Source organism: Castor canadensis, chromosome 14 (assembly GCF_047511655.1).
Source record: "Castor canadensis chromosome 14, mCasCan1.hap1v2, whole genome shotgun sequence".
NCBI lineage: Eukaryota > Metazoa > Chordata > Mammalia > Rodentia > Castoridae > Castor > Castor canadensis.
The window spans coordinates 58,776,034-58,836,635 of record NC_133399.1 but is presented as its reverse complement, the minus strand read 5'-3'; the positions used below and the strand labels follow the sequence as shown (position 1 = coordinate 58,836,635).

Below are 60,602 nucleotides of genomic sequence, written 5' to 3'. Positions count from 1 at the left end.
ATTTAGCATCACTCCCTCTTGATGGGCAGAAATGAGGACCAGAGAAACACAATTCTCTCAAGTGATGCCATGGACTTTCAGGACCACAGGAAGCTTTCATCTTCCTCATTTCTACACTAACTTGGCCAAGTTCTGAGAGTGACTGTGGAACCATTCAGGGAACATGAAGTAGTTTGACCAATAAAAGATCTCCACTGGCAGAGTGGCTCAAGTGGTAGAGCGCCTGCCTAGCAAGCTTGAGGCTCTGAGTTCAAACCCCAGTGCTGCCAAAAATAAGTAAAAGTCTCTGGCTTAGTCCTGGAGATGTAAGAACAAAGGAAGAGTGGAGCACTGGTGGCTCACACCTGTAATCCTAGGTACTCAGGAGTCAGAGATCAGGAGGAGTCACAGTTTGAAGCCAGCCTAAGCAAATAGTTTTTGAAACCCTATCAAAAAAAGAATGGGGGATGGTGGAGTGGCTCAAGGGGTAGGCCCTGAGTTCAAACCCTAGTACCACACACATACACACACAAAGAACAAAGGAAGAGACAAGGCAGGGGAGGCTGAATCAAACCCAGATAAGAGAAAGAAACCAAAGTATGAGTCCAGCGTATCCACAGTAGGACAGGATCTTTCATAGAAAATTGTGCCAGGCTGTGACATTGACTTGTTACACATGACAAGCCTTCAGTTGGGTTACGCCCAAGTTTTCATGAACACAATGACAGCATCCAGGGCAAGTTTTCTGAGTGACAACAGCATGCTCTCCAGAGTGAGACCCACCCATACAGCCTGGCCATCTCTCCCTGATAGTGTCAATGGACCAAGCCCTTGTCTACCCTGAAGCCACCCTCAGAAGGTTTGAGGTGCTTAGATGCCCCCGGACAATCTGTCATGGCTTTGGTCTCCTGGGAAGTTTGACAGATCCTACCACTCCACTGACCACACCCACCTCCCTGTCCTGTAGTGCTGGAGATGAACAGGGCCTAATGCGTGACAGGCAAGTGCTCTACCACTGAGCTGCAACCCAGACGTAACACATTTATTTAAGCAACCTCTCATTCAAATTGTACCCTCCCCCTTTTTAAATATTCATGGCCTGTAGTAACTCTCCTATATGCCCTCATTTTAATCTCATGACCACTGATGGAGTATTTTAAGCTATTTGGCTGTATCTCTTTGCCAACAGACCTTAGGGATGCTAAGGTCCATGGCAGGGCCCCTTGTCTGAGGTCAGAGATGGTGACAAGGAATAAACTCGGGACTTCTGGTCCATAGCTTGGTCACTAAACTACGTTGTCATTATCTGTCTCTGACTTTTTTTATTTACTTTTTTTTTTTCCAGTGCTGGGAATGGACTCAGGTCTTTGCATGTGCTAGACAATGCTCTACCTCTGAGGAGTCACACCCACCAGCCCCTGTCTCTGGCTTTAATCACTGATAATGGGTGTATTCTTAGATTTGGAGCTTTAACTTCAGAAAGCCATGTCGCCATAAAAGAAAAGTACATTTTAGTCTATTGTACTAGTTGAGAATTGACACATCTTAATGCAGAACAAACTTTGAAACCACAAGCAGTGGGGGTGAGAAGGAAAGAGAGAATTAAATGCAGCCATGAGGGGAATTAGCCTCCCCGGTCACCCCATTTCCCTAGCACTCACATTCCTCCTCTAGATTCAAGCTCCCACAGGCTACATGGCTCTGGTGCCCCATCTCCACCCCAGGCTGGACCAGCAGTGAATTCTGTTGCCCAAGGCTAGACACAAGGAATGAGGTCGAATGAGACATTCTTAAAACCCAAGACATCTTTGTCCTCCAGAAAACAAGTAACCCTGTACTTCCCAGAATGCTGAAGGAGGAGGGACCGTTCCTAAAAGGCTGCAGTAAGGGTGGGACAATGCCAGAGAATAATTGGAAATGATTTGCTTTGGGAACCATGACTGTCTATACCATGAAATCAGTTGAATACTGTTACATCAGCCTTGTGACTAAGGGCAAAAGAATCCACTGTCCTCCAAAATGTTTTACTAGTCTGCCCTCGCTCAAGGAGCACAGAGGTAAAGAAAAGGACTTTTTTTTTTTTTTCAGTAGTGCTGGGGGTGAAACCCAGGGCCTTGTGTGTGCTAGGCAAGCGCTCTTCCACTGAGCTACACCCCCAGCTCCCCAAAAGGGCTTTCCTTTCCACCCAGTTCCTATCAACTTGTTTATTCCATGGTTATGTGTGGTTGAATGGCCACTTATACTGTAGAGGATCCTTAAATTAAAGTTCCTCTCCTATAACCACTTTAAGGTCCCAAAGGACCTCAGAGCTAACACTCTTTTTCTATAATTTCCAGCACAGATTAGTTAAGGGCATGTGGTGGGGACAGAGAGAGGGACTTTGAGCACCTTTCTTATATTTAAGATAAAGTTTACAAGCTGGAGCTGCTGAGCTCTTGAGATGGTAAGGAGCAGACACCATCCCTTGGGTGCCCGGTGCTCCTTAGATACTTGGGTCATGCTAGAAGACAGCTGTGTGCCACTTCTGCCCCACCCACCCTCTGAGGAGCGGCCTTGCACTCCAGCTCCAGAGCTCAGCCTGAGCGGGCTGCCAATCTCCAAAATAAAATCAATGTGTGACCTTATTCAGCAGATGTACCAAAGAAACAAGCACAAACCAGGGCCAACTTTGAAGCCAGAAAGGGAAGATGAGAAGTGGGAGAGAGAGAAAGAGGAGGGAAGAGAAACTTGGCTGGACATGAAAGGTATCTTGTCCGTCTGTTCCCCATTAGGCTCAATTCTCTCTCAATCTGCAGCCTCAACATAATTCTCTTGACCAGAAACCCTCCGGAGAGATAGTGTCAGAAGGAAAAACAAACAGAACAGCATCTTCTGACAGCAGACTCACTTAAAAACCTATTGGCAGTGGGGGATGCAGGCCTGTCAGAGGAGGGCGCTCTTCGCAGCAGGCCATGTGTGGAGCTGCATTTGCCCAGAGACTGGACAGGACAGGATGGGGCTGATGGGCAAGGGCAAGGTAAACCCTGAGTCTTTCTGCCCTGGCATCCACTCTGATGCTTCAGGACCTGCCTTGTGTGGTTTTCCCAGCCCGGGTGGCTTGGGAATGTGGCACAGGGGTAGAGCACTTGCAAGGCCTGGGTTCCATCCCCAGCATTGAAATAATGAACTAAACCCTTGGTATTGGGCTTTTTTTTTTTTTTAGCCCCATGGTACATGAAGAATTCTGAAGGGGCGTTCAGAGAAAGGGACCCCATTGTCATAACTCCTTCCCTTCTCTGATGTCCACTAGCAGCCAGCAACCCTGGCAGCAAAGGCCCCTTTTCCCCAGCCCCTTTGACCCGCCTAAACTGACTAGTATTTGGGAAACTAACCCCACCCCATAGGCAGGAGGCTTGGGGAAGGTTCTGGAGGGCTGAGGGGTGGGGAAGGCAGGGCAGGCAAGGGCCACAGTTCTGTGCTCAAGTTTCTGGGGCAGGCTTCCTGTTATAGGAGAGGCCTTTCTTTAAAGGAAGAAAAACTAATCAGCAGAAAGAAGCCAGCGCTTTCCCCTGCCTCTCCACGTGTTTATTACACTAGGATATCTGATTTCAGCAAAGGAAGCCGGCACCGAAGCAAGGTTTTTATTGGCCGTGAGCAAGAGGAATTCAGGGTTTGCCTTTGATTTGGCTTCCCCAGAACACGAGGCACTGAAGGCTGCTCCCTGCTTTGATGGAGCAGCTCGGTATTTGGGCCCTGATAAAAATTCCTTTTGGAGATGAGGGTAGACTGAAGGCCCAGAGTGAAAGGTGGGGAGATGGAAACAGTGGACAGACAATAGCTAACAAAATCTGCCTCTGGCTCATGAGTGAAGCCCGCCTCCCCCCCCCACACACTCCTCTGCAATGGGAGCGGAGGAGGCACGTCTGGTTTGGATGAAAGCAGTGTTCTAAGACCATCCAACCGACAGCTAGGCAGGCTGCAGTCAGGGCTAGGCCTGATGGTTTCAATGTGTTGGAAAGATAAAGCCAGAGATTGGAGAGCAAATCCTCTGCCAACAGCACTCCTCAGCTGGGATGAGAGTGGGCTCAGGAGAGGGGGGCTCCCAGCTGGGCCACACACTTCCCCCCACACATACAGACTCCAAGAGGTGTTGTACGGGGTCTGCAGCTGCAACCACAGCCACAGGCAGCCCCATCTCACCCTGGGCTGGTAGAGCCTTCTGCCTCCTGCTGGTTTCCATAGGGAACCACCTCCTACACTGAAGAAAGGGAAAGGAGGGGGGTGTCCCTGGAGGAACCCAGCCATCTATCTCTCCTCCTTTCTTCCTTTCCATAGCTTATCTCAATCTGCCATCCCTCTGATCCCCCTCAGTCCACTGGAGACAGGAAGAACCCCAAAGCTCATCTGAGTAGCCACACTTGACTCTTAAGACCATTCCCACTGGATGAGGTGTGAATTGGCCAGCACCCTGAGGCTGGGGGTGGGGGTTGCTCAGAGATACAGAGGTAGCCCCTTGGTGGAACCTGGTAGTCCTGCCTGTGTCTGGCTCTCTTCCTGTTCCAGGTTTGTGAGGAGGAGGTGTAGGTCTTCCTCGGTTGGGGGGAGGGGAGGTTCACAGGTACCTCTGTGTGTGTGTCCTGTGACTGGCTACAAGCTGTCTCTGAGGCTGAGTATGTGCCCGGCAGTGGAGCTTGTCGCCCGCCTGGCTCTGCCCACCTGTGAGGCCCAGAGCCTGGGGCCGAGGTGGAATGGGGGAACAGGGCTGTCACTGTGTCCTCTTCAAGAAGCCCAGTCATCAAAAGGACTTTATGCAGGAAGTTAAAAATATACCAATGGGGAGAGTAGCTACAAGAATAGAAGCAGACAGCCATGCTGGAGTGGGGAGCCACTGCACACTGTCACAAATACACACTACACACCACACATGAACACATACAGCTCCACTGACACACATGCACACACACACAAGCACACATATACATACACGTATGGCCACAAATAGACACATACATGCCTACATATTCATACATGCACACACAGCCACAAACACACAGGTCACAAAGGTTACTTTAAGACTCTGGCACGGGTCTGGGTTTGAATCTCAGATCTGTTCCTGACCAGCCAAATAAACTTAGGCCAAATTCTTACAGCCTTTGGTACCTCAGTTTCCTCATCTGTAAATAGGAGCTGATGTTAAGAGGGACACAATATTGCTATGGAGATGACGAGCTCCTGCCCATAGAGGATAGAGCCTGGCACACAGTGAAAGCCCAGATAGTGTCCATCCTGTACATGCCCCACTGCCTAAGTGCCTTTGCCTTTGGGAATCTCCCTGGAGAAGTGGGGTACAGCCTTGATAGTAAAGATGAGGACATCAGGAAAACTACTGCCTTCCTTCGTTAACGAAACCCAAAACTCTAAGGCTGAGACAAGGCAGCTAAAACTCCATATCCCCAAGACAGACTCCCCTCATGGGTCCCTCACAGGTGACAATTGACAGAACCACTCTGGTAGTAGAGGCCCTGCTTCCTAAAATTGCTGCCTTAATATGGACATCTGCACCTTCCCTTCGTTCCCTTCGAAAGAAAGCTACAACTAAAGACCGGGTTGTAGGGCTGGGGTGTCACTAAAGGCAGAGCGCTTGCCTAGCAAGTAGAAGGCCTTGGGTTCCATCCAGAGCACTGAAAAAAATGGGGGGGGGGGGCACATAAAAACAGCAAAACCTTCCCAGAGTGAAACCAAAACTAACCACCCTGACTCACAAAGCCTGGGCTTTCAGAATCTAGCAGCACACTGCACCCAGATTCCCTCACTCCTCCATCTTTGCCAGGAATACAAGTCCTCCAGCCTCAAGTTTTGGGCCATCCAGGGCCTGAGGGCAGCTGGCATCATAAAATAACAGGACTTGCAGGGAGGGAGTATTGTTTTCAAGTGCTGGGACTCAAACCCAGGGCCTGAGCAAGCTGTCATGAGCTCCACCCCCAGTCCCGATCTTAGGAAACACAGTGGCCCTGCCATTTCCTCCCACAGTAAAGACCCGACCCTGAGGCCAGAGAGAAATGAGAGAGCATTTGAAGGATGCCCAAAGAGGACTGAGAAGAAAAGCAAAAGCAAAGCACAGAGGTGGGGAGAAAGGGAGAGGAACAGGAGAAAGGGAGGAAGCGAGAGAGGCCAGTGCAGGAGGGCCAACCTCAGGTCCCTGACTGCCAGCTGGCAGCAAGATTTAAAGCTGGATTTGAAAAACCACCACCAGCCAGAGTAGGTAGATCCCTCTGGTCACTGAGGTTCATTCACTCGTTTGTCCAGTGGCCGCTTCAACAGAGAGAGAACAGCTGCTACAGGGAGTCAGGGTTTCAGGTAAAGACAGACTTTTCCAGCAAATTCAAAATCACAAGAGGTGGTACACTCTCGTGATTCCAGCACTCAAGAGGATGAGGCAGGAGGGTTGGGAGTTTGAGATCAGCCTAGCTTACCAAAAAAAATAAATCTGAGCTGCCAGGCTACTGATCAGCCTGGGCCATGTGCTGATGGGGCGTTTCTCTGAGGTCCTCACTCCTAGTTGGGGCCATGATTTTGAGAAAGGGTTACAGAGACCCAGAGAGGCTGATTTAGGTATCTATGGAGAGAGGTGTGGCCTGGTGAGGAGCCAGAAAGGGAATTTCTTCCCCTTCTCCTCCTCCTCCTCCTTTCTTTTTGGTGGTCCTGAAGCCTCACACTTGCTAGGCAGGCACTCTACCACTTGAGCTACTCTGCCAGCCCTGTTTGGTGTTGGGTATTTTCGAGACAAGTCTTGCAAACTGTTTGCCCAGGTTGGCTTCGAACCATGATCCTCTTGATCTCTGCCTCTCAAGTAGCTAGGATTACAGGTGCAAGTCACCAGTGCCTGGTTCTGAAGGGAGCTTTCTGAAAGCTGGATTTGAAAAACCACTACTAGCCAGAGTAGGTAGATCTCCCTGGGCACTGAGGCCCATTCACTCATTTGTCCAATGGCCCCTTCAACAAAGAGAAGAAAAAGCAGGAATAGTCAAAAGCTGTGGCCTCTGAGGGCAAGAAGGGGAGAGATTGTTGCTTTCAATTAGAAGCTCTTCCACAGAAGTCCATTTTTAACATGTGTTTTGCAAAAAAAGTGGTGAGAGCTAGAAGAGGTTAACTTCAGACAAACTTCTGTCAGAGAGACCAGGGCTTCCCCCTGCCCACACTTGCCACCACAGTGCAAAGTGGCAGGTAGCAAGGGGAGGGGCATCAGGAGGGACAGACCCTGCCTGGCCCAGCTGCTCCACTGAGTGCCCTGTTATGGCACAGAGAGGAGGAGGGGCAAGCCCAGGGGACAGAGCCTTCCCCACCCCAACTGTGTACACACAACGCATAGCCTCTGAGTTTTAGGGTTCCCATCTATGAGAGTGACAGACCCAGGCATGATAATGGGAGGTCTCAAAGAAACCATACACATGGAGTACTTCCTGCCCCATGGCTGTCATTCTCTGCTTCTGTTTGCTTTTCTGCAACCTTGAAGCCAAGAGCTGGTAAACCTCTGGCCTAGCACCATCTCTCCCCTCCTTCTCCCCCCTCTCCCACCCCCACCCCCGCCCCACAGTCCTCCCTTAGCTAGAGTTGCTTCTTCTTCAGGGGCCTGAATCAGTCTACTTATCCTGGGCTCTCGGAGAAGGGTGCCCACCTACAGGTGGCCTCTTCTCTGCTGCCTCTGGGGATTTAATAGCCCCTCACATGGGTCTAGAACAGGTCACAGACCTCAAAATCACATGGGAAGCTAGCTCCTTACAGGCATAGCCCTCTCAGTCCCCCAGAAAAAGGCCTTCCTCCATAGCCTGATGAGACTGTGGATGGAAAGGAAGGGAAGGAGGAGGAGGAAGGGGAGGAATAAGAGGAGGAGAAGACAAGATGGAAGAGAAAGAGGAGGAAATAGAGGAAGAGGGAAAGGAAGAAGAGAAGGAGGAGGAGAAAGAAGAAAAAGAAAGAGGAAAAGGAGGAGGGGAAAGATGAGCCACAGGGCTGGGTTTCCAGCCCTCGCCCCACTCACACACTATCTTCCCTTTGCAGCATCCCCTTTACTTCCTCCAACACCTAGTTCTCAGGCACCAAGGGCTCTTTTGCTGGCTAACATCTGTTTGTCCTTCAAGTCAGCTTACCCATTACTTCCTCAGAGGAGCCCTTCCCGATCCCCAGGAAACTAGGGCCCTCTGCCCCATTCCTCCCTTTAATGGTCCCCCCTTTTCCCCTCTTCCTTCAAAACAGCACCAGGATGTCTCATTATAGAGTCGTTTGTGTCCTTACCCTTCAGTAACTGCCTCTCCTACTAGATGGCCAACTCCAGAGGGCAGCGACCAAGTCTGTTTGCTCACTCAGCAGAGTGGCAGGCTAACCTTCATTTCCTCCCCAAGTCTTACCCTTCCTTTTTCTCCACCATGCTGGCACAGGACACAGATCTCATCCTTCCTCAGCCTTTTCCAATTTAGCAACTAGGAATTCTGCTCTTCTACCATTTAAGCCAAACACCTAACAATGTCCCCTATCCATAGTGGGAGTTGAAACCTGGGCCTCTTACTTGCTAGGCAAGCATTCTACCACTTGAGCCACACCCTGGTCCTTTTCATCTTATTGTTGAGACAGGGTCTTGCTAACTTTTCCTGGACTGGCCTGGAACCGTAATCCTCCTGCCTCTACCTCCTGAGTAGCCAGAATTGCAGGTATGCAACACCATGCCTGGCTTACGTCCACGTGTCAGAAAATCCTGTTTGACTCCATAAGGAGAGGGCAAAGTGTGGGGAAAGGATGTTCAGTTTCCATGCCTACATGTTCAACTACCTAGACACTTGTGCGTGTGCGTGTGTGCGTGCGTGTGTTTTACTGGTGCTTACTAGGGTCTAGTGCTCTCTAGACAGATGCTTTACTACTTGAGTGATGTTTTTTGGGTTTTTATGGACATCGAATGACTGATTAAATCCTTAGCCACTAGACCTTCAGCCTCTCTCCCAGGAGGTCAGCAGTGGGACTGAAAGTCCAACCCTCTAATCCTGCCCTGGTCTTTCCAGTGTCCAGCCCCCTCCAGACTACCTAGGAGCTGCCAGCCCTCAGTCAATTCATTAGCATACAAAAACACTTATCATTTCAGAGATTCCAAGGATTTTAGGAGCCTATGTCAGGAAGTGGGGACAAGACTAAATATTTATTTACCACTATCACACTCCATTTCAAGAGTCCATACCAATCCAGCCTCTCTAAGCCTCCTTTGCCTCATCCTTCACCATGATTTCTCGTGTGGACTGTGGTGCTGGCCTCCTTGCTACCTCCCATTCACTCCCCCCAGTTATACAGTAAATACGCCAATAGAAAGGCAATTCCAATCTAATTCAGATCAGAACCTTCTAGGCTTCTCTTCTCACACAGAAAAAAATCTGAAGTCCTTTCCCTCCATCTGGACATATCCTCAAAGGGCACTATAACTTATGGGCTCTTTGTTCCCTCTTGCTCCCTACATTCCCGCCACACTGGACCCCACTACTCTCTCTAGAACACACCAATGCTGTCCTACCTTGCTGTGCTGCTCCCTCTGCATGTGATGCTCTGTCTCCCAACCACATGACCTCTGCCCTTCAGAACTCTGCTCCAGGGACGTCTTGCCAACCAGGTCTTCTCATCTGTCACCCTGCTTGATTTTGCCCCGTTGATCTTTTCTTCTCGTCCTAGGTTATGCACCATCATGTGAGCTCCACAAAATGCAGACTTTCTTTGTTTCATTGCTTTATCTTCGGTGACTGAAACGTAATCTGGCCCATTATAGGTACTCAATAAGTATCATTTAAATACTTGACTAAGTCCTCAGTAACACTTTGTTGATAAGGAAACAGATGTCTCTGTTGGGCACCAAGACAGGCTGAAAGGCACGGAAACAAATAAAAGAATTCCTAGGCTGGGAGTGTAGCTCAGAGAAAGAAAAGAAAAGAAGGAAGGAGAGAGGGAGGGAGGGAGGGAGGAAGAAAAGAAGGAAGGAAGGGAGGGAGGGAGGGAGGGATAAAAATACGACTCAGGAACAGCTAAGGGTGGAGTGTTGCGTGGAGCAGTGGAGGTCCAGATGCCATCTCTGGGCATACCGCTCTTCTAGCACCTTGATGTGTTCACTAATCCAGAAGCTCTCTAGGTCTCATTATTCAAGAGTTTTCATAGAGCTCAATCTCCAACTCCCCATCCCCTTCCTAGAGGTTGGTGGATAGCTGGATGTCCCAATCCTGTCCTCCCCTGGTCTTTCTAGTGACAGCCCCATTCTGAGGCTATCTAGGGGCCCCACCCTAAGTCACCTCATTAGCATAAACAATAAGAGACAAAGGGACTCTAAAACACGTAAGCTGGTATTCCAGCTCCCTAGTAGGCTAAGGTAGGAAGATCACTTGAGTCCAGGAGTTCTAGGCCAGCCTGGGCAACATAGTGAATGAGAACTCCATCTCAAAAAACAAAAGAAAATGAAAACCAAAACCAAAATACAGGAAATTCCAAGAGTTTTAGAATCTCTGTTAGGGACCAGGGTCCAAGACCAACTGTGTTTTATATTTTACCACAGAGACCCGTAACTCCCATTATCATCACTTGTCCTTTAAAGTGGGGGGGGGCGAGGAACTGGGGATGTGGCTCAGTGGTAAAGCACTTACCTAACATAGTCAAGGCCCTGCATCCCAGCCCCAGCTCTGCAGGGGCATGGAGGGTGCAGTCTACAGGAGCCATTGGTTTGGACTGAGCTCCTGCACTAGGCCCAACTGACTACACGAAAATGGAGTTGCTCATGCTGAATGAAGTTCTACCAAGCAGAATTAAGCTGTCTTATCTGACCTTATTAGAAGTCAGGAGAGTGACAGATAACAGCCAAACCCCAGACAGGCCAGTTTTAGCTAGCATGATAAGGAAGTGCCTTCTGTCTTAACCTTTATAAGGAAAGTAACTTTGCCACCATTAGTCGCTTTTTCTTCCCTGTTTCTGTCCTCAGTCCTTTTTGGTCTATAAAACCAACTTCCTCTGCTCAGCTCATTGGACACTCATTTTACAGAGTCAAGTATTACCTGGCCCTAGAATCACAAACACCACATGAAAAAGAAAATTGAATCATTTTTAAAAAGCCAATTAAGGGCTGGTGGAGTGGCTCAAGTAGTAGAATGCCTGCCTAGCAAGCATGAGGCCCTGAGTTCAAATCCCAGTGTTGCCAAAGGGAAAAAACCTCCCTCAAATATTAGTTCCATTTTAAAAAGCCAATTAAGATCTTTAAACTAAATGTGTTTTAATTATGGCTTTTGACACTTTATTTTATCCCTGTTTCACAGATGAGAAAATGATGCCAAAAGTCACGATTAGTAAAAAGGAGGAGCAGAACTTGAATCCAGCTTCTAAGTCCACGCTCCCAGGCCCTGTGTCCAGTGTGGGAAATGTCCCATCATGTCGGAGAATGTGAGTAGATCCCACCTCACAGTGAGTCCGACTTCAGTAGAAACAGAGCGTATGACCCTTCCCTGCGGGAAAGTCTAAATTATATACAGGTCTTCATATGGGCAGGCTCTGATGACCAAAGAGAAGATCTTGAAGGCCCAGACATTACCTGGGTAGCTTCCCACAGGCCTGGTCCATCCTTTCTGGCTGAGGCATGAGCTTTCTGCCATGAACACTCAACGAGAGAGTTCCCACAGCACAGGAAACTTGGCACAATCCCTACAGGAAGGTACAGGACAGGGTAGAGGTCTGAGAGGGCTGCCCAATAGGACCATCCTTGGAGGGACATGGGAGAAGGGGGGGCACCCACTCTGTGCCTCCTCATGGTTCTGAGTGAATAGAACCCTGGAGAAATGTCACATTTTCATTATCAATCCATTTAGGGGCCATTATCTCATCCTCTCTTGAACTGAGTCATGTCAGGATCCTGCCTCTGAAAGGTAACAAGGCACAGAGGGGAATTAGAAAAGCCAAGCATTCAAAGGGAAGCACCCTGGGTGGGGCCTTCATATACTGCAAAAGAGGACAGGGCCTGGCACTGGAAAAATACGCTGTAGCCTCAGATAACTCTGAGAGTTTATGATCGTGTGTCTTCCTTCCCTCCCTCCCTCCTTCCTCACTCTTTCCTCTCTCCCTCCCTCCTTCCTTCCTTCCCTCCTTCTTTCCTTCCTTCCTTCCCTCCTTCTTTCCTTCCTTCCTTCCCTCCTTCTTTCCTTCCTTCCTTCCCTCCTTCTTTCCTTCCTTCCTTCCCTCCTTCTTTCCTTCCTTCCTTCCCTCCTTCTTTCCTTCCTTCCTTCCCTCCTTCTTTCCTTCCTTCCTTCCCTCCTTCTTTCCTTCCTTCCTGTACTGAGAATCAAGCTTTTTATTCACCCTCTTACTTTCTCCTGGCTTAGTAGTGAAGCTCCTTCGGAAAGTTTTGACCTTGCCTGACTCTGTTAAGGATTAAAAGAAAGGGGTCCTTGCTTTAATCAGCTATGCTATGTTTTGCAAGTGGACATCTTTAATGGTGTGGCTTAGAGGGAGCCAGGGAATCAAAGTGAGCAAACCCCAAGGGGATGTGGAACACTTAGAGGAATTGTCAATAGCTTTTCTCCTTCCAGGACCTTATAGAGAATGGCAGTTAAAAATTTGGACTCTGGGCTAAGATGTAGCTCAATGTTAATGCATTGCCTAGAATGTGTGAAGCCCTGGGTTCAATCCTAGCACTGCAAAATTAATTAAAATATAAAGAATATTTAATTGGTCAGGCTCCCTAGCCTAACTTTCTGAGGTCAGTGACTAAGTTTTAGTCATCCTTCTATCTCAAACAAATATAAAAAGGAGAATTTTTTAATTATATTCATTTTATTTTATTTAAGAGTCAGGGTCTCACAATATTGCCAGAGTTGGCCTGGAATTCCTGGGCACAAAGGACCCCACGTAGCTGAGACTTACAGGCATATGCCATTAACAGCCCAGCACTTTTTTTGGAGGGGGATAGGGTTGAACTCAGGGCACTTGCAATGCAGGCACTGTACCACTTGAGCCACACCTCCAGTTACTTTTAAACAAGATTTTGAAGTCAACTTATTCACTCCTCCCTACACCTGAGGATAGAAAGCAGCCTATGGGAAGGGCTTTGAATGGCTCAGAAGACACCTAAAAAGGAATCTGAAGGCAAGTCCCCACCCCTGGACTCCAGACTCTGACCCTGTCTATGACTTACAAAATGGGAAAGTAAATCAGACTGTACTACCAATAAATGTGGTGACCCTTGGGTCAGGTAAAGGTCTCCACCAGGCACCTCATTCCACCATGGGGAAGCCTCCCTTCAATGTCACATTAATGTCATCTGGCCTCTGTGTACCCTTAAAGAGTGTCTGGAACAAATCAAGTTCTTTTGCAGACTTTGCCTTCATTTAGCAAAAGGAAGTCAAGAGAAGCTGTGACACAGGCCTGAGGCCTGTCCTCCTCTTCTGGCTGAGTCTTCCTTGCCTGTGAGCAGGAGGCTGGGTGGGCAGCTGGAAGCTGGGTGGGCAGCCCCGCCTGTGGGCAGTGGCTGGCTCCTCTCGACCCTTTCCTGAGGAATGCAGTCTCGCCAGCCTGCCAGCGCTCCTGCTGCGAGAGCCCATTCCCCTTTTCCCTTCCTCCATTTGCAATCGCTATTTATTTATCTTTGGAAGTTCTAGGAACTAGAGCCTGTGATGGGAGGGACTCAGGGAGCCAGGGAGAGAAAGCGAAAAGGCGGGATTCTGCTGCCAGTAAGCCAGGGAGAGAAGTTGGTTCTCTGCAAAGGCCTGGGAGACTTGGCTGACAGGTGAAGCAGCATCAGAAAAGGAACTGACTCCCTAGAACAGGGTGGTAGTAGCCTTAGGGCCCTCTTTGGTGGCACAGTGAAGGATGGGGAGCAAGAGTGAGCCTCAATCCTGGCAGCAGGCCTTTTAGCAGCCTAGGCTCTGTTAAATGACAGAAAGGCCATCCTTTGTGGGAACCAGAGGAAGCAGACACCCTGGGCTTCAGTTTCTCCTTTCCCTCTGCCCCCAGTCCCCTTTCTAGCTTGTATTGCTGTCCATCTAACACCCACTTCTTTTTGGTTCTGGTTTTGTTTTTGTTTTGTTGAGACAGGGTCTCACTGAGTAGTACAGGCTGGCCTCTAACTCAGGGTCCTCCTGTTTCACCTTCCCAAGTGCTGGGATAAAAGGCCCGGAACAGGCTCTGTGAGCACTTTTCATCCTTTGTCACAGCTGTCAAGGTCAGGCCCTGCCCAAGGCTACCCCTCCCTCCTTCTCATGTCACAATTTACATTTATAAACTAAGGGGCCTCCATTTTGACTCCAAAGATTAGGTACCTCAAGATGTTATGGGTCATTTGTGATCAAAGTCAGACAGCTAATAAAAGGCAGAGCTGAGCCTAGAACGGGATGTCCTGACTCAATGTGCAGTGCTCTGCCCACACTCTGGCACAGGTCCCTGGTACCTCCTCTTCTCATTTTCCCTCCTTTCACTCACTGCTCCCCCCCACACACACACACACACAGAAACACACAGAGGAAAGGGAGGAGGTCAGATCTAGCAGAGCCTGCCTTGGCCTTTGACCTCTCCTTGGCCTACCAACACACATCCCCTGCCCCCTACTCCCACTGGACAAGGTCACTGCTTGCTGGGCGAGGTCGGCTGCCTCCTGGTCTCTGGCTTGTATTCTCCTGCGGTGACCTCCATCGGAGTTTGAGGACAGGGGCAGGGCTGTGAGAGTGAGAGACAACACGTTGTCGCCTAGACAGGCCTGTCGTGTCAGGGGCCAATGGAAACCTCAGATCGTGAGCAAAGTTCAACCCTAAACATGCAGCACAACCAGACATCTCAGGCCAAGTCCGCAGGTCAACCAAAGCCTCAGAAGCACGGGCGAGGGAGGGTTTTGTGGGAAGTGACGGTTGGGTTAGAATCCGAGCTGGGTGGTGGAGAGGGTAGCCGCCTGGCTGCGTGTCGGGAGGCGCTAGGGCCTTGCGGAGTGGCAAGGCGGCGCGGGGAGGCGGGCGGGGGCTGGCGGCGGCGGGAGCGGCGCGGCGCTGAGCTGCTCCCATCCATGGCACTGAGCGGCGGCGGCGGCAGCAGGAACCCGGCGCGATCCGCTAGGTCCCAGTCCCGCACCAAGCGAACCCGCGACGCGCCGGGGCCGGGCTGCCACCCGCCCGGAGCGCTGCGCTGAAAGTCCGGCCGCGCCGCCGGGGGACCGCCCGCGCTGCGCTGACAGCCGCGCCCGCGTCCTCCCCGGCGGGGCGCTCGCGGGACATGCCCCCGGGGCACGGCGGCGGGGACCCCAGGGCTCGCCTCCGCCCAGGGCCCCCCGCCCCGCCCTCGGGCGCCCTGGGCCCCCGCTGAGCAAGCCTCCCGCAAGCCCGGGTCCCTCCGGCCGGCGCGCAGTCCGGCCCCAGCGCTGTGGGTCCCCGCCGGGCGATGGGTTGATGGGCGCCGGGGGACGCAGGATGCGGGGGGCGCCCGCGCGCCTGCTGCTGCCGCTGCTGCAGTGCCTGCTACTCCTGGCGCCCGAAACTCGGGGCGCGCCCGGCTGCCCGGTCCCCATCCGCAGCTGCAAGTGCTCGGGGGAGCGACCCAAGGGACTAAGCGGCAGTGCCCCTAACCCGACTCGCAGGAGGGTAGTGTGCGGCGGCGGGGACCTCCCGGAGCCTCCCGATCCCGGCCTTCTGCCTAATGGCACCGTTACCCTGTGAGTACCCTACTTCGTACCTGGACGGTAGGACGAATGGAGGCGAGAGGGGAGAAATGGGAGAGGGAAAGGGGACGATTCTGCCACTTGGGTGATTGAAGACAGGCCTGAGTCCAGGCGTCCAGCAGGGAAGCCTGGATACATAGGAGAAAGACTGGGACTTCTGAAGCCCAGAAGGAGGAAGGGTCCTGGCGTGGGGAGGAGTGAGGGGGTGCGCCCCAGAGAGGCACCGCGGGTGCCCACTCACCTGCACAGGTGAAGCGGAATGCACGCTAGCGGGACGCCCGTGCTCCAGGTTTCAAGCCTGGGCTAGTGTTTCTCATTTTGGAGACCTGAGCGGGATGGGAGTGGGGCAGTCTCCTGAAAGATCGACGCCCGAGGCCCAGTAGGTGGTTGTGGTCCTCACCGCCGCGAACGCGTCGAAGTCCGCATTGAAAGAACCTCCTGGATTTACCCAGTGGTCCGGCTCCTCTAACTGGGTCACCCTATCCTCTCCCTGGGCCTGCCGGCTGCGCTCCCAGCCAGTCTCCCTAGGCCAGGCGGAAGGGCGAGCTCGGAAAAGCCGTACTTGGAATGCGGGCGCTGTGGGTATGAATGAGATCCCCGCGTCCGATTGCTCTTGGGTCCTATTCCCCTGTGCATGGCTGTGTAGGTCCTGCGTCCCTGCCTGTTGTTTCACTTCCCTGGAAATAACTCAAGCTTTGGCTGTTTCTCGTGGACTCCTTAGCGCAAAGGAAAATAAGGAAGAAAGAAACCCTGCTGAAGGGAGGCGCGTGCCTCCCGGCCTCCTTCAGTGGTTCGCATCTCAATCAGGGCCTCATCCAGCCCTTGCTTTGCTGGCCACAAGCGCGCCAGTGCCCAAGTCTCCTCCATGGGGTCCCAAATCCATGCACAACCACCACATTCTCGACCCCTCAGCGCCACAGCGATTTCCTGAGCTGACCACGTGCTCAGAGGTCCACTCAAGCTGTGGAGTTGAGGGTCGGGATCCTAGCAGAGACCACTTGCTTTCCTGTCCTAAAAGCGCTTCCCCTTCCCTGTCCTCCTGACCCGACTGGCAACTGCCTTCCCAGAGTTCGGGCTGGCTCCGTCCATTTGATTGTGTCCAGAAACAATACAGTAATGCCTCTGGTTGGGTGAGTTCAGAGGCTGCCTACTTCCTGACAGGACACAACTGGTCAGCCTGTGACGTTGGATGCCTGGCCTGCTTTTTCCCCAGCAGGGGTGTGAGTGAGTGTGCATGTGTGCCTTGGAGTGCCTTGGAGTAAAGGCAGGGTGTCTGCCCTCTCCCATCTCCTGCAGCTCAGGGATATGGCAGTAGCACCAGTAGCTCTGAGTGTCCACCATATTTAAGGGTCTCTCAGGCCTGAACATTCCCTCAGCCCACTCTGCTCTGGAGGAGAAAAAAAAATGCTTGTGATGTGGAATAATCAGGCTGGTGTTTGTGGAAGCTGCAGCTGTGCAAAGATAGTTCAGATCTGAGTGGGCTGTGCCACTGTGCTCAGTGGCTGTGTGCACACTCATACATGGGAGCTGTCTCCCTGTGTCTGGGTTGGAGAATCCTAGCATAGCAAAGGCAGAGGGAAGGGAAAACAGTAAGGTGGTTCTGTGGTACCTCTTAGAATGATTTGGTAACTAATGCTTTCCAGCCATAGCTAATTGTCATGGATGCCACTCCAAGATGAGAGTGGGGCCATCTCTTGGTGAGAATGAATATATTGTAACAGGGTGGCAAAAGACAACTCCTAGCTTACCTTCCCACTCTGAGCCCTCTTTAAAGGAAAGGCTCCTCTTTCCTCCCAAGCCACTGATCTCTCCTAGTTGGCTTAAGATATCTTCCAAAGGCACAGTCCCTCAGCCTGACTGGACATCCCCACTGGGACAACGGATAGTACAGGGCAGAGACACGGAAGCCTTGAGATCCTGCTGGCCCAACAAACCAAGGTGCAACTAAATTTTCAGCCAGACATATCCCTTTAGCTCCCCATATTTGTGATTCTGATGGTGGCCCCCAAGCTGGCCTGTGAAGGAAAAAGAACCCAGCAGAAGCGGGGTAAGCATTCCTTGGGGTTTACATTCAGTCCCAGCACATCCAAGGTACCCCAGGATGCATCTTGAGGGAAGAAGGAAGAGAAGGGTTGGGAAGGGACTGCTGCTTCCACCTGGCAGCCAAACAAAAGGCCAAGAGCATGGAAACCATCTCAATATAAATGGAGGGCCTTGCTGGGCGTGGTGGTGCAGGACTGCAATCCCAGCACTCAGGAAGTTGAACTAGGAGTGAGAGTTCCAGACCAACCTGGGCTGCATAGTGAGACGCTGTCTCAAACAAAGAACAAAAGAAAAAGAAAAACAAAAAGAACGGTGAGTCCTCACTTTCCCTAACTCTGTCCTTTCCTCATTTTTTTGGCAGCACTGGAATTTGAATTCAAGGCCTCATATTTCACTAAGGTGGCACTCTAAGCAGGCGTGTGCCACTGCTCCCAGCCATTGGTCAAAATGGGGTCTTGCAACCCTTTTGCCTGGGCTACCCTGGAACCATGACACTTCTGATCTCTGCTGAGTAGCTAAAACTCCAGGGTTGATCCACAGCACAATCTTTTATTGATTGATTGATTGATTGATTGATGGTACTAGAGTTTGAACTTGGGGCCTCACATTTGCTAGGCAGGGGGCTCCAGCCTGAGCCACTCCTCCAGGCAGTTTTAGTGTTGGGTATTTGGCTGACGGCAAAGTGTGATCCTCCTGATCTCTGCCTCCCAAGTAGCTAGGATTACAGGCATGAACCACAAGCACTCAGCTTCCTCATTTCTTTTCCACACGTATTTTCCTTTCACCTTTTAGCTTGTCACCTGGTAAAAACAACAGGACTTGAGGCAACTGTTTTTATATTGTGGCTGTGTCCTCCCTCCCCAAAATCCGTACATTCCCACTGAGGACCCTCTTTTTCCCTCCAAAATGGTCCCAGGTTCCAGTCACATGAATCCTCCAGGGACTCAAAATCCCACCTTGGGAAACTTGGCAGGCACTGAGTACTGGGACCCCACATAAGGTCCTGTCTGCAAGAGGCCTCCCTTTTCGGCGCTGAAGGCCCTGGGCACAGTCCTATTGACATCATTGAGCCCCTCCCCCTACCTCTACCCTCATATCTCAACTCTGCCTTCTGTTTTTGTAGACTCCATGCTCCCTTCCCCCACCTTTTGCTTTTTTCACCTCCTGGACTTTCATTCGAAGTTTTCCAGGAAAGCAGAGCTCTTGGCTTCCTTCCTGATCCATCTGCCCCACCCCACCCCCAGCCTCTCAGCCCAGTCTGCAGGGCAGCTGTGGGCACAAATTCGCTCATCCAGAGCTGGAGCCTTTATGGGCTCCTCTGCTGAGGGGTAATGTCCCAGGATAGGTGGATTATTACAGGGACAGCCTGGCTGTGGGTGAGATCCTGGTGTGCCTCCCCCATTAGTGGGCAGCTGCTGAGAGCCTGCCTTCTGGTTCTCAGCCCTGAGAGCAAGGGGGAAGGGACCTGAGGATAAGGAATTCCAGGACAGGGCTGATAACAGATAAGTCCAGAAGGATATCTCCTGGGAGGACCTCCCGGACCATTTGAGCAGTCTCAGAGGACACCAGCCAGTATTATAAATTCCTACTTCTTCTACTCTGAAAAGGGTCTCGGAGATAAGCAAGTTCAGCCCCCTACATCTTACAGTCGAGCAAAACTGAGGCCAGAGAGGAACTAGAAGGACAGTGCCTTGCTAAAAGTCACACAGCTAAGTAGGGTCAGTGTGGGATTAGCTAGCAGGGGTCTTAGCATGTCTGTCAGGCAAGGGCCTCACTGATCGCCAGCCTGGACTTAGAACTGATTGGACACAAGAATTACTTTTATAAAAACCCAATTTTTTTATTCCCAAGCAAGACCAAGCCCTTTTGAGCTGGGAATGTTCCAGGCTGTGTAAGGAGAGTGAAAGGGTCTTTTGCCACAGATGTCACAGTACTGGCGGGGTTCTTGTGCTGGGAGTTTGGTGTAGACTTGGTGGGAGAGGTGGGGAGATGGGTGCAGAGGCCCTGCACTGCCCCTCTGCAAAGATCACCCTGTGGCCTCAGGTCTGGACTGGGACTCTGGTGCTGTAGCCACCAGGATCCAGTTAGGGCAGCTGGGGGACAAAGTGTGGTGAGCACCACAGCACACACAGCCCAAGGGCGGTAAAAAGATGCTGGCTGGAGGGGCGGGCCTAGTCTGCTCCCCACCCCCTTCGTCCACCCTGTTTCCCCCATATGGTTCTCATAAGGTCTGGGCTCAGAGACAGCAGCCAGAGGAAGTGGCTGTGTACAGAGAGCTTTTGTGAGCAGAGGAGGGGGAGGGGGAGAGCGAAGAGAAAGAAGGAAAGAGGGAAGAGGCAGAGGTGAGGGATGGTAGGAGACTCCAGTTGCACCCCCTTACCCTCCAGGGTGCCGCTCTCAGCAGCCACACCACGGTGGGCTTCTGGGCCCCCTGCCCCTGCCTGTCTGAAGAGAGAGGCCCAGAAGGATCCAAGGCCTCCCTCCCTGACTCTCCCCCTACATCTCCTTGATGGGCTGGAGGTGCCCAGACTCCAGCAGTTCTGGCTGCCCCTTCTCCGGGGCTTTGGGAACCCCTACCCTGGGGCGCCCTCTGGTGCAGGGTGTTGGGTACGTGGCCCAATCTTGGGGAGAACATTGGTCTCTGGTTTGCTGGTCCAGTCTCTGCTGCACCCAAAAAGTAGGAGAGGCCATTGTGTTGAGCCCCACATATATTCGGTCCCCAAGAAGCCACGAGCCAGAGTGGCTTATTTGGCCTGAGTTAATCAGGATATGTCCTTGAACCCAAAGGAAGTCCCTTCCTGCCAGCCCCTGTGGGTCATCCTTCTAGTGACTGGGGAGAGGGAGTGGCAACCCTATTCTAGGGGTAACTCTGAGAATTTCCCCCAAAGGCACAGCGAAATTGGTGTAATTTGAACCCAGCCGTAGATTGACCCTTAAATTTGGGGTCATGTTTTTAAAGAGAGAGAGTGTTTCTAAGTTTATCCCACATGGGAGTCATTGGGATAAGAATCTTTTCTGCCAGAGAAAAAGTTCCAGCCACTTCTGAGTTGATCCAGGTCTTTCCACTCAGTGGAGAGGCTGTTGCTCTCCTCACCAAAGCCCAGAGAAGGGAGGTGAGTTCCCCAACAACACACAGCTCCCCCATCACCCCAGAGGTAGAGGCTGCCCAGGGAGGGGAAAGGAGGAGAACAGAGAGGAGGGAAATGGCCCTGGGCTGAGGGACCAGAAGGAAAATCCGGTGATCGCTAGGAAGGGCTGCTTAGAGGGGCTGTTTATTTTCATTCCCCCAGCCCAGCCGCCTGTGTTCTATTTAGAGCTCAGATACTGACAGGACGAAGCTGCCTCCTCCCCTTCCTCCCTCCTCTTGGGGCCCCCATCCTTCCCAAACTCCAGAACATTCCTTTGCTTTTAGGACTGGGCTATAGAGGGGGAGAAGGAGGAGGGGAAAGAGCTGAGAAACTGGAGTGAAACTTGGGCAGCCTCCCAGGACCCACTCCCCCCCACCCCCACGCCCTTGCCTCCATTTTCCCTTGGGAGTAGGGGGTGTGCAAGATGGATGGGGCCAGGTGAGGGGCAGGGGAACCCATCTGTCACAGAGGAGCAGGCAATAGGATGGAGAGTATGGCTTAGGGAGGGAGTTGTAGCCTGAAGGAGGGGCCTGACAGCTCCCAGCTGGAAAGGAAAGGGAAGGAAGGTCTGGGTGCCCCTCCTCTGCCTCCCATGCCTGCACTCTGGGCCTTGCTGGGAATTATGTGTCTAGGCACACTTCAGACTTGACAGGCTTCAGGCCCCAACATGGGAAAGGCTACAAAAACTAAGGGCTGGGGTCTCCAGTCCAGTTCCCTCTATACTGAACAGGCAACTTCCAGAGAGGGGAATGACCTGCTCCAGGTCACATAGTCCTAGTCAGACAGTCACATTTAGACTCCAGGGCTCCTGACCCTTAGGCAAGTGGGAATTCACAGGCAAGGCTAACAAAAGGAGCCATATCCCAGGAATAAGGCTGAGAGATTTGGGGATGATGAAGCTTCCCAGGCCTTGGGGAGCCCTCTAGTTGCCTCCCAAAGGTAACACTGCCTCATGCAGCAGGGCCCCTTCCCACCCTGGGTAGGACACAGCCCCACACCGCAGCTGTGCCAGGCACATTGGGAGCACACGGGGTGAGGGGCAGATATTCTGGAGAAAGGACAGGGTAGATCCAACAATCCATTTTCCTCCACAGGATACATGAGTCAGGGAAAAGGGGCTCCCCTAATAAAGGCCTGCCCAGTACAAGTGATTTAGGGGACCACTGTACAAAATCACTGCAATAGAGCATTTGGAGTCAGCCTGACCCAGGAAGTGTGGGATGGGACCTGTGGTCTCTAAAATGTTCATCCAGGTGTTTCATCTCTGCCAGTCTATGGGGGCCATGTCTCCAGGACCGCACTGTGTGGCACCAGGCTAGCTGGGCAAAGGATGGATATTCTGTCCTGGGGATGGGGAGAGTATAGTGGAGCAGGAAAGGGATGCAGAGGGACACTGCTCCCTGACCCTGAACACCCCTGACTCTGAGGCTCTGCAGTGAACTTCCTGTCCACTGAAAAGCCCCTTCCTGGGAGCTTTGCCCCTCCATTCACTCAGCCAGGGCCTACTGTCATTTCTGCCCTCTGCCTAATGGGCCTTACAGTCATTGTGGAGAATAGAGTACAGGCTTACAAAACTGGACAGGATCATGATTCCAAATGTAACTCTAGGGAGGAAACGGGAAAGAACTAATTTTTACATAGGCATAAAAGACTGATAATAAGCCAAGCATGGTGGTGCACACTCAGGAGGCTGAGGTAGGAAGAGGATCAAGGCTAGCTTGGGTACATAGTGAGTTCCAGGCCAGCCTGGTCTACAAAGCAAGACCCTATCTCAGAGAGAGAAAGAAGGGGAGAGAACAGACTAATCTTTAATTCTTTCAGGTTCAAACTGAGGGACTCATATATGCTAAGCAGGCGTTCTAACACTGAACCACACCCCCAGCTCCATTTATATTTAAAAAAGATATCTGTTTTCTTCATCCAAAAGTTGGCTCTCACTGGTAAGATTTTACATCATGTGTGAAGGATGTGTTTAAGATAGATTGGGAGTAACTTTCCAGTTTTTGCAGATCAGGTAGCCACATGCATGTACACACGCACAGGAACATTCCACCATGAAGACACATCTCCTTCTACCTTCTATAAATGGAAGTTTATGAAGACTCCATGTTTCATTGTGTTTGTGTTGCTAGCATGTTACACGAGGGCTGAGCACGTGATGGGTATTTTGGTAAGTTTGAGAAATGAGTCAATGAATGAACACCTAGGTGTGGATGGTTACAATAGACTTTTTTTCTTGTACTCAAGCTGGAATGCTGGGACCCCAAAATTCCCCTCAAGGCATACCTTTAGGTTTCTGCCTCCAGATTCAGTCCCAAAGCTCAAGGCTGATTCTTCCCATCTAAGCTTCAATTTGTTGGCTTTGTCTACTCCCCACCAAATGGGGCACCCTTATCGAGAGGGTGGTTAGAGAAGAGAAGACAAGACTTATGAGAAAAAGTAGGTTAGAGAAAAGCTGGCAAGCAGGAGTCTCTACAAGACTGTTTTCTCCCTTGGCCTTGGCCTTGGCTTCCTGGCTGGCCCCAATTCTAGGCTGAGTTCTGGGGCAGTCTCAGGACAGCACCCTTTAAGACCTAGGGAAGGAAGCCCCTACCTACCCGAGTCTTCCATTACTTGCAGGTGCACAGGGTTTGACTGGACAGGCTTCTAGCCAAGAGGTGAGAAGAAGAAGGCACCTTGCATGTCATCTCCAACATTTATGTGTCGTGCAGTCCTAAATGGACATGAAGGGCAACCCTGAGGGGAAGAAAAGCCACATAGGGCAACCATTGGCCTGAGGTGTGTGTTGAAGCAGGGCCTGTGGGCAACAGGCATTGTCGTTTTTGGAGCCCATACTAAAATGTACCCACATTCTTCATTAAACATAACGATTATTGCTCATTGACAAAATATGGCACTAGGCAGTTTTGTAATTAAGCATTTGTTAATTTCCAGTTTTACAGCGTTTTTTCCCCCAGTGCTAGGGATCCAACTCAGGCCCAGCATTTATATTTTAGAAGTGATGGTTGCATTATCTATTATATTTGAGGTTTCAGACATTTTTGTGGATCCTAGAAATGCTCACAGGCCCTGGGCTGTGTGCCTAAAGGACAAGCAGGGAGCTGTGGTTTCCCCTGGCAGGTCTGGGTAAGCTATCAGCAAGCAGACCTCCTCCCTCCCCTGCACTCTTTTTCTCCCTAAGACACTACCAAGCTGCCAGCAGGTGTTGAAGCAGGGCCCTCTGGGCTCTAGGATCCTGGTGGGAACCAGGGACTCCACTGGGGTTCTAGGCTCCAGAGCCAACTCCCTGGACCAGAACTGAGGGCAATTTGGGGAGGGGACTGATAGGTGTGACTCTTCTGCACATGGGAGAACCATTCAGTGCAGGCACATGTTGGCTCCACGCCCCCACAGAGGCCCATGTGACTCCTATAGGGTCATCTTTGATGTCGGAGTGGTATCTGGTAAGTTCCTGTGGCTACCCAATGGCCACAGGGACTCTCTGTAGACGCCAGCCACTAGCTCCCTTGGCCTTCAGTCTCATTAGTGGTAACTTCGCTTGCTTCTCTTCCCTAAAATAGGACCCCAGCCGCGAGAGAGTTCTGGAATGGACTCAGTGTACCCCTTCTGTTTGGTCAGATTTCAAACTCTGGAGTAGAGAACAGGGAACTTCAGGACTGAGCCTCATTCCCATTGAAAGCTTGAGGTTGGGATGGGAGGAGGAATGAAGAAGCTGAAGAGGCTTGGCCTGGCAGCCAGGGTTCTGTGGTGCCTGCAGGGTGGCATGGTTAGAGGGAGAGCCAGGCTGGCTCCTTGTGAGGCAATAGAACGAGAAGGTGGTGTCTGTCTGGTGGGTTTAAAGAGAATGCAGGCTAGCCCTGTGTCTAGGACAGCTGCATGGAATTGTGGGGCCAAAGCGCCCTTCTCCCCTCCCAATTGTCATGGCCACCCTGCCTCGTTTCCTCCCTGGAGACAGCCTAGAGTGGTGGGAACATCTTTATTCTCACTGCATGGAGCTGTGTGGTGGTGTGTGTTTGTCTACCCCACCAACAGCCCTGGAACTGCCAGCTTCTCACCTATCCATAAAATCCCCAGACTTGGGAGTGTGGCTCAGTGGTAGTGGGCTTGCCTAGCATGCACAATGCCCTGAGTTCCAACCCCAGCATCAGTAAAAGAGCTGGTAGTGTGGCTCAAATGGTAGAGCTCCTGCCTAGCAAGTATAAGGCCCTAAGTTCAAATCCCAGCACCGAAATAAATAAGTAAAATTCTCAGACCCAGGAACTTGAAAACAGAATCCACACGCACAGTTGAGGCTGCTCGATAATCCAGGTCTAAAGTAAATTTCTTCAGACCTCTCCAGGTGGTAAGGCAAACAGTGCTACCGCCTTCTGCCAAGTCCGTCCCAGAGCTGTCAGTACAACCAGAAAGTGCTGTTGCTAGAAGAGGCTGAACCACTGCTTACCTGGTGTCTGCCAGGTGGGGCTCAGGGCTATGTTCTCTGCAGCTAGGAAAAAAAAATTGTGATTTGAGACTTTCAGGGATGGAGCTTGTACCCAGCAAGCCATATCAGAAGTATGGGCTGCAAGTGCCCCCAACCCTGCTCTGCCCTCTCCCAGCACGCACAGGCTGCCTCAAAGAGGCAGAGAGAGAAACTGCCCATTCGGAAGAAGGTCTGGGCTCCTGCAGGAAGTCTTGGCTCAGGGCAGAGTGGGGTGGGATGTGTCTGGAAGCTGGCCCTGTAGCCAGGCCAAGAGATGAGTTGTTGTGGGCTAGAGGCTCATCCTGGCCTGCCTCAGGGGCTGGTTCCTGATCTTTTGCTGCCCCTCCTAACCCCACAAAGACGTGTGTGCGCTTGCAGTGTGACTGGTGTGGATTGAGATGTGCTGGTGGAGTAGAATACAGGCAAGATTCCCAAGACTTTGTACACACACAACAAAGGAAACTATTTCATTAGTGATTTTGTATATTGATTACATATTGAGAAATAATATATTAGGTGAAATAAAATATACTTAAAATTAGTTTTCAGACATTTTTTTTGACTGTACTAGGGCTTGAACTCAGGGCCTCATGATTGCTAGGCAAGCACTTTACCACCTGAGCCACTCTACCAGCTCAATTTTAAACTTTTAAAAAAAATGTGTCTGTTAGAAGATTTAAGATTTCAAATGCAGCTGAAATTGTATTTCTATATGCCATCTCTGGGTGATGGATTTGGGGTATGTGAAAGGGTTTAGGGCTAATGACTGAATGGTCTGGGTAGTCTAGGGACCCCCGCCACCTCTAGACACCTCTGAACAGGGTTGTCAAACTGGGATCCCAAATTTAAATCTTGGGGATTTGGGAGTGAGATTTTTAGTTTTCTGTTTTTGATTCAATTATCTTTCAAAAAGAAATCTTCAAGCCTGGCATTGGCTCGAGTCTGTAATCCCAGCTACTCAGGTGGCTGAGATTAGGAGGATCATGGTTCCAGACCAGAAAAAAAAGTTCTCAAGACCCTATCTCAACAGAAAAAGCTGAGCATGGTGCTGCACACCTGTCATCCCAGCTGCCATAAATAGGATTGGTAAATAGGAGTGTCATGATCCAGGCAGATTGGGCAAAAAGTGAGGTCGCTTCTCAAAAATAACCAGAGCAAAAAAGGGCTCAAGCAATAAGGCACCTGCCTAGCAAGTGTAAACTCTAGTACTGCCACCAATAAAAAAATAAAACTTCCATAAACTCTTGTGCAGAAAAAAAATTTTACATAATTTTTTGGCAGTACCGAGAGTTTTGAATTCAAGGCCTCATGCTTGCTAGGCAGGCACTCTACCACTCGAGTCACTCCATCAGCTCTTTTTTGTGGTGGGTATTTTCAAGATAAGGTCTCATGAACTATTTGCATGGGCTGACTCTGAACTGCGATCCTCCTGATCTCTGCCTCCTGAGTAGCTAGGATTACAGCGCCCTTCTGACATAATTTTTTATAAGAAAGCATTTTCATAGTGTAAGAGTTTGTTGTTGATCTTTTCTTTCTTTTTATTTTATTTGTTTGTCTATTTTGTGGAACAGTGTCTTGCTATGTAGTCCAGACAGGTCTCAAATTTAAGACCCTTGTACTTCAGCCTCCTAAGACTGGATTTATGTACCACCACGCCTGGCTAAACGCTGAAGGTTAAAGTCAGTGTTTTCACACTGCAATCCTGACATATTCCTAGGAAATCAGATATTTTCCTCTCTCCCTTTAAGCAGAGTTTATACACTTTTTTTTTTGGTGGGATAAAGCAAAGATTTATTAGGATGCCATTGAAAGGGCAGGCAGCTATGCAAAGGGGCATAGCAAGCCTCACTTTTCAAACTTGAGAAATAATGTTTGGGGCCTTCCCCTTTGTGAATGGGACTGTGGTGATCCAGGAGCTCTGTTCCCCATCCTTCCACACTCCCACTACCTCCCCAGTGCTTCAATTTCCAGCAGAATCCCAGTCCTTTCCCCTCATCTGCGCAGCCAGTACTATCGCTGGGAGAAGCCCTTAGGGCTACAGGGCACCAGGAATGGATGCCCTTTTCCACTGACATTGCGTGACCCTTCCCTGGCATTCCAGAGACCAGGAGTCCTCTTACCTTCTCTCACGTTTAATGCAAACTCTGGTCTGGGGTGTATGAAGGAAAGGAACTGGGGACAGGGTGAGACAGGCTTTGACTTAAAAGGTAGCTCCCCCATCAATATCCTGTCACTCCCAAGGGACCATTCCAGGCCCACTGGGGCCTGATGAGACCTTTAGAGGCCCTAAAAATTGACAAGATTATGGTTAACCACCAGCCCCATGGCATACATGGTAGAACATAAAGCGATATTCATCTATAAAATAAGAAAAACAAGTTCAGAAAAGCTCTACTTTTTCACATTATGTCTATCGCAAGGTACTTTTTGGTTTTGCTGGCCTTCCTTCCTTCCTTCCTTCCTATTCCCTCCCTTCTCTTTCCCTCCTCCTTCCCCTCTCTCTCTTTCTTCTGCTGAGGATGGAAGCCAGAGATCTCCTGGATGCTAGGCAAGCGCTCTATGACTGAGCAATATCCTCAGCCCTGTGATGTGCTTTTTGAAATAGCAAGATTGTGTGTGTGTGTGTGAAGCTTTTTGGATATCCAGCAATATCCTCCTCACACTTCACACCCTGTCTCTTCGCACCCTACGGGAAACATCACAGTTGGAGGGACCATTGGGCAAGAACTGGAATGGTGGAGGGGTCCATCTGGAGGGGAAGAAAGGAAGAAGTGATCTCCACCCCTTCCCATTGACCTGGAAACCACCCTCCCACTTTTGCCTCCCTTCTGGATGTTGTCTGTTCTCCTGGAGCCTGTTGAAAATGAAGCAGGGGACTGGGTGACAGAGGGCTTGTTCAATCCCCAACACCACATTAAAAACAAAAAGAAATGAAGATGGAGCCGCTGGACAGTCAGCTGTTTGGAATCCCTCACTGCTTCAGTTTACTCACTCGCCCACTTACAAGAAGCTTGGGCAGATCTCTTTGACAGCTCCTCTCTTTACCTGGCCCCTATCCCCTGTCCTCTCCCTTACTGCCTAGCCCAGAGGCTGCCCACTCTAGAGAAGACCTGTGTCCTGCACCTTGAGCCACCTGGTCCGTTCTCCGCCAGTGAGAGCAGATAAAAGAAGGGAAGCCTTTGCTCAGCTCAGAGCAGGCAAGAGCTTGGGCTGAGAGGCTCATTAAGCTTCTAATAAGCAGTTAACTGGAGGGGTGAGTCCTGGCTGGGCTGGACACCCCCCCCCCACCCCCTGGGGCAGGGAGTCTGGCTGAGAAAGGCTGAGTGGGTAGGCGGAGATGAGACTGGGGCCTCTTTCCTCCTCCCCTAAACACAAGAGTAAACAAACAGAACTCAGAAGGGGCAGTGCAAAGGCTGGGGCCCAGGCTGCCCCAGACTCAGGCTCCATCAGCCTTTTGCCAGGCTGTGGACAGGCCTGGGGAGGCAGGAGTATAGGACAGTACAGCTGGTGCTGTCGCCTTCCTGCAGAGTCCTTGACTTTCAGGAGAGAGTGTTGCACAACCCCAGGAAGAGCAGTTGCTCCACCTAACTCCAGATCTTCTGGGCTTCCTCTTCTGCCTGGAGGCAAGCCCAACATGAGACCATCCTACCCGCCGACACACACACACATACCCCCTTCTGCTTTGGATATTGGGCTCAGGGCTTGGGCAAGTACAGAGCTGCAGTGGGCATGGCCAGAGCACAGTGGGGGTCAATCCTGGAGTTCCAAAGTGGAACTGAAGCCACTCGCACACAGAGCCCCAATAGCCTCCTGTAGTGGAGGGCGGGGTGTGTGCCTTACACCTCCAGGGGTGCCATTTACACAGAGTGCAGTATGGCCTAGTGTGAGCCTGGGTCCCCACTGCGTCTGCACCTCAGCCTCTAACAGCATGCTCTGTCTGTGTTCTCCCTGCCCCTCAGGCTCTTGAGCAACAACAAGATCACTGTACTCCGCAATGGCTCTTTCCTGGGACTGTCCCTGCTGGAGAAGTTGTAAGTACTGGGCTGGGTGGGGCAGAAGGGGGCACGGTAGCAATGGGCGTGAGGATCGATCGGTCTGAGAGGGGTGGATGAAGAGCACTAGTTGTTGAGTGAATGCAGAACCTGAAGGGCAACGTCAGAAGCTAGGACTTCCCCACCAGGCAGAGGACTGAGTGGGCTGGTCTGGGAGAGAGGGCAGCCTTTTTGCCAGCCCGGGACTGCTGAGTGAAAAGCAGTGTCCTCACTAGTCCAGGCAGGGATGGGGCTAAGGGAAGCTCATTAACGCTCTTTAATGAGCAATTAGCTGAGAGGGCTGAGCCCTTTAGCTGGCCTCCTCCTCCCAGCTGGGGGCCCAGCATGAAAGGGCTGAGGAGGCTTAATGTGACAGAGGTCTCTTTCCTCCTTCCAGAAAAACAAATCAACAAACAAAGGCCTGAGGGGCAAGTCCTGAGCTGAGGCAGGGAAGCTGATGGTTTCCAAGCTTCCTCCCCCACCCTTGCCCTGGGTTAAAGTACCAGCCAGGCCCTGCCAGCCCACTAGAACCTCCTCCCAGGCTCAGGGGGCCAGTTTGGGAAAAAAAAAAAAAAATCAGTGAGGAGGAGCTAAAGGCAGTGATGGATTGTCAGGGAAATGGGAGTGCAGAAGGCTCGACTTAGCCACGGGGAGGATGTTCACAGGGCTCCAAAGAGGTGGGATAAGCCTAAGCGGCACACTTGACTCAGCTACTTGGGCCAATGAGGGGCTTACATCAGCTCCTCAAAATTCCCTGTTCTACTGGCGTGCTCCCAGACCACAGCCTGTATCATGGATTTGGGTCCTTGTCCCCTCTCCATCCCTTCTCTCCTGGAAACTGATTCTTGCTTTCTCCCCCCCATCCCCCATCCCCAATCCCCTCTACCATCTTTGTTCCCCTCCAGTGAGCCTTCCCCAATTCCTCCAACAGACCCTTAGCCCACTCTACTGCCATTTTGACCAAAAGCTTTGAATCAGTTGGAGATACAAGAGAAGCAGATGTGACCTTTGCTCTTAAAGAGCCAAAGAGACTGAAGTCTAATAGAGATTGCAAGTGACGCCATATATATTAGCATTATATATATATATATATATATGCATTAAGACCCTGGGGAGTTCTTTCTTTTATACTGGGGTTTGAACACAAGGTCTACACCTTGAGCTACTCCTTCAGCCCTTTTTTTGTGTGTGCTGGGTTTTTTTTGAAATAGGGTCTTGCGAACTATTTGTCCAGGCTGGCTTCCAACTGCAATCCTCCTGATCTCTGCCTCCCGAGTAGCTAGGATCACAGGAATGAGCCACCAGCTCCCAGCACGATACTTTCGCTTGTTTCTTTGTGTTTTTGGCAGTACCAGTGATTGAACTCAGGGCCTCGTGCTTGCTAGGCAGGTGCTCTACGACCTAAGCCACTCCATGAGCCCTGTTGGAGATTTCTTTCTGTAACATTCAAAGGAGGCATCCTTGAAGGCTGGAGGGGTCAAGGGCAGTGAAGATGCAGTGTCCACATGACATAGTGTTCAGATCTCTAACCAGGACAGCGCTCTTGTGAGGCAGCCTCCCTCTCACCCTTCCATTTCACGGTAGAAGAAAAGCTTTTCCTCAAGCCCTCTAAGGCTAGGAGGGAAGCTTGATGGTCTAACTGGGCTGGTGGGAGAAGAAAGCCGCCAAATCCACATGGCGGGCAGAAAGTTCTGATATGGGGTAGGAGATCCTGGGAGTCCTGGGAAGGAAGAGTGGTGCATGCGCACAGCTCTATGCCCAGGTCCCTCTAACCAGCTGCTCTGTAGCTCACAACAGAGTGGTCCTCCCCTCAAGTTGCTCTCCAAGTGTCCTTAGGGGCCAATAAACAAGCCATTGAGCATTCAAGAGCTAGATCCTCCCTTGGGCAGGCTTGTGGTCTTAGAGGGCGAGTGACAGGAAACCAAATGCTCTTTCAGGGGTCTTTTGGAGGAAGGTGAACCATAGCTGCCTCTCTGTCCCTTGACCTTCCCCATGGGGCCAGTCCTGCCCATAGCTAGTCTCTTTCTCAGATCAGTAGGTGAGTGCTACTCTGAGTCTCAGGTGGCCTCCCTAGCATCTTCCACCTCTTCATCCTCTCCCTCAGTCTGCCCCCTTCTCCTTGTCTTCTGATGAGATGAAAAGATGACTCTCCTTCCTACCACTGCCAACCTACCGAATCAACCCCTCTCCAGCACTAGAGGCTGCACAGTAGGGGCATTCAAACGATGGGAAAGAGGACAAATCAAGAGACTCACCAGGGATGAGCATCGACTCAACGCTGAGCTGTAGGGTTATGGGAGGAGTGCAGCCATGAGAAAGGGCACTAGAGCAAGAATTCCCAACCCTGAGTTTGAGCTCCTGCTGGTGTGGATCACTCCATTCATTCATTTGACAGATATTTATCCTGCCTGTCTATGTACTGGGAGTGAACACAGCTGACCAAAGCGCCTGTCCCCATGTCAGTCACCCTCTACTGATGGGGCCAGAGAATAGCAAATACACATGTCATGTGTTGGGAGACATGTATGCAAAGAAAAACAGGGTAAGGGGAACAGAAAGCAAGAGGCTGGGTGCTGTTTTATGCAGTGAGGACAAGGAAGGACTTGCCGGTAAGGTAATGAAGACCTGAAGGGATTGAGAAAGAGAAAGAAGCCAGGTATCTTTCTGGAGGCAAGGAGAGAACAGCCATTGTGAAAGCAATAGCTTGGCTCCAGGGAATGCCTGGTGGGTTTGAGAAACAGAAGAAGGCCAAGCAGGTGCAGTGGTACATGGCTGTAGGCCAAGCTTTTAGGGAGGCTGAGGCAGGAGGATTGCTTGAGCCTAGGAGATCAAGGCCACCTTGGGCAACATAGCAAGAAAAAGGAGGAGAAGGAAGAGGAGGAGAAGAGTGTGAGTGAGCAAAGAGAGCAAGGGAAAGGGAAATTGTAGGTGTCAAAGCTGGAGTGATCAAGAGTGAGTGCTGGGTGTGGCCCTCCAAGCACAGAGGGATAGGGAGGATATGTGCAGAAGTGGAAGAGTTCAGCATCTTCAACCTGCTGATCACCACTTTGCATGTTGATACATGCAAAGACATGTAAGGAAGCTGCCCACATGGTTGTTCAGACTGACAAGTCCAAAGTCTGAAAGTCAGGCATGCTGCTATCTTAAAGCAGACTTCTTTTTTTGAGAAATCTTAGTTTTTCTTCTAAGGCCTTCAACTAGTTGATGAGGCCCACCCACATTGTCAAAGATAATTCTTTTACTTAAGGTCAACAGATTGAGTTTCCACATCTACAAAATACTTTCACAGCAACACCTAGATACGTGGGGAATTTTTTTTCTTTCTTTCTTTTTTTTTGCTGGTACTGGGGTTTGAACTCAGGGCTTTGAGCTTGCAAAGCAGGCACTCTACCATTTGAACTGCACCTCCAGTCTATTTTGCTCTGGTTATTTTGGAGATAGGGTATCTCAAATTATTTGCAGTTAGCTGGCCTTGAACCGCAATCTTCCTGATCTCTGCCTCCTGGGTAGCTAGGATTATAGGTGTGAGCCACCGATTTTTGTGTATGTGTGTACTTGTTTTTGTTTTTGTTTTTTTGAGGCAGCTTCTCACTATGTAGTCCTGGCTGGCCTCAAACTCAAGATCCTCTTGCTTCAGCCTCCAAAGTAGCTGGGACTACAGGTGTAGGCCACTGCACCTAGCTGTATTAGTGTTTGACTAAATCACTTGAATACTATAGCCTGGTCAAGTTGACACAAACTATCATAACCCAGGGTGAGGAGAGGACCCTAAATAAAACAGATCCTGTACCCCACTCCTAAAAGTGGTAAGCCATCTTGTTGAGTGGGGCTGGGAAATGTTTACAAGATAGGAAGGCGATTCTCATGCTTATCCAGGGTTGGGAGCCAGGGGACCAAATGACCCCTACACTGTGGTCCTATTCATCACAGATAAGATGCTGGAGTCTGGCGTGTAGTTGGTGCTCAGGAAACACTGATCTCTCTGTCCTGTAGGGCTCAGATATCCAGGCCTGGGCAGCCGAGGCCATGATAGCTTAACATCCCACGATCTACAGGCAGAAAGACTGTGGGAGGGTTGGGACTGAGCCTAGTAACTGCAGTGGCAGTCCAGACTGCTCCACAGTGCACCTGCATGGCCTCCTGGTGCCGACAGCCCCTCAGGTCTTTGTGAATAGGTCAGCTTGCTAACCAGGAATGGACAGTTGACCTTTGTGCTGTCTATTTTGCAATGCAGAAGGAGGCTAGGAAGGGTGCAAGCAGGTGGACAGTGACGTATATGTGAGTGTGATGGGAAGTACAGGGAAAGGGAGACAGAGCAGATGCAGAGTGGGATGTGGCTGAAAGGAAATCAGGAGAGGTGGAGTCAGGGGCCTATCAGCTAGGTAGGATGGATCAGAAAACCTGCAATAAGGCGAGTAGAAGTCGTTCACAGCCAGCCAGCCTAGGAGGGCACAGAAGGGCCAAAGAAGCACAGGGCCTGCCCTGAGCCTGCCTTTTGGTGTCCCACCACCCTCTGCCTGGCTGAGCCTGGCTGTTGCCCAGAGGAAAAACTTCTGAGACAGGGTGGGTGGATAAAAGAGCAGGACTCCACATTGGTGTAAAAAGAAGCCTGTGGGCTGGACACCAATGGCTCTTGCTTGTAATCCCAGATACTCTTTAGGCAGAGATTGGGGGAGCTCAGTTTAAGGGCACCCCGAGAAAAAATTAGCAAGACCACATCCCATTCCAACCAATAAGCTGGACATGGTGCACACCTGTCATCCCAACTACGCAGGAGGGATAAATAGGAAGGTCGTTATTTAAGCCAGCCCAGGCAAAAACATGACACTCTATTGGAAAAATAACAAAAGCAAGCCAGGTGCCAGTGGCTCATGCTTGTAATCCTAGCTACTTGGAGTGTGAGATCAGGAGGACTACAGTTCAAGGCCAGCTCAGGTGAATTGTTCATGAGACCCCCCCCATCTCCAAAGTAACCAGTGCAAAATACACTGGAGGTGTGGCTCAAGTGGTAGAGTGCATGCTTTGCAAGCTTAAAGCCTTGAGTTCTAACCCCAGTCCCACTAAAATAACTAATTAATCAAATAAAATACCTAAAGCAAAAAGAGTTGGGGTGTGGCTCAAGTGGTATATGAAGCCCTGAGTTCAAGCCCTGTACTACCAAAAAGGGGGGGGAGCTGGAATCAAACCCTACTTTTGTCATTTACCTTATGGGTACCTCTCCAAGCCTTGGGTTACTCACCTGAAGAAGTAACCTAAGAAGTTGTGTGAATAAGATGAGTTCATCTACACACAATACCGCAGACAGCATTCGCCCCTTCCCAGCCTTCCCCTCCTGGAAGAATTCTAAATTTTAAGGTAATAGCCAGGTCACCTGTCATTTGCAGAGTTGTCCAAATCCCCAACTTGTTCAGGCAGTAATGTACCTGAAACATGAGGATGCAACCCAGGGCCTTATAACTAGGCAAATGCTCTACCGCTGAGGCCCACCACCCAAGGACAGAAATGTAAGTGCTAGAAGTAGATCCAGGACTCATTCTTCTGGTCCCTCCCTTTTCTGTCCAGGCCTCTCAGCAAGCACATGCCATGGGGAGCAGGCTCCTAGAAAACTCCAGGGGCTTTGAGGGTATTCTGGTCACAGTGAGATACCCCTGGGCCAGGGACCCAGCAGACCACAGGACACTCCCCAGAAGAGGCCAAGGGAGCAGACATGCTTGAGGATGTGTGGCTCTATATGGACACAGGCCCGCAGAGGTTTGTGGGAGGCTGGAGCAAAGGGCCCGGGGAGGGGAGCCCGGTCAGCCCAGGATGATTTGTCATTGCCTAATGAGATTAATGAGCCCAGGGGCTGGTATGCAGCGGGTGCTGGAGCACTCATTAGAAGCAGATGCTCATGGGAACAAGGCAAGTGGGGGCCTGGGGATGAAGTGGCTTGCTCAGACCAGGTGGTTTCCATTAATCTGTGGGTGTGGCCAAGGGTGAGGCCTGGGGCTCTGTGTCTCCCTCCTTTCCCTTGTTCTCATCCCCACCAGCACTGGGGAGGAATGCCCCATAGATGCTGCCCTTGGCTCTGGCACAGCTGAGGCCTGGGGAGGAAGGCTAATAATTCAGAGACAGCTTTCTTGTTTGCTGTTAGCCCCAGTGCCCAGCACAGTGTATGTGCTCAATAAATGCCTATAGGATGATATCAGAGGCAGAAGGGTCCCTGGAAGATGGAAGGTGGGAGATAGAGGGTAGGAGGGAGGCTGGGACCTTGGTGGACTTCCAGGTGCCTCAGACAGCCTCTGTATCTGCAGGGGTGTTCTGGCCTGTTTCGCAGCCAGCCTACACTTTCTAGGGAACCTAGAAGCCCAGAGAAAACTGCTCTGTGGCCAACAAACCTGTAATTTGTTTTTTAAACCCACAAGCAGGGAGGTCTAGGGGGGCCAGAGGGAGCCAATTTTGTGCCACCCCACCCTGTCTGAACATTCTCACACATTCTCAATCTCTCTCTCTCTTTCCTTCTCTCCCTCTCTCTCTCTCTCTCTCACACACACACACAGTCATACTTAACAGCTCTAATGGGATATAATTTATATACTATAAAGTTTACCCGTTTAAAGTGCACAATCCAATGGGTTTTCGTGTATTTTGCAGATTGTGTAATCATCACCATAATCTAATTTTAGAACATTTTCATAATCCACAAAAGAAACTTTGAATCATTAGCTGCACTCCCCATTTTTCCACCCCACCATTCCCCAGCCCTAAGCAACCACTAAGGTACTTTCTGTCTCTATAGATTTGCCTATTATGGACATTTCATATAAATGGAATCATGCAATATGTAATCTTTTATAACTGGATTTTTTTAACCAGCCTAATATTTTCCAGGTTAATCCATGTTTTAGCACTCTTTGTACCCAGAGTACTTCATTCTTCTTTGTGGCTGAATAGTGTTCCATTAGATGAATATACCACATTTGTGTCTATCGGTTGGTGGACATTTAGGTGGTTTCCACTTGTTACGAACTTTCACCTACCATTTTCTTTTTTGGTACTAGGGCAAAAAGTTGAATTTGAATTGAGGGTTTTGCATGGCTCCAGCCCTGTTTGGCTTTTGTTGTTGTTTGTTGTTCTGGTTATTTTGGAAATATTGTTTTACTTTTTGTCCAGGCCAGCATGCCGGTGTGGACCACAGTCTAACTATTTTAAGCTTCCCTTCATTGCTGGGATGACAGGTGTCTGCCACTGCTCCCAACTTTTTTTTTTTTCCTGTTGAGATGGGGTTTTGCAAATTTTTTTTGCCAGGGGTTGGCCTGGAAACATATTCCCCTGGTCTCAGCCTCCTGCCTGGATGACAGGCACACAACACTGCACCCAGCTATTACTTGAGATGGGGTCTCACAAACTTTTTCCCTGGCTGGCCTCAAACTATGATCCCACTCCTCAAGCTCTAGGATTACAGGTGTAGGCCATCAGCACCTGGTTTGCTTTTTGGTTTTTTGAGACTGGGTCTCCCTCTGTAGCCCAGGCTGGCTTTGGAACTTTCCATCCTCAGCCTCCCAAGTACTGGGGTGCATGCCTAACCTCAATCTTTATTGCTGGGCTCACATACTGTGAGACTGTTTTCCAAAGAAGGGCATAGGACACAATTGCTCCCAGAAACCCTCCATCCACTTCCGCTTTTGGGGGTCCTTCTCCTCCATATTGACATGAGTACAGGGGCAGGGGTGTACCAAGGGAGCAAAATCATAGTCCAGGTTGGGCAAAGGGCAGTGGAGAGGGGAAAGCTCCATCCATACACTACATTTTTCCCAGGTTTGTGGCAGAGACAGAGAGTAAGAGATTCCACATTGTAGAAACATCCTTGAAGAGCTACTTTAGCCTGTGGCCTCACTAAGGAATGAGAGGATCAGCTTAGACAATCTGGAACAAGGGCTTTTAGCCTGGGTTCCACAAGGCCCGGAAACAGTGTGCACAGTGTCGGGTGTTATACATTTTTCTGTGGCGGGAGCCCATGGCTTTGTCAGTTTTTCCAAAGGATGTGTTGAACTCTTGTTCAACAAATTGATTTAGGCCTTGCAGATCCAAAAAATAGCCAAGTCCTATGGTGGCATTTCCTCCTGTCCCTAGGGAAGCACAGCACAGCCCCAGAGCTACTCCCTCACTCAGTGGGTCCCAGAGGTATGAGCTGCTTTTGGCCCACTAGCTGTCAGAGCTCATCCCAGGACCAGCCCCTGGCTTGTGCCCCAAGAACCAGGAGCAGAACCAGGACTGGCCCATTCCCTCTAAGACTCCACAGGACCGCCTTGGTCACCCCCGAAGCCACAATGCAAGCTGGCTGGAGGCTAGGGGAAAGAACACCAAACTTGGTGGAAGCTGCTCTGTCAGAGGCTCTACATAGCCAAGGCTGCAGGAAACAGGGCAGGGAGAGGGGCTGAGGCTGAGGGGCCGCCTTGCTCCCATCTGCAGAGCATCCATGGGGCAGCTGGGTGGGGGGAACTGGGGAGGACATGAGAATAAACACAAGCAAGTGGAGAGGGAAGGGGTGGGGGGCTGCGGCCTCAGCCCCTTGGCAGCCCATGAAGGGAAGTGACACAATGAAGAATGTGTTTCCCTCTCCCTGTCCCACATCGGGGTGGGAGGCAGAGCCCTGAGACTGGCCAGACCCCAACAGAGGCCAGGGGGCACATGCTGGAACAACCCCAGAGAGCGAGCTGGTGGGGGCGTCTGGCAGCAGAAGGGGAGAGTGTACAGGAAGGGTGCCGCCCTCACACACACAGAGGGGCACTTATCCTGGGTCTTCTCCATGCTACAAGCAGTGTGTTCTAGGGCCAGTGTCTTGCACATTCCCTGCACCACCGGGGACACCGTCCCAGAACTCTGGCTTCTTCTAGGACACTGGCCCTGCTGGTGGCTTTCCTTTCTTTCTCAAGGGAACTCAGGAAGTCGGCTGAGTCCTTCATGGGAGAGGGCATTGAGGCATAAGGGGCCATGGGAAGGGCTGAGCAGAATATTTCATCCTTCTTTCTCTCCCTTCCCCCCCCTCCCCCCCCTTCTCTCTGGGTATTTCTGTTCCCAAGTGAGACTGCACAAACAGGACCCCTAGTGGGACAGCACCTCCGGGACACTCATTTCCTCTCATCCAGCAGGGAACAGGTTTGATTAACCCCTTCCTGCCCAAATTCATTGCGACCCCGGGGTCTGGCAGGCTGAGCCAGGACCCCTGCCTCTGTCTGAGCTGGAGGTAGCAGGGCCTTGAAAAGCAGATTAACCCCAGATATCTCTTTTACAATCCTGTCTTCCTGCCCCAGGCCCCCCTGACAGGGGTTATTCTAGCAGAGTCACCCACCCTCACCTTCTGTCTCCTACTCTTCCTGGCACTTGAGTGGGGCAGAGGATGTCCACTGAGCTGTGAGCCCCTGGCAAGTATCCTGTGGGGTCTGAAGCCTGGTCTGGCTCAAGAAAGACCAAGGTGACCCTTGAGTAGGTAGGTGATGACTCCCACCGTCTAGGTACCTTTTTATTTGTCCGTGCTCACCATGGAAGATGAGTGTGGAAGAGGATAGGTGGACCAGCAGCCACCTTGGTTCTCAGTGGTCCCCCAAGAGCCCAGAGGTCTATGTAGGGGGTGGGATGGGTTCCTAGATAGGTATCAGGAGATCCTCTGTGGGCAGGAATGACCTGCAGATTCTGCAGTAGGGAGGGAGACTGGAGAGGTGGAGTCTGAACACCAGACTTAGTGTCAGAGGCTACTGGGAGGACTCACCTGCAGTTCACCCCTCCACATGGGTGAGTTTTGTCCCTAGAGCCATCTTCTGTCCTATCTGTGACCTGCTCAGCCTGGAGGTGCCTTCCTTGCCACCTCTACGCACTGGGCTCCTAAGAGACCCACTAGAAAAGGCAGGGCTGAGAACCTTAATTGAGCAGTAGCATCCTCAACCTCATCTGAAGAATAAGGAGGCTGGACCCACCATTTGTGCACCTGCTTTGGAGTTGTGGATAGGACAGATTCCATTTTCCCAGTCACCAGCCACTAATCTTTCCTTCTAGGCCCATGAAGAAATCTGAGGTGGAGCAATAAGGGAGATAGAGGCTGATACATCCCAGTGCCAGGCTCTATCCACTCCCTGTTTCCATGGGGTTCCTCCTCACACAAGGCCCTTTTCTTCCCATCTCACTACATCCCATCATCCCTAATGTTTTTCTGGTTAGTACCCCATAGTGGTGGCTAGGAAGGGTGAAGAAACCTGTCTGAGGGGTCCTAATGCAGCTTTCCCAACAGTGCTGAGGAGAGCAGAGGTTTAGAAGGAAATCAAATCCTAAAGAAAGCCAGCACCTGTGGTGACAAGGAGGACACTCTGTCCAAGGAGCCTAGTGGCCCTGAGACAGGGAGAGGTATGAGTGTCTTGCATTGCCTCCCACAGGGATCTGAGAAACAATGTCATCAGCACAGTACAACCTGGAGCATTCCTGGGCCTGGGGGAGCTGAAGCGCTTGTGAGTGGCATGTCCTGCCCCCTCCCCACTCCCACCCCCTGCCTCCCAGCTCTCCCCTTATCCCTGGAGATAGACCCAGATCCCTTCCTGACCACCCTCCAGTGTCCCTTCTCAGCTTCCCAGCCTCCACTCAGGACACTGTTGGGGTCAAATATGTAGGCATTGCCAGCACCACTGTGGCACTGGGCCCAAGTCCCTCCACACACAAACCCCAGCAGCACACATGGATCCCTCACAAGTGGATCTGTGTGCTACTGTGTAGCCGACTTGCTGAGTGTGTCTCCCTAGAGATCTCTCCAACAACCGGATTGGCTGTCTCACCTCTGAGACCTTCCAGGGCCTCCCCAGGCTTCTCCGACTGTGAGTGATGGAGTCAAATGGGAAGAAGGGAAAGGGGAGGGAAGGCAGAAGTTCAGCCTGGATGGAGGGCCTGGGAGGAAGAACGCAGTGCAGACCCTTGCAGGTCCCTGTGTCCCTTCCTCCTGCCCTTCCCCTCCTCTGACCCAGGGAGAGCCTAAGATCCCCTTTAACTGTTCCTTGCCCACTGCAGAAACGTATCTGGAAACATCTTCTCCAGTCTGCAACCCAGAGTTTTTGATGAGCTGCCAGCCCTTAAGGTGGTGTGAGTATCTTTCCAGCCATGAGCAGCCCCTGCTTCCCTCCTCTGTCCAGGAGGGAGACACCTGAGCATTGTGACTGTCGTGGCCAGTTGGGCCATAGGCAGACAAACTACCTGGAATACCCCCGATTCACCGATACCCAGATAGGGAGGGGTAGGAGTTACCAAAGTTACCTGCTGCAGCCCAGGCCAGTCTCAGTCCCATCCCTGCTCAGGAACCCACGCTGCCTCTGCTCTACTCTGTGACCCCTCTGCTGGCTCTGCAGGGACTTCGGAACAGAGTTCCTGACTTGCGACTGCCACCTGCATTGGCTGCTGCCCTGGGCCCGGAACCACTCCCTGCAGCTGTCAGAACGCACACTCTGTGCCTATCCCAGCTCCCTACGTGCCCAGGCCCTGGGCAGCCTCCAGGAGGACCAGCTCCGCTGCGGTGAGCAAATCTTGGGCCTGCATGCCCAGGCCCAAGGCACAGAGCCCTGTTCTTCACCCACAGCCCAGTGGCTTAAGGATCTCTTGGCCCTGAGTGGTTGTGTGGTTGTCTAATGGGAGTGTCCTCTGGGTCTTCCTTTCCCACATCTCCACAGGCAAGCGTCCTACTTCTGAGCTCCATCCCAGCACTTCGTTGGCTTTTCTAAAACTCCTTTGGGACTGACTGTTTGCTTATATTTTCATCTGGTCCCACCTCCTGGGCTACCACCCTCTCCTTTGCTCTTACCTCCGAGGCTTTCTCTTGACTTCTTTCCTTCCCAGCCCATGAAGGCAGAGGGCCACCATGCCCTGCTGGATTCTCCCTCAACATGCACTCAGGCACATGCCATCTCCTCCACAGAGGGGGCCCTGGAGCTGCACACACACGACCTCATTCCATCGCTGCGCCAAGTGGTATTCCAGGGTGACCGGCTGCCCTTCCAGTGCTCTGCCAGCTACCTGGGCAATGACACCCACATCAACTGGTACCACAACCGGGCTCTGGTGGAGGGCAATGAGCAGGCAGGCATCGTGCTGGCCGAGAGCCTCATCCATGACTGTACCTTCATCACCAGGTACACATCCCACAGCCCTTTCTCAGTCACAGTTCCCATTCCTCACCCCCAAAGAGACATTCTCCTGGGGGCAGGGTGGGAAGAAAGGGGGAAGAGAGAGGGAGGGAGGAGAGAGAGAGAGAGAGACACGCATTTGCGTTATGGAGAGCTAAGACTCAATCATAAATGGTTTGAATAGAGATTAGAAATTAAACACCTGATAGAAAAAAGTGACATTTGACATTTCTTTAGGTCTTTTTTTTTTTTTTGTGGTTCTGTGGTTTGTCTTTGGTGTTTTTACAATGTCTAAATTGTCAGGCTTAATCTCTGTAGTAGACCTGCAAGAAATGTGATTATCTCCATCATACAGACAGGGAAATTGAAATTCAGAAAAATAATACCATAAGGCCCTTGTACTCCTCCTTCCAACAGAGGACAGGGCACCCATAGTGGGGCTGGCCAAGGCCACTGAGGGCAGTGGGGGGCTTAGCCCAAGGGCATGTCACTGAGCCAGCCCCACCTCACCCACAGCGAGCTGACCCTGTCTCACATCGGTGTGTGGGCCTCAGGAGAATGGGAGTGCTCAGTGTCTACCATCCAGGGCAATGCCAGCAAGAGGGTGGAGATCGTGGTGCTGGAAACTTCTGCCTCCTACTGCCCAGCGGAGCGTGTGGCCAACAACCGTGGGGACTTCAGGTTTGGCTCTGCACTGTCCAACCACATGCTGCTCCTGACCCTCACCCTTGCTTTTTTGATCAGGAGCTCCCCATCTCCTCTCTTCCTTGAGTCCCAGAGATGCTGTCTTGTCATTCAGCCTAAAGTCCAGCTGTTGCATTTCAAGAAGCCTTGTTATGGATACAGTCACCATCTGAGGTGTGCTGCACTGAACAGAAAGGCTTTTAGTTGCTTCCTCACACTAGTAGTTTGCAAAGGTTTCTCCCAAACAACATCACATTTTAGCTGGGTGCTGGTGGCTCACGCCTATAATCCTAGCTACTTGGGAGGCTGAGATTGGGAGGATTGGATCGAGGTTTAAGGTCAGCCCAGGCAAATAGTTCACGAGACCCCACCTCCAAAATAACCAGAGCAAAATAGATGGAAGGTGGGGCGCAAGCATTAGAGCACCTGCTTCTCACCAAAAATAAATTAATTAATTAATTAAATAAAATTTAAAAATCACATTTTAATATTCCAATGACCCTCTCTGTGTGGCAGGGTAGGTATTATTCTCTGCATTGTAGAGACTACTGAGCTCCAGAAAGGAGAGTGACTTGCCTAAGGCCATAGCTACAAAGAGGCAGAATTTGGATTTGACCTCAGACCTCTGTGTCCACCCCCACAGGAATAGAATTGTCAGAACAAACTCAGTAAGAAAGTAGAACTTGAAGGCCACCTCTGTCCTGACTCTTTCCCCAAGCCCCAGGGGTCTGGCATCACAATTCTTAGGGGTTGGGGTGAGGGTGGGGGAGGTTTGTCCTAAGGAGTCTGGGTCATAGCACCTTCCTACCTCTGCCTGCAGATGGCCTCGAACTCTGGCTGGCATCACAGCCTACCAGTCCTGCCTACAGTATCCCTTCACCTCGGTGCCTCTGAGTGGAGGTGCCCCAGGCACCCGAGCCTCCCGCCGCTGTGACCGAGGTGGCCGCTGGGAGCCGGGAGACTACTCCCACTGTCTGTACACCAATGACATCACCCGGGTGCTCTACACTTTTGTGCTGGTGAGGCTAGGAGAGGAGGGGTGGGGCACCCCTCCATCTCTGGTTCTGGGGATGAGACAGGATGAAGACTGAGGCCCAGTGGAGGCGGATAGCCCAGCTCAAGGCTGCTTTGCTGTGCCTCTGCTCTCAGGCATGTGGTGAGAGGCTCATGCCTCTCTGACCATGAGGTGTCAGAGACCGGCACTTTCTCCTGTCGTGCTGTCCTGGAGCTTCCCTCTTCCAGGAGATTCATGCCCACAAGGCCTCTATCCCATCTCCCTCCTGCCTTTATCTACCAACACATTGAGGCATGCTGCCATTGTCCTTAGGTCTGTGGTGCTGGAAGTGGGTGGCCTTGGGCTATGATGAGCAGGAGCTCATATGTACCTTAGATCTTGACTATACTCAGCCTACAGGGGCACTGAGAACAGGGGCCCTGAGAGGCAGTTCTGGAACAGAAGGAACAAGATGGGATGGTTCTATCTTCCCCAAACACCCCCAGATGCCCATCAACGCCTCCAACGCGCTGACCCTAGCTCACCAGCTACGAGTGTACACAGCTGAGGCCGCCGGCTTTTCGGACATGATGGATGTGGTCTATGTGGCTCAGATGATCCAGAAATTTTTGGGTTATGTCGACCAGATCAAAGAGGTGAGATTCAACTAGTGCTCCTGAACTCCTGGAAACCACCCTGCTATTGGCTCAGGCCCCTCCCACACCCCAGCTCTTGGGTCTCAAACCCCCTGCCGCCCTGTGACCATTTTGTGTCCCCTGTCCCCAGCTGGTGGAGGTGATGGTGGACATGGCCAGCAACCTGATGCTGGTGGATGAGCACCTGCTGTGGCTGGCCCAGCGTGAGGATAAGGCCTGCAGTGGCATCGTCGGTGCCCTGGAGCGCATCGGGAGTGCTGCGCTCAGCCCTCACGCCCAGCACATTTCTGTGGTAATTATGTGGGGGTCCTTAGGAGCTGAGCACTGGGAAGGACCTCAGAGCCGACAGTGGCCAGCCCTGTGATCCACAGAAGAGAAATACTTCCCTCTCCCTGGTGCAGTTGCCAGGCTCCAGCTAGCAAGAACAGCAGGTGGGGCTAAATTCTGGGGTGTCAGGGAGTAGTGTAAAGGAAAGGGGGCCAGCGATGCCCAAGTTGTGTAAGACGCTCTAGTGGAGAACTGAGTTGAAGGACTAGCCGTGTGGAAATAAATAGGAGGAAATGGGAACAGAGTAGGAGGAATGCTTGGTCTCAGGCAGACAGCACTTTTGATGGAGGGCAGACTTGATTGGAAGTTCTCTGCAGAGAGGGTGGCATTTCCAGTTTGGTGGAATTAACACCAAACATCGTCTGCATGTAAGATATGATACTTAGCACTTTGGGAGATACAAACAAGGGTAGACATGGACCCTGTGGTACAGCTGAGTTGAGGCAACAGAATTAGCGTGGGTTAAGAGGTGAGCAAGGTAGAAGGCAGGGTGTGCACAGCCTGAGGAGGAGGAAGGGCCATGTAGAGAGGGACTGTGTGGTCTCAGATCTCAGACGGTGGGGTGACAAGTTCCCTGTGTCCAGAACTCGAGGAACGTGGCACTGGAGGCCTACCTCATCAAGCCGCACAGCTATGTGGGCCTGACCTGCACAGCCTTCCAGAGGAAGGAGGTAGGCATGTCAGGCACACGGCTGGGTCCTGGCCAGAACGCCCCACCTGAGCCTGACCCCTCTGCTGATGAGCAGCTGCGCTTCCGCTGCACAACTGGGAGACCCAACATTTCTCTGTCGTCCTTCCACATCAAGGTGGGCACTGGGGGGAAAGGGGTTTAGTGACAGGAGGTTGCTAAGAGGCTACTATTGAGATGCAGGTGTCTGGTCGGGAAGGTGGGTGTGAGGGGCGGGGTCTGGAGAGTAATCGGTGAAAGGTGGGAGGAGCAGGGATGGGCAGAGGAGAAGCAGTAAAGGGATGGAAGACATCTGAGCCCAGGGGTGCTGACTATCTCTGAGGAGCTCCTGTGTCCCCCCAGAACAGCGTGGCCCTGGCCTCCATCCAGCTGCCCCCCAGCCTGTTCTCATCCCTTCCGGCTGCCCTGGCTCCCCCAGTCCCCCCAGACTGCACTCTACAACTACTCGTCTTCCGAAACGGCCGCCTCTTCCGCAGCCATGGCAATACCTCCCGCCCTGGAGCTGCTGGGCCTGGCAAGAGGCGCGGCGTGGCCACCCCTGTCATCTTTGCAGGAACCAGTAAGGGACTGAATCTCCTGCACAGTTGCCCTGGGCCCCTCATCCTGCCCTCCCTGCACCCACAGCCCCCACTCCACTGGTAGAGGTGGCAGAAGATGGCACGTCCTTCACTTCCCAAGGACGGTGTGGACAGAGGTGGCCTGTAAAGGAAGGGATTGGTGGAGGAAAAGTTCAGGACATTGGATTTTATGGGCTATACCAGGGTAAATATAGGATCATGTGCCACTCTATTCTCTTTGTCTTTTATCCCATGGTGCTAGGGATAGAACCCAAGCCTCGCTCATTGTAAGGCAAGAGCTCTACCACTGAGCTACATCCACATTCCCAACTCTGGAATTTATATCCCAGGTTTGTCACACTTCAAGAGGACTGTAAGCACAAACCATCAACCCACTTTCTCCAACACAACTCCTAAACCCACACTCACTCCTTGCACTGCCACACAAGCCCCAAGCAGGCAAGCAACACAGCTTGAGCACATAGGCACCATCCTTGGCGTTACCAGAAATAAAACAGAGAGGCTGCAGCCTTGCCCCACACTGAGCCTCGAGGGATGGTCAGGACTTGCAGAGACACCAGGGAGGGTGGAGACCAGGGCAAAAGGTTGATCTGAGCAGAACTCTGGTGGGTGAGGACACATAACCTTGATTGACACCTGGAACCCAGTAACTTAGGTGGAACCCAGTAACTTAGGTGGTCACCTGCAGTGCCACACTTAGCTAGCTGGCACATCCACCAAGGGACCAGTCACCCACACATACTTGTTTTTCTCTCTACAGTTCCACCTTTGCACCAAACCTCTAAACTCTTAGGCTTGTCTGCTGGGCTTTCTCCATTTTTAGTCCATCCCCACACTGTCACCAGATTCACCTTTGAAAACACCACTGTGCACATCAGAGCCCCTCCGGAGCCTCGGTAGATCCCCATCACCTGAACATCTACCTTTCGCCACACACCACTCTGGGTCCTGTGTCATGGGTCTGTGCCCTTCTCACAGCCAGAAGGTGTTGCTGTCCATATGGACTAGAGTCCCTTTCTGTTCTTAGAATGAGCTCTTTCCATTCTGGGCAGGAACACTCAATGAGTACAAGGCAGGTACCAGTTTGTGCGGGGGCTGGGCACACCTGTGCTTAGACAGCTGTGTCCTTGTCCCTGAGGAGCGCACTCTTCAACAGAGAAGCAGTACACAAGTCACTGGAAGCTAGCAGCAGTGGTGCGTGTACCTAGCAAAGATGGCTGAACCTAGTTAGGGGCTAGGGAGGCCCTTCCTGAAGAATACCTTACCTGAGGAAGGGTCAAAGTCAGGGTTAGCAGCCACACAGGCTGATGAAAGTGTTTGGGGATAGGTGGGTAGCTGGGGGTCTGTGTGGCCCAAGTTACAGGCACATTCCTCCTCACAGCTCTACAGTTCTTTCTTGCTAGGAATTCCTCCTGTCCCCCCTCCATCCCACCTTCCTGATGTGGTGCCAGCTGCCCCTCTCCAGGGTGCCCTCCTCCCTTCACCTGGCCTTGTGCTCCCTCTCTCTCTGTCCCTGAGCACTGCAGCCCAAGTCCTCTTTTCCTGGAGCATGTCAGCAACCTCTCATTAGGTACTTATACCTTTATTTCTCCTCCTCACTCCCCTGTGCACTCTTCCCAGTTAGGCTGAGGCCTGTGCTTGGCATCCAACTCCATGCCCAGGCTCAGCACAGTGCCTTGCTTGGCAGAGCCTCATGCATGTCCTGGCTGTTGCAGCAGCTGCTTAGGAAAGCCAGTCTCCCTGACAGTCTTGTGTATATCCATGTGAACTTCCTTCTCCCCGTAGGTGGCTGTGGCGTGGGAAATCTGACCGAGCCGGTGGCTGTTTCACTGCGGCACTGGGCTGAGGGGGCCGACCCTATGGCAGCTTGGTGGAGCCAGGAGGGGCCTGGGGGCTGGAGCTCCGAAGGCTGCCAGCTCCGTTCCAGCCAGCCCAACGTCAGCTCTCTGCACTGCCAGCACTTGGGCAATGTGGCTGTGCTCATGGTGGGTATGGTGGGGGCCAAGAGATGGGAAGGCAAGGGAACAGAATCTGTGGGCGCGATGAATGGGGTATTGTGGTCACCTGGACCGCAGAGAAATACAGAAAGGACAGCAGCTTTCTTGAGCCCCGTAACTGTCAGGGTTCATGGGAAATGACCCTCTGGCTTCTCCCATCTTCCCGGAGATAGGGAGAGCCTATCTCTACTTTCATGTCTAGAAAGATGGATCTGGCTAGGTGCCGGTGACTCACGCCTGTAATCTTAGCTACTCAGAAGGCAGAGGTGAGGTGGTTTGAAGCCAACTTGGGCAAATAGTTTGCAAGACCCTATCTCAAAAAAAAAAAAAAAAAAAAACCTGTCACAAAAGAGGCTGATGGAGTGGCTCAAGGTGTAGGCCCTGAGTTCAAACCCCAGTACCACAAAGAAAGGCGGGGGGCATCTGGAACCATCCAGCCTGGCCTTCACATCCTGTGTTTTCTGAGACCCAGATTCATTCATTCTTTTTTTTTTTTTTTTTTTTGGCAGTATTCGAGTTTGAACTCGAGACCTCACACTTGCTAGGCAGGCGCTCTAACTGCGTAAGCCACTCCTCCAGCCCAAGACCCAGGTTCTTAAAGTGGAGAACAGTCAGGGTCATTTCTCCTCTTTCTGCCCATCCCCTCCCCCTTCATATTCTGTACCCTACTTTCCCAGACAGTAAGCAGACATATAACTGTGTCACAGCCAGAACCTTCTTCCTCTTATCTCTGAAAAGTCCCCAGAAAGGCAGGACACTAGAAGGGGGAAAGGCAGGCAGGAGACCATCAGTGTACCCTAAGGCTGACTTCCTAAGAATGGACGTCCTAATGCTTCCATCTGCCTACCTGGATGGACTAAGCACCAAGGCACATTACAAAGTGGACAGGACTCAGAGAGACAGAAACTGGCCTGGGTGAGAGGCAAGGTCTGCTCAACTCTTACTTCCTCTTTCCCAGGAGCTGAGTGCTTTTCCCCGGGAGGCAGGGGGTTCTGGGGCTGGCCTGCATCCAATTGTGTACCCCTGTACAGCCCTGCTGCTGCTCTGCCTCTTCTCCACCATCATCACCTATATCCTCAACCACAGGTGGGTGCTGCCACAGGAAAGGAGGGAGAAGGGCAAGGCAGTGGGTCTCACCAGGAACTGGCAGGTGTTTCTTTTTTAGAGGAGTCTATATGAATTGCCCAGGCTCTTGCCTAGCATGTATCTGAGGGTTCTGGGGTTGGAGAACACATTTTTGGAGTTACGGATTTCTTTCCCATGGCTTCAGTGACATTCACACACATGCATGCATGCACACAAACACCTGCCTTCTCCCTTTGGCTCTCCCAATCGCCTTGAGACCCCATTGGCCTGAACTTGTATCGGGCAGCCCATTAATGAAAGACTCTTTCTGGGCAAGCTCCATCCATGTGTCCCGGAAGGGCTGGCACATGCTGCTGAATCTGTGTTTCCACATGGCCATGACCTCTGCCGTCTTTGCGGGAGGCATCACACTCACCAACTACCAGATGGTCTGCCAGGCGGTAAGCAGAATAAGGGGCTCCAAGATCAGTGGTGGCAGCCTGGGTACACAGAAGGGAGATGCACAGCATAGGAACAAGCCCCAGCTCCATTGTTCTCTGTGCCAACCTTGGTGGGCGGGGGAGGTGCAATGTGGAGAGTAAGGGTGAGTGGAGTGGTCAGAACCAAGCCAGAGAAAATTGGAGATGGGGCTTCACATTGGAGATCACAATGGAGAAGTCAGGGATCAGCCAGTGGCTGGGGCCGAGAGAATCCCTGGGGTGGGAGAGAAGCCTGGGTGGAAGTAGAGAGGACAGCAGCAGGGACAAGCTTGGTGAGTACCTGGGAAGTGGGTTGGGTGGACAGAAAGCTGTAGGGGTGGGAGTGGGGCTGGAAACCCTGGGAGGAGTGGGAGCATACTGGCTGCTGAGGCTCAGGGGTTGCCCCATTGGAGCAGCCCAGGACCCCAGCCTCAGTGCCTTGACCCTGCAGGTGGGCATCACACTGCACTACTCTTCCTTGTCCACACTGCTCTGGATGGGTGTGAAGGCCCGAGTCCTGCACAAAGAGCTCACCTGGAGGGCGCCCCCTCTGCAAGAAGGGGACCCAGCCCCACCTGCTCCCCGCCCCATGCTCCGGTACATACTTCCAGCTGTCAGCTTTGCAATAGGAGAGGGACTCGGAGGCAGGTGCAGCCAAGCTCCCAGGGTGGATCTAAGCAGGGTGGGTACAAGGTCGCCGGGTGACCATTCTCCAAAAACAGAAGCAGCAAGCCTTGTGCACAGGCTATGGAGTGGGTACATCTGCCGGTTTTTCAGGCATAACAAGGCCAGCAAAGGAGGTGTCCCTTCTCTGCCCTGTATCCTGGCAGAGAATCTGAGTGGCCTCCTGACTTCTGCACCATTTAGGGTCAGAGAAAGCAATTATGGCCTCTGTCCCTTTAAACAGTCTTGGCCAAGTTCTAGAGGGACCTGACAGGCCTGCCCTTAGGGACCTTGTATCCCTGCATGTCTCTCCCCTAACCCCTCCAAAAGAAAGCAAAAAATAATAATAATAAAAATTCTAACAGAATGAAAGGGGAAGGAGGAAAGGACGGAGACACCAAGTCAAGGATTCTGAGCATTGCCTTTTGCGGTTCCCCATCTCTCTGACCTCCAAACCCCATTCCCCTCCAGGTTCTATTTAATTGCCGGAGGGATCCCACTCATAATCTGCGGCATCACAGCTGCCGTCAACATCCACAACTACCGGGACCACAGTCCCTAGTGAGCATCATTCCCTCTGGTCCCATTACTGCTGCCTGTCTGCCCCAAACCTACCCATCTCGCCCCCTTCCCTCCATGCCTCTACTCCACTGGCTCCTGCCAAGGCTGGCCCAGCCAGAGACCCCACCCAAGTCCACGCATGCTAAGCCAGGCTCTGCCTCTCCACTTCCTCTATCCTACCTGTGGGCCCCACCTCAGATGTGCTCCCTCTCATTCACTGCCTCTTTTAATCTCCCCTCAGCTGCTGGCTGGTCTGGCGTCCAAGCCTTGGCGCCTTCTACATCCCGGTGGCTTTGATTCTGCTGATCACCTGGATCTACTTCCTGTGCGCGGGGCTACATTTACGGGGTCCTCTGGCACAGAGCCCAAAGGGAGGCACCAGTAGGCTCTCCCTGGAGCCAGGGGAGGAACTGAGGGGTTCCACCAGACTCAAGAGCAGTGGTGCCCTCTTGAGTGACTCCGGTTCCCTTCTGGCTACAGGGAGCGCAGGGGCGGTGACACCCGGGCCCCCGGAGAATGGTGACCGACTCTATTCTCCGGGAGTCCAGCTGGGGGCGCTAATGACCACGCATTTCCTGTACCTGGCTATGTGGGCCTGCGGGGCTCTGGCAGTGTCCCAGCGCTGGCTGCCCCGGGTGGTGTGCAGCTGTCTGTATGGGGTGGCAGCCTCAGCCCTGGGCCTCTTTGTCTTCACGCATCACTGTGCCAGGCGCAGGGATGTTAGGGCCTCCTGGCGCACCTGCTGTCCCCCTGCTTCACCCTCGGCCTCTCATGCTTCACCCCGAACCCTGCCCGCCGCCCCAGAAGACGGTTCCCCAGTACTGGGGGAGGGACCCCCTTCCCTCAAGTCCTCCCCGAGTGGCAGCAGCAGCCACGCACCACCGCTGGGCCCCTGCAAGCTCACCAACCTGCAGCTGGCCCAGAGTCAGGTGTGTGAGGCGGGGGTGGTGGCCCACGCGGAAGGAGAGCCAGAGCCCACGGGCTCCCGGGGAAGCCTCGCTTCCCGCCACCCCAACAACTTGCACCATGGGCGCCGGGTACACAAAAGTCGGGCCAAGGGGCACCGCGCGGGGGAGGCTGGTGGCAAGAACCGGCTGAAGACCCTGCGCGCGGGCGCGGCGCCCGGGGCGCCCGAGCTGCCATCCAGCGAGAGCGGCAGTCTGCACAACAGCCCGTCCGACAGCTACCCGGGCAGTAGTCGCAACAGCCCGGGCGCTGGCCTCCCGCTCGATGGCGAGCCCACGCTCACGCTGTCAGAGGGCAGCGACACAAGCGCCGCGCCGCTCCCCGAGGGTGGGCGGCCGGGCCAGCGTCGCAGCGCCAGCCGCGACAACCTCAAGGGCAGCAGTGCGCTGGAGAAAGAAAGCAAGCGGCGCTCGTACCCGCTCAACACCGCCAGTCTCAACGGCGTCCCCAAGGGGGGCAAGTACGACGACGCCAACGTGACCTGCGTGGAGGCAGCCGGGGGCCGCTGCATGAAGACTGGCCTGTGGAAAAGCGAGACCACCGTTTAGAGCAGAGCGGGCAACGCTTTAGGTCAGCCAGCCACTCCTCTAGGCCCTTAAGACGTCTACCATATGCCAACAGGGTTGACGTCGTACTTGAGCTCACCAGTTAGTCCTGAGGCTAACTGAGGAAGGTAAAGGGACCAATATATACCACTTGCCTGGAGGGTCAGCCCTCTGTGATGGCGACAGGCAATCCAGAAACGTGCATGATTCATTCACGTCCAGCTGTTGGTGCTCTCCCAGATAGGACAGGAAATCCCATCAATCTATGGAGTGGCCCACAGAGTGGAAGGGCCCAGCCCAGGTGGGCTCCTTCCTAAGTACTGCCATCCATACTGCCTTGTTGGCAGTCACCAGCCTTGGTGGTAGCTGGGAACTGCACTCTCTTCTCACTGCCCTCAGCTTGGCACCAGGGTCATTGCCTAGATCCTGGCTTCTCCCCAGGTTTGGCTCAGGGAGTCACCCTAGCAGGTGAGTCAGGTGCCAGGTCCAGGGGAGTAACAGGTGCTGCTTTTCAGATTAACTATGCAAGGAGGGAAGGGGAGGTAGCATGAAAGGCAGTCCTGGAGATTATCTAGTCCTGAGGGTGGGGGACAGGTGGAAGGGTGCACAACTGGGTACAGACACCATTCACAGAGTAGGACACAAATCCTGCAGCAAGCTTAAATGGTGCCTCCTCAGAACAAAGCCCACACCCTACACCTGATGACATGAGGAAAGTGGAGGAAGCTGGTACTTGGATCTGGGCATCTATAAACAATGCTCTGAAGAGCTGCTCCACTCTAAAGCTGCAGGTAGTGTTTGGAAAGATGTACAGAGCCATCTGGTCTCAACCTTCCAATTCCAAGGGAAAAAGGAAAAGTCCCTCCTTGCCTCTGTGAGGCCACATGGAAGGACATCCTGATAATTTGATCTCTAACTCCACAGTAGGGAGACACCTGCAAAATGCCAAACCAGTTTCCCAACTCAGAAGCCCAAACCAAGCCTTCAGGCAATTGTTAGGGTCCCTGCCTTCACTACTTTAAAACCCCAGAACCTATATTTTTCCCAACCTAAAAGTAACCACCAGCCTTTTACTACAGGATCACAGGGAACCTTGGGCCTTGTAAAAATGAATAGGAAACCCAGGTCTGGTCCAGATTCCCTACCAATCATGTCACCCAACCTGATCAGATGAAAGTGGACATAGGTAGGGGAGAAACCCATGCTCCTCAAGATGGGTCCTGTTATTTATGCTTGCTGCACAGACAATACTAGAAGAAAAAAAGAGCTTTGTATTATTCTTCCACATATGCTGGCTGCTGTTTACATACCCTGCCAATGCCTTAGCACTGGAGAGCTTTTTGCAATACGCTGGGGAAAGGGGAGGGTGGGAATGAAAAGTGCCAAAGAAAACATGTTTTTAAAAGTTTGGGTTTTATACAATAGAATGTTTTCTAGCAGATGTCTCTTGTTTTAATATATTAAAATTTTGCAAAGCCCTTTGAGTTAGCTGTAGTCCACCCACAGTCCTTTTGTTAATGAGGTAAAGGATCTCATGACACCATACACACAAACCCACTAGTGCTTAGAATGGTTTATGGCAGAGAATTCCCATTCCTGCTTCTCTGAGGGTTGAGACCCCTGGGAATGCCCGCTGTTCCACAACAGTGTGTAATTCAAACTGGGGCAGGAGAGGGCCTGGCATTTCCCCCAACAGTTTTAGGAAGAACACCATCCCACAGAATGTAGACTCATGCAACTTGTTCCCCACACCACGGAAAGAGAACTGTCCCACCCACAGCCATCTTTCACTACTCCCAGAACCTCAGGTCCAACTAACTGCACAGCCCCTTAGTTCTTTCAAACAAGACAAGCTCCAAGGGGTCACATACACTTACTTCCTGAGACAAGCTGCTATCAACAAAGCAAGGCCAAGTGCCCTCGACGGGTGTGCATCAAGGAGGATTAGGAACACCACTGGCAGCCTGGCTGGCAGCTTGGGCTCTCTGAAAGTCCCTAACTTCCTGAGGGGTACGCAAATACTGCTCTATTTCACTATCAGAAATGTTCTCATCTCCAGTCACTGTGGACACAGGCAATGTGGGACGGGCTCGCTTCGGGGGCTTCAACATGCAGGGTGGGAGGAGAAGGGCAGGACTGGCTGGTCGCTTCCCTCTGAACAAATTATTCCCTACCTCCTCTTCTCCCGGCCCTTGCTCCTGCCCCTGCCCCTGCCCCTGAAGCTCCTTCTCCTGGGTCTCTACTTCTGCTGCCCCATCCCGAAAGGCCATTCGGACTAGCATGTGGCGGTGCTGAAGAACGTCACCAATGTGTTTCACTACTGACCGTTGGTCAAGTTCCAGAACCTGCAACCAGGCCAGCTGCTCAGCCATCCGTAGCAGCACAGCCAGCAGCTCTTGCAGGCGAGAGGCAGCGGGGTAGGGTAGGTCCACATTTGCCAATTTACAAAATCGGGCAAGGGAACATGTTAGCCTAGCTGAAGGCTGCAGTGACTGCCATGCCAGGAAAGTAGCTGCAGTGATGACCGGCAAGGGATGCCGCCCGGTCACCAACCATGTTTCATTTGCCAGCTCCACCAGCTGCAAGGTTCGGGACACCATCTTGTCTTTGTCTTCCACATATTTGGCTGGCACAGATGGGGAGGCCTGGAACAGTTTGAAGCTGAAACAATTAAAATGAGAGTCAGGTCTCAGTGATGATAGGGCCTGCACTTCCAGGAGAGGAAGGGCAGTCCTCTCAAGATGGGAAGGCTGCTCTGTCCTAGAAACACTTGCGCTCAATGGGCAGCAAGTTCAGTTTGGTACCGAGAGAAAACAGGGCAAGTGTTCTGCTTGTCAAGTGAAGGGCAGGCAGAGGAAAGCACCAAATTAGTTCAGCACCTGCCTGTCAGCCCTGACTCTGAATGCTTATAGTGTTTTCATTTATCCTACACGAAAATGTACCATTATGTACATTTGAAGTGACCAAGCATCAATCATTACTTTTTTTGGAGACAGGGTCTCATTATGCAGCACACATTGGCTCTGAACTCTGATCCTCCTGCCTCACCCTATCAAATGTCAGGATTATAGGTATGTACCACCATGTCTAGCCAACCATTACTTTTTTTTTTTTTTTTAAAGTCTTTGTTTCTGACTATATTTGTTAGGGAAAAAACAAAACCAAAACCAAAATCATAGCTACTTTTAAAAAAAGGCTTAGCGTCTAACCCCAGTTCTGCCACTAACTAATATTCTTTCAGCTCCAGGTGATCCTGCTAAAGCAGGGCTGCTGCACACAGCCACATGTGCCCTATGCCATGCAATTCCAAGGACCACCATTCATAAACCATGTAACATACTATGCATGAGTGGTGCCACTCAGCAGTCCTGTGCCAAGACTAGTAACTACTCTTCCTACATCATTAGGTTACTGTGAAGGCAAAAGAATTTGACAATTATAGCATTCTAGAAACATACAATGGTATTAACCACTTTAGTTGTATGCACAAGATAGGGAGAATAGGTTTCTCTCCCACACCCTGTTAGATGGGCTCTTGTTAAAAACAGCCACAGATAAAAGGATTCATATATAAGGACACATTACATCCCACTGTCTCCTCCTAGTCAGGTACCTGCTGCAGTAAGTCTTCACCAAGTCTGCCAAGCACAGAGATGGAACATCCAGTCCCAGAAGCTTCACTATCTGCATGTATGTGCCAGAAAACACATCCAGGTCTGCATACAAGAGGGTACAAATGGTTCCCATGGTTAGGGGCCAGTTATGTTGCCTACAGGTGATTAAAACACAGCATCCAACCAACACCTCCTTCTTTTGCAGCCTGGCAGCACGAATGCCAGAGTGCCGGTATGCCTTTTGGTAGTAAGCAATTGCTGTGTCCTCAAATGTTGGTGGCAACTGCAGAACTCGACAAAGGTCCCTCACTCGGCAAAGACCTAGGAAAACCAACAGAAAGAGTTAGAGGAGTCAAAGGAACTAGAGTGCACCAACTAGCAAGTTCTGCTACAAATTAATTTAGTTTTGCTAAACTTGCCAACAGATGCCAGACGCATAAATAATGTACCTTTGTGCAATAACACTCGCTAGCTTTTTCTTTTTCTACAGTGCTGACGATCCAACCTCTGGCCTCAAACATGCTAGGCTAGCACTCTACCACTCCCAGTCCCAGTATGATCATTCTAAAGGCACAGAAGCATTTGCAAAAATAAGTCACATTCAACCCACCGTTGTTTTGGAAGCTGGTTTGATTCAGGGCCAAACAAAGTTTCTTATTTTTTACTTTTATTTTTTGGCACTGGGAATTGAACCCAGGACTTCACACATGCCAAACACATGCTCTACCATTAAGATACACTCCCAGAACCAAGAACAAAGTTTTATCCAGGTTCCTTAAGGCTACTTCAAACATTCTCCTCTGCAGACCCAAACCTCATCTGCATTGCTAGAGCTCTCAGAACCATCCCCCAAACTTTGCTTCTTCTCTCTTTCTATTTTTTCCCTTTGGAAACAGGGTCACTATATAGCTAAGGGTGGCCTAGAACTTGTTATGTAGCCCAGACTGGCCTTGAACTCAAGATCCTCCTGTCTCAGTTTTCCGAGTGCTGGGATTACAGGCATATGCCACCATACACCCAGCTTCCCCAGCCTTTATTTCTAATTACTGTTCTCTTCTATGCCACCCAATGCCAGTAATGCTGAAAACAGGTAAAGCACAGACAGACTGGGCCATGTGGATACTTTCCATTAAATCCACTGTCTTAAAAGGTCAATTCTCACCTCGTTGCTGGCTGCGACTAACTTGTTCATTTTCCCCTGTGCTTCGAGAATATGTCACTTCTGTAAGATAATAAACAAGAAATAGCATGCTTAGCCTCTGTTCATCAGATCTTTACCCTCTTACCACAGAAAGTCAGGAAGCAGAATTCAAATCAGTGTGCATCTGCTCCCTGTCTCAAAGCAGATGCCCATTGATGCCCAGAGAAACACACATCTGGTTATCTATACCGGCAAACAGTACCAAATCCACAGAGGATGAGGAAAGTTACAAAGTTTCAGTCATCTGTCCTGTACATCCAATCTAAGCAACCGCAGATTTTGTGGGCTGTATTGATTAGGGACTTGGAAAGCAATGGAAAAAAAAAAAGGTTTTGCCTACTAGTGCTAAAAACTACTGTAGGGTAATGGTAGGAGTGGTATTCCTAAAAAATTTACCCACAATCCTTCAACAATGACCAATTTAGTGGCAATTTTCTGCTTTACTAATTCACCATTTATGATACCAACATATATGCCAGATACCATCCTAGATACTGAGGAAAACACGTATGAATAGCACTCCTGAATTCCTTCAGCTCGTTTGTTTGTTTAGGCCAGTTTCTCCCATATTTAAGTGTGCGCGTGACAAGGAAAGGGAGGAAAGTAAGAAATTTGCCGTTAATTGCTCCACTGCCTCAGTCTGTACCCAGGGCCCGGAAAAAGCCAGGCACAGATACCTCGGAGGTTGCCCTCGTCGCTGAAGGTGGTGGTAAGGACCCCCTCAGTGACCACACAGCCGCAGTCGGAGCACACCAGCTGGCTCTGCGAATAGTGCGAGTCTTCCACGAGCTCAGTGGAGCCGCAGTCCGGGCACCGGCCTCCGCCCGGCATCTCAACACCCGCCCGGCACCACAGAAAACCCGGCCACCCACCTGCGCGCCCCCAACAGTAACTGTGCAACGGAAGGAACTAGGAGGGGCCTTTCTAAGAGCTGCACCTTTCCTTCTGGTCAGCGTGACAGCTGGATAAGTGGATCGCTCTAGCCCGCGGTTTCGCGTCACTTCCGGTCTTCTCCTCAGCGGACTCGGGTAGAAACATGAGCGTAGGAGAGGAAGTTCCTGGGATGACTTATGTTGAATTCAGGGTCTCCGCACTATAGTGTGAGCCACACTGGGAGTTTAATTTGATTAAACTTCTTCCTACATGGACACGAAAACCCTCCTTTTAAAGCGCTAGAGAAATCGCACGTTGTTCATTTCTCTGTGGTAATCAATGTCGATTTTGGCCATTGTAGAAAGTATGTCGCTAAAAGTGAGCGAATATTTTCCTCTAGAGCTACTTCCCAGGCAAGTTGCTTCCTCTCTTTGCAGTCTTCCTCAACTGTAAATGAGGGAGTTGAATTAAAATCGGGGGTGGCAAAATAAGATGGCTTCAGAGGCCAGGCAAGAATGTCTAATGGACTTTGGAGTGAAATAATATGGAGTAATCAGGCTTTTGGCAAAGCGGAGGGTGCAAGCAGATCTAAATGAGTTTAAAACCTTCAGCTTTGAGGTGCCCCAAGATTCTGACTGCAAAGTTCCTAGCTTGGTATAGTATATGTGAAAGAATTTTGAGTAAAATTTTACCTCTAGTGATGCCATTATAGAAACCAGCCTTACAATATTAGTAATGTGCTATTGTCCAAAATTCGTATGTTGGAAACTTAATCCCCAATGAAACAGTGTTGGGAAGTGGGATCTTTAGGACTTTACCTAGCTCGTAAAGTTCCCAGAACCGATGAGGCTCGAGGGAGGTCTCCAAAAGGGAAGAGGCCTCTACCTGGCCCTTGGGTTCTGAGTTTGTGACATGGCAAAAAAGAATTTTAGGACACTCCAGGTAGAGACCAAGAAAGTTTATTGGTAAAGCAGAGAAAGGATAATACACACCCAGAAATGGGTGGAGTCACATCTGATAAGAAGCACACTGAGTATTCTAACATCAGGGATATTTATGGTAAAAAAAAAAAAAAATTGGGTTGGGAGTTTGGCTTAAATTCACTCTAGGATAAGTGCCCCCTTTTGTTCTGGACACCTAGTATATCCAGTCATTCTTGCTATTATACTGTTTTGGCATCATCAAATGGGCCCAGAGATACCCAGTCTGATCAATTTACTAAATTTGGGTCACTGTGACATAGATGTCTGTTTTCCTTCAGCCTCACTTTAAACAAAGAATGAGTTTCATCAGATGCTCCTTTTAAATCAGGTGCCCTTCGTTAAGATATTGTTTTCGTCTTTGCAAACACGTCTGTGATCAAAGGAGTCATTTAATCAAATATTTTCTCCTCCTCCTGGATAAGTGTCTTTTTCTTTTTCAAGATATCCTCAATCATTCCCAGAGCATACTAATTATTTGGGCAATCAGGCAAGGTCAGAGAGAGAGAGCTGCATTTGAAAAAAATGTTTATGTTGAAGCTTAATGAGGGAGTGTGAAGCTTAAATAAAGTAGTTCCTTGTGCTTTTAATCAAGCTATTCATTAATATAATGTTTGTTTTTTGAATTCCTGGCTGCTGTTTCCCATGCCTTATTTTCTCTGATCCTTCTACAAGGGCTCTGACCTTAAGAATGGGTTGATGGGTGGGAGGGGGAAAAGAGGAGGGCAGGAATATAATTGAAGTACATTGTAAGAAAATCCTAATGAAACCCACTTTTTAAAAGTTTCAAGAAAGATTTTTTTAAAAGGGGAGGTGGAGGATTGAGGATAAGAAAGTAATAGAGGGAGTAAATATGATCAAAGAATATTATATATATGTACAGAAATATCACAATGAAACCACTCACATTGTACAATTAATATGCACTAGTAAAAAATAAAAAAGACTAATGCAGCTATAAAAAGAATTAATGGAGGTAAGTTGGTCCTTTCGCCCTTCAGCCTGCTGCCCTGTGAGGACATAGGATTCATTCCAGGAAGAGGGTGCAGCCTTCAAGGCTCCATCTCTCAAGCAGAGAACAGCACTCACCAGACATTGAACCTGCTGGTGCCTTGATGTTGGACTTCCCAGCCTCCAAAACTGTAAAAAAGTTAGTTCCTGTTCCTTATAAATTACCCAGTCTTAAGTATTCTGTTATAGCAGCACAGATTGAGATAAGTTGTATGTTTGGATATAAATTGAACATCAACAAAAAGAGTGTATATATATTCTTATTTTTTGATGGGGTTAGGGTTTGAGTTTAGGGCCTCATGATTGCAAATCAGGAGCTCGACCACTTAAGTCACACCTCCAGCCCATTTTGCTCTGGTTATTATGGAGATGGGAGTCTCACAAACTATTTGCCTGGGCTGGCCTGGAACCTCAATCCTCCTGATCTCAGCCTCTTACGCTAGGATTACAGACATTAGCTACTGGCTCCCAGCAAGTGTATTTTCTTATAAGTAAAGTCCTAATTACACTCATTAAGAATAAAGATTTTTAGGGCTGGGGATGTAGCTCAGTGTTAGAGCATCTGCTTAGCATGCCCAAAGCCCCAGCATCTCCTACAAAAAAGAATAAAGATTTTTTTAAAGGGTCTTTAAAAGATTTGATTCACAGTACTGCTCCCCACCCCCAGAAAAAGAATAAAGATTTCTTTAAAAATAAACACAGTCTTGCTATGCTACCCAGGCTGACTTCAAATTCCTGGGATCAAGTAATCTTTCCTTCTCAGCCTCCCAAGAAGCTGGGACTACAGGCATGATCTACTGTGCCTGGCAAAAATAAAGATTTTAGTGCTCTGAAGTTTTAGCATTGTCTCTGAAAAATAAGAAAATTGAGTTAAATTTTGAGAACAACCAGAGCCCTTCCTTAGGAGTCTAAGAAAGCAGAAGGGAATCTCATCCTAAGTGCTAAAAGTATGTGAGGAGAATTTGTTCTCAGGTTGATAATGAAGAGTTTCAGACAGGTGCCTCTGGCATTTGCAGATTTTAGAAGCTGTTGTGGTCTCACTCTCAACCTTGCATTGGGAGTTAGAGGTAGAATGTGAGATCAGAACAGAAAATGATTGTTCAACTTCTGTGCAGAATAATTTGAGGGATAATAAGAGTGTATGTAAGCACCTTCACAAATAGGGCTATTTCTTTGAGGAATAATATACAGTGTATAGCTGTCTTCTTTAGAAGATCAGTACATTTTTATGCAACCTACAGCTGAAAAAACCAAACTCAAAGGGAAAATG

The 60,602-nt window shown here is 51.0% G+C and overlaps 2 protein-coding genes across 3 annotated transcripts; one reads left to right on the top strand and one right to left on the bottom strand.

The window, feature by feature from the left end:
• The first annotated feature begins 15,264 nt into the window (after positions 1-15,264).
• On the top strand, positions 15,265-52,686 carry Adgra2 (adhesion G protein-coupled receptor A2). Of its 2 annotated transcripts, none has more exons than XM_020156819.2 (19): positions 15,265-15,649; positions 29,245-29,316; positions 39,723-39,794; positions 40,083-40,154; positions 40,345-40,416; positions 40,680-40,843; positions 41,243-41,456; positions 41,967-42,131; positions 42,955-43,153; positions 43,542-43,784; positions 43,915-44,076; positions 44,696-44,917; positions 45,142-45,358; positions 47,163-47,362; positions 48,333-48,460; positions 48,777-48,900; positions 49,370-49,515; positions 50,053-50,142; positions 50,384-52,686. In XM_020156819.2, exons 1-19 carry the CDS (start codon positions 15,387-15,389, stop codon positions 51,654-51,656), a joined length of 4,098 nt encoding a protein of 1,365 aa, XP_020012408.1. In that variant the 5' UTR covers positions 15,265-15,386; the 3' UTR covers positions 51,657-52,686. The 2 variants fall into 2 exon arrangements, with proteins under 2 accessions (XP_020012408.1, XP_020012409.1); XM_020156820.2 differs by having other exon boundaries at positions 15,267-15,649; positions 43,635-43,784.
• Positions 52,687-53,047: 361 nt separating this feature from the next.
• On the bottom strand, positions 53,048-57,443 carry Brf2 (BRF2 general transcription factor IIIB subunit). The gene is made up of 4 exons (XM_020156818.2): positions 57,146-57,443; positions 56,430-56,489; positions 55,267-55,588; positions 53,048-54,314 (listed from the first exon to the last, which is right to left on the bottom strand). Exons 1-4 carry the CDS (start codon positions 57,297-57,299, stop codon positions 53,588-53,590), a joined length of 1,263 nt encoding a protein of 420 aa, XP_020012407.1. The 5' UTR covers positions 57,300-57,443; the 3' UTR covers positions 53,048-53,587.
• Positions 57,444-60,602: the final 3,159 nt, after the last annotated feature.

What these genes read in the sequence shown, in the direction of transcription:
- Brf2 (XM_020156818.2), bottom strand. Translation starts at nt 57,299, where the DNA reads ATGCCGGGCGGAGGCCGGTGCCCGGACTGCGGCTCCACTGAGCTCGTG. An exon ending in CGACGAGGGCAACCTCCGAG is followed by an intron (nt 56,490 to 57,145) that starts GTATCTGTGCCT and finishes ATTATCTTACAG; the next exon opens with AAGTGACATATTCTCGAAGC. An exon ending in TAGTCGCAGCCAGCAACGAG is followed by an intron (nt 55,589 to 56,429) that starts GTGAGAATTGAC and finishes TGGTTTTCCTAG; the next exon opens with GTCTTTGCCGAGTGAGGGAC.
- Adgra2 (XM_020156819.2), top strand. Translation starts at nt 15,387, where the DNA reads ATGGGCGCCGGGGGACGCAGGATGCGGGGGGCGCCCGCGCGCCTGCTG. An exon ending in CCTAATGGCACCGTTACCCT is followed by an intron (nt 15,650 to 29,244) that starts GTGAGTACCCTA and finishes CCTGCCCCTCAG; the next exon opens with GCTCTTGAGCAACAACAAGA. An exon ending in GGAGGACCAGCTCCGCTGCG is followed by an intron (nt 40,844 to 41,242) that starts GTGAGCAAATCT and finishes TCTCCTCCACAG; the next exon opens with AGGGGGCCCTGGAGCTGCAC.